This window comes from Trachurus trachurus (genome assembly GCF_905171665.1).
Source record: "Trachurus trachurus genome assembly, chromosome: 7".
In the NCBI taxonomy this organism is placed as follows: Eukaryota; Metazoa; Chordata; class Actinopteri; order Carangiformes; family Carangidae; genus Trachurus; species Trachurus trachurus.
The window spans coordinates 28571246-28642193 of NC_139901.1; the positions used below are offsets into that span (position 1 = coordinate 28571246).

Here is a 70948-nt window from a genome sequence, read left to right on the forward strand (position 1 = left end):
TTACTCACACACACACACACACACACACACACATACACTCTCAGGCATGTGTTCATTCATATCCTGTTGCATGCAAACACCCCCCGCCCCTCCCTCCCCTCCACCACTCCTCCCATGAAACCATCAATGTGACAGCTCTAGCATGGTGAGGCCAGTGGGCACAAAGGCATGTTTGAACCCGATCACCTTGTTCTGGACGTTCTGCACACTGGGAGAGACGACACTGATATTTTCGGGACATGAACTGTGTCAAGTCACAAATTTATCTGCAAGTCCTGTGACAGACTCTCAGACGGCATGAAGGAGGCGGAGGCTGCGCTGCTGCTGGTGGAGGAGGAGGTGTGGCTCTACTCCCCCCGGACATGTTCATACAGAGAGCAGTGGAGGAGAGCTGAGTAATGGATTTGTTGAGGTTTACCACAGGCTATTTTATTATTATTATTTTTATTATTAAGATGCAAAGATAACAATCTCCTTCTGACTGACAGGTTGTTTCTCTCTTCACTATAAGCCAAAAACAACAGTGACGTTAGAGCAGTTACAGACATGTTTGTTGTCCCACTTTTTACATTTATATGATGAATTTCATGATTGCACAACCTGACAAGAGCAGGAGTCTGTGATCAAAAGTTGTGTCCACTTTGAAAAATGGAGCTAAAAATCCACAATTAGTGATTAGTGCATATACAGTAAGCAGTGGGATCCTCTCGGGTTCGGAAAAAGATGCAAAGCGCTGCTGATGGCATCATCATCTCTGCCTGATTTACATCTGTATGCAAAACTAGAAGCAGCGATCTAATAGACAACTGACATCAACAGCTGGAGAAACTTTTTTTTTTTCCAGTCATTGGAAAATAGTTGGAAAAACTCAGTAATCATCATTAAAGGGACATTGTGTAACTTCTCCTGTTATCCATTCACGGAAATCGATTATTTGGTTCAAAAGTCTGTTTTTCATTAACCAGTAATCCCCCCCATCAACAAACTGAAGTGTTCCTTTCAGCTCTGAATTAGCCGTTCATATCATTCATATCTCCATGGAGCGGGTAAGCTCGGTGCATTCACCTGCAGTCGGGCAGACGGCCGTCGCTAACAAACCAGATGTCGTTTTAGTCACAGAAGTCGAGAGAAAGCCGGTAAAACGTGGGTCAGGTAAACAATACCACATCGCCATGACAACATATTGTCACGTGTATCGTTTTGCCTCGTGCTGACGGACCACTTGTTTACATAGAGGCTTGTTTATGCCGTCACGTGTAGCAGCTGTTGTCCGTCTGCGGTCTGCCCAATTTCACGTGAATGCAGCATGAAAAATACGATTGAGTTGCTTGCGATATACAACCGCAACGCTAGATGGGAGGAATTCCTACACAATGTCCCTTTAATATGACGTTATACGCTATGAGATAATAACAGAAGAACGTTACGAGACAGAGTTGTTTTAGAGGTGTAGTGTATTATCAACCTGAACTTATTGCTTTAACATCATGTATTATGTTCTTCTGTCTTTCTTGGAACTGAAGGAAAGTGTAAGTGTTTAGTAACAGTAATAGATGAGGCATGAGTGACCCATGTGAGATGCACCTTAGGTGAATGTGTTTTTGTTGTTCAGAGCCTTAAGCTGATGTCCAGCCTTGTCCGAAGCATGAACTCAAGGTCGTAAAATTATATATAGGTTAGATCCTGTCTTGTGTTTATGAACACAATACATGAACTGTGTATGTTAGACAGATACAGCTATTGTTTGGATTTACAGAATGCTTCCATTAATGTCGAACAGTTAATGCCTAATATGGAAAGCTATATCCTTATGTTGGGAGAAGGTGGAGTTTTGGAGTTAGAAAGTATATAAAGATTGTGGTTTTGAGCCATAGAGAGAGATCTCACATTGGCACCATGAGATGCTCCAAGATTCGACATTTTTTGTGCACTACTCTTCTTCTTGTTAATAAACTACTTTTTGAATGCAAGTGAAGACGTGTCCCTTCTTTTCATCAACACATCAATATACCACAGAGGTAAATACAGAGACTGCTTGCTGAGAAACTGCCCCCGACGGGAATGCGCATCAGCGGTTTTGCATGAATTTACCTCTAAAACAACTCCGTCTCGTTATGGCTGTTGTCTGTCTGCCGTCTGCCCAATTTCACGTGAATGCAGCATGAAAAATACGATTGAGTTGCTTGCGATATACAACCGCAACGCTAGATGGGAGTAATTCCTACACAATGTGCCTTTAATATGACGTTATATGTGAGTGTGTGTCTGTGTTTGTGTGTGACATGACAGGCCGAGGAGCTGGAGTATTCCTCCACAATGACAAACATCTTCTCAACACAAAAATAGCTCCCTGAGGAGGCAACAGGTGGGGGGGAGGGGAAGGAAGGGGGGCGTAGCTCTGAACATGCACATGCCATAATACATAACAAGTACACGTGTGTGTGTGTGTGTGTGTGTGTGAGTGAGTGAACAAGTGTGTGAGAACAGTTGCACACACATTTCTTGCACATTGCATTGTAACATGCACATGAGACTCACAATATAAAATCAACTGTGTCCTTCCACCAGATCATTTGAATGTGCGCTCGGGGAGGGAGGGGAGGGGCGAGCTAAAGAAAAGATCATGGTGTTGATGTCACAAAATAATAACGACAGTCACTCCTGGCAGGAAGAGACTCTGGTGTCTGATAATCGGGATCAGATAACGAGTGAAATCAGTCCGTGCAGCGGCAGCGGCAGCAGGGACGCCGCTGTGACATCACAGGTGCCCGCTCATTCACGTCTACTTCCTCCCGTTGCATCAGTTTGTGTTGTGTGTTGTGTGTTGGTTGTGAGAAGCTCTTCCTCCTTCCACAGGGAAGGGAAGACACTCTGCGGTGTGAGAGCTAAAAATAGAAAAAGAAGAAGATGAATATGAGGAAGAGGAGATTTAATAATAATAGTAGTAATAAAAGAAAGTCCAGGTGGGAAGAGAGGTGCATTATGGGATCTGGATCTCAGAGAAGGCCTCAAAAAGAAATGAATGCGTAATGTGCGTAGATTGAAAGTCATGGTTTCTGTTTGTGCACCTGCCAATCATCATGTGACGGCAGAGTGATGCAGGTGAACATGCAGATACGTATCTGGAGCTCAGGTGAACACTCACATGGGATTCGAGTGCCTTTCTAATGGAGACATGAGTGTTGGTTCGAGTGTTTGTGAAACTGCTTTTTTTAATTTCTCAGTGTGGGCACAGTAACAAGTAACCAGCTGTCATCTTCAAAGCTTTGGTGACAAGACTAAGCAGATTTAGAGTCATTAGTAAGTTGATCTTCAAACTTTCTGTGCTGACTTCTTCCTCACAACTGAACCGACCCCAAAATCTTCATACACTGGATTTTCTGTGCAGGTTGTTCCCCAACATTATATCATCTTTAACAGGGAGCTCTTACATGTAGCCTTAAAGAGATAGTTCAACATTTTGGCAAATTGGCCCATTGCCATAATCCCTATAGTCATAGCAGTAGGTTCGTTACCTTTAATTGTTGATGCAAGCTATTTTTAGCTGCTCAGAGCTACGCTACAGAGGCTAATGGGATTTCTTGGTTTCCCTCATCAAACTCATCAAATACACAATCCAACAACTCCAAAACGCTCTGATGGACAAGTTGTGACCTGCACATCCACCACGCTATGAGATAATAACACAACGTTACCAGACAGAGTTGTTTTAGAGGTAAATGCAGAGACTGCTTGATGAAAAACTGTCCCCGATGGGAACGTGCATCAGCGGTTTTGTATGAATTTACCTCGCGGCTCTGCTCCGCCGTTCTAAAAATAGCTTGCACCGACAAATAAAGGTAACGAACCTACTGCTGCTATGACTATAGGGATTATGGCAATGGGCCAATTTGCCAAAATGTTGAACTATCCCTCTAACCCTGTAAAAACTTAGAGCTGAACTGGTGCAACACAAATAAAATTGTATTGAATTAGAAGCAAAATGCGCAAAATTACAATTCTTACGTGTTATAATGAGAATCCAGTCAGTGAATGAGCATCACAGTTGTAGTTGTGTTTCGTCAGAGGAGGCTTGTCTTGTTCGTTCTGTTGGTTTTGACGCCTGTGAAGCGACACAGTTTGATTTTCAAATGTGGGTTTCACCATAAACCTCAGACAGACAGACACCACTGATCACTGCCTGGCTCTGCTGCTCATCTGTAACGAGCTGATAGTACAAAACTGTATAAATTCCACATATAAATGTTGAATGTAAGTATTCAAATCAAGTAAATCTTTATTTTCTTGCTTTATTTTTTAGAAAACAAACAAAAACCTGATGCATATTAACCTCCTGTATAGCAGACGACCGCTCCTCCGGCTCACGTGACCTTTTGACCTCACTGCAGTCTGAGTATTTCCAGGGTCGGGGTCGGTCCTGGAGGTTTCTAGGTCAAGAAATAAAATAACTTTATTGACCATAAATTCACTTTCTATTGGAGAAACAGTGTAAATTATATAGGGGATGACCATTGACAATTTTAAACTTCATGCAGGAAGGAGACGTTACATATCTTCTTATCTTCAAAGGGGGAGACACAGAGGAAAATGTCTGGGCTCTTTCTTTCTTTTTATCTTATTTTGTTTTGCTTTTCATCTTTTTTCTTTTCTTTTCTTTTCTTTCTTCTTTTTTTTTTATCAGATCGGTGTTTACCAGTATTTCTCCTCATTTTTACCATCAGACAAGAGGCATCAATCAGAAATACTTTTTTTTCTCTCTCTCTCTCTCCCAGAAATAGACGAAAAAGAAAAAAAAAAAGATCATCTGTGGCTTCCTGTTTACAGCTGAAATTGTGAAATCGCTTTTTCCATTTTATCAGCCAAGCTTATAACGACTCAAAAAAGTGAAATCATTGGAGTTAAATAACTAGTTTGATGAGGACAGAGCTGCAGCTTGCAGAGACGATGAACTGAAGAAGGTTTATTTGGGTTTAATGAGTTTAATTTAACTGTCTGGTTTTCTGTGCATGAGTGTGTGAGTGTGTGTGTGAGTGTGAGTGTGAGTGTGGTTCCTCGCTGTACGCGCGTCAACGGAATCCCGGTGTGCGTCATCCAGCGCACTATTGTCTCATACGCGCGCGGCGATTGGTCGCGGGCTGGAAATCTCCCCGCCCACCGCGCGGCCATGTATGGAAACCTTCTGTGACGTAATGGGTCGGCGCTGCAGACGGGTATAAAAGCGCAGCGGACGCGCTCGTCCTCAGCTGGAAACACTGAAGATGAGCGACGGTGGAGGCTGGTGCAGCACGTCGTTGAAGTTCAGTTCATTCAAACACCTGTAAACGGACTTGAAAGAGGTAAGACACGATGGATTTCAGTATTTATCATATACTAAACCTGGAAACTGGACTTAAAAACAAAACAAAAAAGAGAAAACATTTTAAATCAGACAGGAAGCAAGCAGTCGACACTTTTTAATGTGGAGTATATAGCCAACTGACAAGGATGTGAAGTATTTCAAGTTGTATTTACATTTGTTTTGGGCTCGAAAGTGGTTAAAAAAAAGAAGAGGAAAAAGAAACACCTGCAAATGTACAGTTGATACAGTAGGGGAAAAAAGCTGAAATTAACATTTAATGTGATGATTTCTTACCTGGCAGGTGGATGGTTCTGGCTGAGCATCATGGATTTAAATGTTTTAGAATAAGAAATGTTACAGTCACATCTCATCATTTACATCCTGCTGAAGGCTCAGATGTATAGGCTATAATAACCATGTGTAAACGTTTTTAGCAAAAAGCTGCAAAGTGATGAAGATGCTTTAGATCAGGCATGTCCAAACTATTCCACACAGAGAGGCTCGGTGTGGCTGCAGGTTTTCAGTCCAACCAACCAAGCAGCAGCAGGACACCAGACTGGACTCATTTTAATCAACTGATATGACAGTGGATTGGTCCAAACTGTGAACTCTTGATTGGTTGGAATAAAAAAACCTGCAGCCAACTCTCCGCTCCTCTGTGGAATAGTTTGGACATCACGCCTGCTTTAGATGCTTTGGATGCTTTTATAATAAACCTGATAATAAATGGGCTCGAGGACAGTCTGGTATTCCTACGTGTTAAACTTGGGTCTGTGTAAAACTGTTTACAGTGCACAGGCACGGTGACGATGACCTGAGCTGCTCATTTTTCACCCTGTGGAGCCTTAAACAGGTTCGTCGTTGGAGCCGTTGGCCGTGGCTTGTTGAGATCGGGATCATCCCTATGTTCCCCAGGTCCTATGTTCCCCACTTTGTATGGGACCGGTGAACATAGGCATAGGACCCTAAAAAAGGGTCCTATGTTCACCGCTTTTCCCCCCTTTTTTGTGACTTTGAGTGAGAAGTGTAATTGTACCATTGGTTGGGTTTAGGCAATGAAGAAAGGAGTTGGTTAAGTTTAGTAAAAAGACCAGGTAGAGGCTAGACAGGCCAGATAGATAGAGAGTCCAGATAAGTAGAGAGAGTTCATTGACCAGCAACAGCGGGGAACATAGGACCCTTTTTCAGAAAGAGGGTCCTTGGGGAACATAGGTACGCTCCCGTTGAGATCTACAGATAAAGATCTGGCTTCTAATATTCTCCTCAATGTCTTTCTTTTCTTTTCTTTTCTTTTCTTGTTGCAGTCTTGCAGCCAGCCATGACTTGCATCCACCCCCAGCATGGATCTCAGCCCTACGAGAACGGCCTCGGCAGCTCGGAGCTTCAGAGCACAGACTTTATCTCCAGGCTGGCGGTGGATATGAGCAGCCCGCCACGGGACCACCACCACCACCACCACCACCACCACCACCTCCTCTCCTCCTCCGCTCCGTCTCTGCCGAGCATCAACTCTCTGGTAGGAACCGCCAACGCCAACACCAACGCCAACAACGCTGGAGACTTTGACGCTTACTCCTGCCAGTTCACCGCCGCCCCATCGTCATCGTCGTCGTCGTTGTTGGAGACCCCCTTCAAGCTGGACGACCTGCAGGTGTACGGCTGCTACCCGGGCGCCGCCGCCTTCGCCCTGAGCTACCCGGACGAGGCCGTGTCGCCCGGCGGGTCAGACTACTTCGGCAGCCCGGCGTCGGCCTCGTCTCCTTCCACGCCCGGCTTCCAGAGTCAGCACACGACGACGACGACGTCCAACAACAACAACAACTGGGACTCGGCGTTCGGTCCGTACTCGCCCAGTCCGGGCTACTGGGCGTCGTCTGAGGAGACCTCGGTGCCGCCGCCGCCGCACGCCGCGCCGTCGTTCTTCACGTTCGGCTCGGGCTCGGTGGAGGACATCTCGTCTCACCTACGAGACCAGGACCCTTTCTCTTTGGCGCACGCGCTCCCGTCCGCGCTGACCTTCCCCACCTTGTCGATGGAGCAAGCGCGAAGCCTCGACGGCAACGACCAGCTGGACGGGAGCTTATCGCCCAAATTGAAAAGCCCCGGTGGGAACGAGGGCTGCTGCGCCGTGTGCGGGGACAACGCCTCCTGTCAGCACTACGGCGTCCGCACCTGTGAGGGATGCAAAGGGTTTTTCAAGGTAATGAACTGAGCTGAACTTGACTTCTCCTGTCCTGTAGTCACAAATATAAATGTCATTCAAACAAGTGCTTTTGTGTCATTGAGATGTAATTTTTTTATGTTTATTTCTACAGCGAACGGTGCAAAAAAATTCCAAGTATGTTTGCCTCGCCAACAAGGATTGTCCCGTGGACAAGAGGCGGCGGAATCGATGCCAGTTCTGCCGTTTCCAGAAGTGTCTCGTCGTGGGCATGGTCAGGGAAGGTGAGTTCACTATACAAACCTCACAGGAATCAATTCAGGAAATTAATCGCGGTATTAAACGCCACAATTAATTGATCGTAAAGATTCCTAAATACCGTCGTCACTTTCTGGAAAAGATTGTGTCGGAACCGTATCTATCGTCAGATGTGGCGCCAAAGTAAAGGAAAAAATGTACAGATACTGGTCCATTTACCTAACGTAAAGCTGAATTGGTAGGAATTTAAATGTTAGCGTGTCATTTGCAATTTAAAAAACACATTAAAATAAACTTAAACATTATTTTTAGATGTTAGATTAGATTTTTACACATTCATAGTGTTGTGAAATTTATTGATGCATAATATTCGGGACAATCGTACCAAGAAAATCTATAATTGTGACATCCCTAATAACAATGCAATTAAATTAACAGTACAGTCTCTTTGTGTGTTTTTCTCCCCAGTCGTGAGAACGGACAGTCTGAAAGGACGGAGAGGTCGTTTGCCTTCCAAGCCCAAAGTCGTCCAGGACGTGACGAACACGGTGTCTCCGGTCAGCATGATCGCCTCGCTTGTGAGGGCGCACATCGACTCCAACCCTGGCATTGGAAAACTGGATTATTCCAAGGTAGGAAAAGAAAAGAAAAGACAATGACATCCCTTCTTCTCTTTTCTTTTTTTAAGTCGTCATCAAAGCATCCGTCTGAACTTCTCTAATGTAATTTCAGTACGACGAGACGGCGGTCAGTCCCAACCAGAAGGAGGATGCGAGCGACATCAAGCAGTTCTACGACCTTCTCACGGCCTCCATGGAGGTCATCAGGAAGTGGACGAGGAGCATCCCGGGTTTCTCCGAGTTCTGCTCGGAAGACCAGGAGCTGCTGCTGGAGTCGGCCTTCGTCGAGCTCTTCATCCTGCGTCTTGCATATCGGTGAGAGCAGCTTCCCCACAGACGCACGGAGACAGTTGTTGTTGCATGATGTAGAGTAGTAGAGAAGAGAAGAGTAGAGTATCTTTATTGTCATTATTCTGGATAATGAAATTGTCTTCGGACCCACGGCTTAAAAACACAACATACAGTACAGTAATAAATAGAATAGGAAAAATAAATAAATAAATACAATTTAATTAAAAAAGGAAAGAGAGATGCGACAGAGATGTTTGCACAAGTATGTGGGGTGGCTGGGGACGGGGGAATAAAGTGCATTAGTGCAAATGTTGATGATGTTGCTGCATGTCTGTTATTATCCAACTTACATGTGATATTCGATGCAGGTCCAATCCCGAGACGGACAAGCTGATCTTCTGCAACGGCGCCGTGCTCCACAAAGCTCAGTGCGTCCGAGGCTTCGGCGACTGGATCGACTCCATCCTGGACTTTTCTCAGAGCCTCCATCGCATGAAGCTCGACGTTTCCTCCTTCTCCTGCCTCACAGCGCTGGTCATAATCACCGGTAAGAACCTCCACTCTGATCTTATCCTGTGGTGACAAACCAACAGTTTCCGACAAGGCGTCTTGTTTCACCGCTGCCGACAACATAATGCACGCTTACACACATTGGGGGATTGACACAACACAACAGCTGTGGGACAGAGAGTAGTGTAGTGTATCCTATAGGCCGGTGGGGGAGATTTCATGCATAACAGCAGATCACGCAGCGAATGTTTGCATTTAAAGTCGAGGGATCTTTCCGGCGCGGTAGCATTAACGCTTCCGACACATCACGGGTGCTGCGGTGTAGTATTCACCTAAATATAGTTTATGTTTTCTGTAAAGTTTCCCCAGACACAGTCCAAAAAAAAAAAACCCTTGTGGAAACCAAACGAGCCAAATGATCTCAAAGAGTCTTATCAAGATGCTCAACATGTCTCTTGTGTGTTTCCTCCCTGCAGACCGACACGGTCTTAAGGAGCCTAAACGCGTGGAGGACTTGCAGAACCAGATCATCACCTGCCTGAAGGATCACGTGTCTGGCTGCGGCTCCGACTCCTTGCGGCCCAATTACTTGTCCAGACTCCTCGGGAAACTCCCTGAACTCAGGACTCTGTGCACTCAGGGCCTCCAGCGAATCTTTTACCTTAAATTGGAAGATCTCGTTCCCCCGCCGCCGATCGTGGAGAAAATCTTCATGGATACTCTTCCGTTTTGAGATGGAGAGAGAGACGGGAGATTGACTGACGATGTAAAAAAGCAAAAAAAAAAGCAAAAAAACTAAATCTGGAGTTTGTCTGAGAGCCAAAGAGAACAGACTGAGTGCTCGTACTTCAGGTAGTGTGAAGTGATGATGAAGGATCCAGATGGATTATGCAGCTTTGGAGAAAAAAAGAAAGAAAAAGTGAGGCTACTGCTGAATTATAAAGTGACTTTGTACCTTAAACTTGTGGAAGCAACATGAACTCGTTATAGTTCTTCCAGGAAACTGTGTCCTCTCCAGATGGAATCAGACCGACCGGCCCATGGACCAAGAGGAGGAGACTGTTTACATACAACAACACGCACGGTGCCATGAAGGGAACGTTTTTTCTGACGGAGCGATGAAGATGATGACTGCACTTTCTAAACAAAAAAATAGAAGAAAAAAAAATGAATACAATTTATATATGCACCTTCATTTCAAAGATTGTACATTGACAAAGCATTACTGTGACATCTTTAGCTCAAGTATTCAAAAAAACGGCCAATTTCATAGATTTTTTCCCCCTGCCCGACCTTTGAACTCCTGTTGTTGTTGAGTCCACACACACACACACACACACATATACAGCAGCATCTGAAGCATGAATCATTCAAAGCTCCAGATTGGTTTATATTTAATGTCACCATGTGTATTTGGTGATTTAATAAAAAAAATAAAGTAGGTTAAACCTACATAATTATTAAACAGTATCATTCATGTATCATGAATAGACTTTGAGCAGCTAATATACTGTGTATCATCCGGTACAGTCTTATACACTGATCTTGTGTGTACATTGTTTTCAAGTTTCAAGTTTCAAGCCTACAGGTGTTATTGCCACAGTCTGTAAAAGTGTAATTTTATTTTTGGGCTTATTGTTTTTACATACTAAAAAGTTCTATTTTACTGCAGCTAAACATTAAAATAAAATGTGAAACTATATCTCAACTGCTCTGCTAGTCGTCTTTGAAAGTATGCTCCGATGTTTACTATAGGAAACTGTAAACATAAACAGCGCACTTCTTCTGCGAACTGTATTTCCAATGTTGTGCTAAGTAGCCGACGTTAATCTGTTTATTCGAAAGCGGTTCGACAGTGCTGAGTGTGCCGCCGCTGCCAGCTGCCTGTAACTTCGTCTTTTGGCAAAAGATCAGAACATACTGCTGAAAAATGTACCCCCGCTCACCTCCCTCCCAGTTATGTACTGGTCTCGTTTTAGAAGCCAGTGGTCCGGTCTCAAGTGACCCAGACTTCAGTGCATTCAGAAAGTATTCAGACCCCTTCACTTTCTTTTCTTTTCTTTTTTTTTCGCATGTTTTCTTCTGTTGCACAAAAACAAACCAAGAAAAATCCTCTTGAATCGACATTTAATGAGAAAAAGAAGAATTTTAGAGAAAAAATTAACAAGTAAAAATGGATATCACATTCACCTAAGATTTCAGACCTGTTGCGTGACAACTCCTTTGAAATTTAGGTCATGCATCTCCGATTTCTCTTGAACATTTTTGAGATGTTTTTATACCTTGACTTGAATCCATCTGTGCAAATGGAGATGAATGGACATCATTTACTATATAATGTCTCTGCATGATGAAGCACAGACTGTATAGAAATGGCTGATGATGCATATCAGAGAAAAAGCAACAAAAAAAAAAACCATGAGCTGCAAAATAATAATATTATCAATAATAATGTTGCAATTAGGGACAGAAAAGAAGCTCCTGGTGTGAAGATTTAACAGTTTGGCTTTGATTCAATGTGTCATCTCTGAAGGGAAACCGGGCACTGCTGCTCATCACCTGCCCAGCGCCATCTCCACAGTGAGTCATGTTGATGGCTGCATGGATGGGCATGTCCTTCAGGAACAAGAACTGGGAAGGTCAGGGTCGAGGGCAGCGTTACCCTCAATAAAAATCCGATCTATGAGCACCTTGGGGTCTCAGAGTGGGTCAAATGTTTGCTTTCCAAGACAGAGCAGAGCCGAGCAGGGCAGTGGAGCCTCAGGAACATCCCTGTGAATGCCCTTAATTGGCTCATCCAGAGTCGGAGCAATAAAAGAGTATTTATAGATCATCCATATCAAGCAAAGTCAGCAGGATCGATCAAAAAAAAGAAGAGTTACTGGCTAAAAGAACTCATCCGAACCCCCAACTCTTTATCGTCTTTATATCAGCATGCGTGTGTGCGTGCGTGTGCGTATCTATGCCACGATGTTAATCCGGCAGTAATCAATAAGGTTTTTGGCTGCTTGTGCGGCAGCGTAAACATGTTGTGAACACGGCATTGATATACGATCACCTTTTAAGTTGATATGATGAAACTTGTTGGCAAATAGTCGCTTATTTACACGTTCGACAGTCACGGTGAAACATTATCATTCATTAGGAGTCAAGGTCCAAAATGTTTTGGCTCCATCTTTGGTCTCCACCACCACCTTCTGCTCTCCTTAGCTGCGGAAACGCTCCGCTACACCTTTATGGAGGTAGATGTGTGTCTTTATTATTCAATCAAAAGAAAAGTTGATTTAACCAAAAAAATATATTTTCAATCAAAACAAACAACAAAACATATTTGAGACCCCAAAAATTGCATTCAAGCACTTTTTTTCTTTGATTGAAAAGGTTGTTTTTTGGGGTTGGGGATTTGATTGGGGTGAGTTAGTTTATTATTCAATCAAAAAAAGTTGATTTAAACAAAAAAAGATATTTTCAATCACATAATAACTTACTTCAATTAAAAAAAAACTATTTCAATTGAAGAAAAAAAGGGTTCAAATGCTATTTTTTGGGTCTCAAATATATTTTTTTGCATTCAAACACTTTTTTTTAATTGAAAAGGTTTTTTTTATTGAAGTGAAGTTTGTTTTGATTGAAAAGAAAACTTCTTTTTTTTTTTGTTTAAATCAACTTTTCTATTGATTGAATAATAAAGACACAAATGTATCTCCATATACTTTCAGCAGCTTCTTCATTATTGTTGTGTGATGTTTATATTGTATTGTTTATATTGTGATGTTTATAGTCTCATTCTGCTATTTGCTGCTGTACAAATTTAAATTTCCCCCCAGATTCTAGATTTTGGTGTTTTTTTTTTGTTTTTTTTTAAGCTTTTCCTTGAAGCTGAGAGCAGTGAGAGTGAATCAAAAATAATAAAAAGCTGTTGCCGGGCAGATGCACAGCGAGATAAAACCAGTTTTACAGCTCTGTAAAGTTGGGTGAAGCTGTAGTACATTGAGCTCTGCAGGTTCAGCACTACACGCTGTCCAGTCGATGTGTATGCAAATGTCACCGAGATGAATTCCTGGAGGTGTCATCTCTCCACCGCTGCTGAAGACAGACCTATATACCTCTTCAATATGGAAGTAACTCAACGCTAAATTATCTGAAGCTGCGACCACCAGACGGTCCCATGATTCTCTTGAGTTACCGAGTCTGAAATTCTGCGTCTGGTGTTGAAACGTAACTCAATGTTCCCGCTGGAGAACCTTTATAACCTTTCAGATGTTTTTTGGGGGGGGCTTATGCAACGAGAACAGTTGGACGAAGCCAGCAGCATCACTCTGATTACAGGACCCACGGAAACCTGCAGGAGTGGAAACTGGGAAACGCCACTTGCTCATTTGAGTGCGAGTATATGAATACGAAATGCCAGTGATAATAGAGGATCACAAGCTTCAGACAGAGTTACAGGATTAAGGGCCTCCCCTCCCCTCCACCTCTAGAGCCCAAACTGTCCACCAACACATTGTGCAGGACTCTTATGTCTGTGAGAATATGAGAATGTCACAATTATAAAACGAGACCGACAGAGCGGCTTCGGTTTCACTTGTAGGCGACAAGCCTGGGGTGCGTGCCTGAAACTTGTTTGCAGGGTGTCCAGCGTGACAAGTTTCATAAGGGTCACATCTCAATGAGACCAGCAGTGTCATATTAACTGTATGCTGTGTCACAAAATGAACCAGAATCTTAAGAGTGCGCTATATGGAAATGAGCAACTTGGTAACCAAAATTAAATTTAGGAAATGACTTCATATTAAATGGTGAAGTCAGAGATGATGAAAGGGGCATCAGATGAGCTGCTGCTTATGAAACAGGCCCCGATATGTCAGTTTATACAGTGAAAAAAAATGGATTTATTGCATTATTGAGCTATACAGGTAAGTCTTCTGTATGGATTTTCCTGCAATGTGGTCAAAAACTGAAGAAAATGCTTTAATTTCTGTGAAAAAATTCAGGGAATCACCAATATTGTTGTCCAAAGCCGACGCCTTTGTAATAATCCCATTTATAGAAAGGTATTTTAATCAAGGGAGGAGCAGCAGGGACACTGGTTTTTGTGACTGGCAAAACCCGTTTTAACAAGTTCCTTTCTTTGCCAGTACCTTGTATTGGACACTCAGTCTGGAACAGGCTGTACGAGGGCTATTTGGTTTCATTTTATGTTTGCCGGTTGGCAGGGGGAGTAAATATGGATTTGGCATTAGATTTCTTGCCAAACTGGAGAAAAAGGGTTTCAATCAGTGCTGTTCAATCACCAATACATGGCCACAGTCACAGTTTTTTTTAGATGCAAATTATCTGCTTTCACATATTGGTTAAAACAAATATTTAAAAACTCCAGTATATCGTTGAACAAAAGCCCCTCGACTCTTCCAGTATAAACTTCTCACTTGAGATGAAACTATCTGACCTTTAATATGGTGGAAAGTAACTCAGCACATTTACTCAATGACAGCTGTAGGATCCTGGTGCTTTAGTGGAACATTTCCTTTACTACTACTACTAGCAATGAGTTAAGTTAAGTTTTATATAAGATATATGATCATATTACAAAATAAGACCCGTGCTATTGATTAAAATATTAAAACATATGAAAATTTGTAAAATGACACGTCAGTGTAGCAATAATAATGATCTAATAAGGTTATTATAAAAGACTGATGCTATAATGACTCCTTTTATAATGAGAATACATTCAGTTGATGATACTTTTGTACTTTTGCTAAAGTTTAATGTTGAATGCAGGATTTCCATGTGTTTTATCATCATCTTCTAATGCATTTTATTCTATGTTTGTCTTTTTCTGTGTCTTGCATTACACACTTGCAGTTTTAAAGGTGCTTTATATATAAATAAACTTGCCCTGAAATAACCGTTTTGTTTTGTTTTGTCTTGTTTTTTTAACATTCAAATACTTTTCCCACCACTGGAGCATTGTAAAACATAAAATACCTCCCTGTCATGTACTAAAATGGATTAAAAGTTTCTGATTTACGTGTGATTGGAGACCAGCAGGGGTACTAATACATTTCTAACCATTTTTTTTATATGTCAAGATAAAAACCTGCTCCAAAAATATTTTAAAAATAAAAAAATAAAACATCAGATACACACACCCACAGTATTTAGAGATCTGAGAACATCTGAAAAGCTATTTATATGTCACTGTATCACTGCAGGTTGTTTTTTTTTTCCTCACATTGACTCACATTCAATCCGCAGCATCAGTTCCAACATGAAGCTGAACAGCCAGTACCACCATCATCATCATCTGAGTTGTTGGGGGTTTATTTTTTATTTTTTTTTAAAGGGGGGGCTGATGTGACATTTAAGCCGAGGCAGTGACAGGTTTAAAAGTTCAAGTATAATCTGAGTTGCTCGATGTCACTACACCAGGTAACAACAGAGATACAGTAAATCTACGTCGAGGGGGAGTGGAGTGCATGCAGCAAGTTCCTGGATAGATACGAGGGTCTTATATAGACTAGAAGTTCAGCACGTACCCTGCCCCGAGGAGTCATATCTCATCCTTATAGATGGTGACAGGGGCAGCACAGAGCACAGAGCACGCCTGAACACTTCCAATAATAGCCACAACTAAAATAGACAGTCATCACATGAAATCAATAATGCCACTTAGATATGACAGTGCGCTGGCAGGTCGCCCTCACACAGGGATTATCCCGACACTCACTCGTCACTTGGAGCTCAACTCCTCCTCCTCCTCCTCCTCCTCCTCCTCCTCCTCCTCCTCCTCCTCCTCCTGCAGCAGCAGCTTCTTCCACCTGGGGCATTTTCTCAGCGTTTAAAAAAAAAATTAAAAAAACTTCCAACTTCAATGCCAGCCAAAAGCCTCCACCTTTTTTTATATCTGGATATGTGCCAATGTTGAGAAAAGTTTGGACGAATCAAGAGGAGGAGCTGTGTGAAAGAAAGAAAGAAAAGAAAAAAAGATACACTGCAAAAACTCAAAATCTTACCAAGAATATTTGTCTCATTTCAAGTCAAAAATGTCATTTCTAGTCAAAACAAATCTCATTCTACTTAAAATAAGACTCATCACATAAAAAGCAGCTTGGTTTTAGACACTTTTTACTTATTTCAAGCTGATTTTCACTTGAAATAAGTAGAAAAATCTGACAGTGGAGCAAGTTTTTCTTCCTTATTACAAGCACAAAAAACTTGCTTTCACTGGCAGATTTTGTGAAAATTATCTCAAAACAAGTTAATTTTTAGGTGATGAGTCTTAGTTTAAGTGAAAAGAGATTAGTTTTGACTAGAAATTAGACATTTTGACAAGAAATAAGACAAATATTCTTGGAAAGATTTTGAGTTTTTGCAGTGTACAGCTTCAACAGGACTGGGAAGTATAGAAGCAGAGATAGTGATAAAGTCAGGGCGTCGGGTTGCGTCTCAAGTTACTGATGAGTGGTTGGTGCCATCCAGTGGCCGCAGAGACGCAGACGCTGAGCGAGGACGACTTCCTGGTTTGGGAGGAGGAAGGAGAGACTTCAGCATATTACAGTATTTCATCATGCAGAAGTTTGTGTGTGTGTACCCCTGGTTTTAAAATGTCTGTGAATGTGAACAGTTCAAGTGGAAGATGAAATAATCGCCAAGAGGCATAAAAAGTTAGACATGAAACACTCTTTTTTGCAATATCTTAATCAATATCAATGTGTTATTTTAGTTTTCTACAGTTTTAGAGTGAAATAGGGAAACAAAGCAGCAGCCTGCAAAAGAAGACTTGAGCTCTCAGATAACTTTGACCAAGGTATCAGACAAGATATTTACTATTTACACGCTGTGATAGTTTCTGAAGGCGGGGCTACTAGCTACTAACTATGCAGCAGGGGCCCAAACCTTTACTGTGGACCCTTTTCCTTTTCTGTCATTTTGAAAATGTAAAAGATTAAAATTAAAAAGAATGATATTGATTAAAACACGGGTCTTCAACGTTTTTCAGGCCAAGGACCCCCAAACTGATAGAGAGATGAAGCAGGGACCCCCTACTTTAAATATTTATAAAATTGTGTATTATATTAAACAAGGCCTAGTAGTCTACCATGTATTAACGTACTCTGGATTCAATACTCAGCTACTCAATTACAAATATACCTTGTTAACTGATACCATTGTCAATGTCAACAATGTCTTTCAATTGAATGATAATCATGCATACAAACTATTCAAATCTTTATTCTAAGCATAAATGTGGAAACAAAAACAAAACAAACAAAATTGTATAATCAAAGGGAAAATGTCATCTGTAACTTTTTATGCCTTTTCGAGATCATTTCATCTTCCACTTGCTGAACTGTTCACATTAAGATTAAATTTTGACCGAGGTGCCAAAATCGTTTGCATGCCAATGTTTACTCAATTTATCCTGAATCTGATTGAGTGACTTCTTGTGTAATATACAGTATATCTGTTTCATATCTTGTGTAAATTAAATATGTGAATATCTGTTCTTATGTAATTGCACTTGTGTCACGCTGCTGTGTTACTTAACACTTTTTAAGTCATATTGTTATACTAAGCCTCCTTTTTTTATTGTATTCTTTCTCTGATACTATTGCACTGTTCTGAAAGTGAACAAATTCTGAATGACAAGACAGTGCATGTCCAAAGATGCGCTCAACTCGTCTCTACTGTAATTGATTATAAAAGCGAAACAACTGACTTTTAGACCTAAACCGTTTTGCAACTTTCTGTGCCTACAATGTTGTTTTTCTTTCTGTAGCCTTCTTGTTTAATTTTTATCAACTTCTTTGTTTCAGGAATCAATTAAATGTGCTGCTCAAGGATATATTTTTTTAACACTTTCTTCGGTGTTCAAAAGATACTCAATCCGCTCATGACCATAAACACTTTGGTTTGCACTTGTTTGCCATGTAATATTCCTCCTATACTATATTAGTGGCTGCAAGGAGGAACTATGGATCATCTATAGTGACCAAGCAATCACTTGTGCACACCAAACATGTGACTTTCACATTTACAGTCCTGTGTGAAAACAGTAAGATTTTACACTTGAGGCTTGGTGACGCATTTTGAGGGAAAAAAAAAACAAGATTTTGCATTAACATACCACCACAGTGCCCATGTCTGTAACACCGATGACGCTTTCTCTTCCTGTGCAACTAATCAGACAAGTTTGGTGCACTTTAAGATGACATAATGCTAAATTTAAATGTGTTAAAGTTACTGTGTCCATAAATCATAATCATTCGAAAGACTGAGACTCCCATCAGGAAGGAGGTTCAAAGATGAATTTCCATGACAGTGGACAATAAAGATTTTCAATTCAATTCAATAACTGCCACCTTAAATTGGAAATCATGAAGCATTTGCTCCACATCTTGATTATTTTTGTTCTCCTGCACTGTTTGCTTCTGAAATCAAAGGCACCTCTTTAAAGGGGAATTTCCGCTTTTTTACAATCTGGACCGCACGGCGCAGCTTGTTTACCTGAAAGTTGCTAATGCCAATACTATGGTTCGTTTCTGCATGTTTCCGACTCGTCAGAACAACATGAGCAGCTGGACGAAGTTCATAACAGCTAACCCCGGACACAGAGGGGAATAGCACTAGCCTATCATAACTAAATATTGGTGAAATGAACGAGTTTCTTTGCAGATAATGCGTTATTTAGAGGCTGCATTCTGCTGCCCTGTAGACTCACATTATACGGATATACGCGGCTCTCGGCTGGAGCTAATTCCGTCAGAACGACTTGTAATGCCACCAAAGTTATCTGGGTGAGTAAATGGTCGTATTTTATGCTAGAAATAAGGTCCAGATCGTAAAAAACAGAAATTCCCCTTTAAATCACTCGCCTCAGACCTGATTCAAGACAGCTGGTCCTGAGATGAGGGATTTAAATTCAAGTACATAAAACAAGCTCAAGACCAGATTCTAGTCAAAGTCGTCTTTATGAGATAGTGGCATCGTTGAAAATGCTTCTTCTACACCCGATAGCGAACAATGAAACTTATTTCAGCCATTGAACCATGCAAATTAAAAGCAAATGAAAACACTTTATATCAAGCTTGTTACTGGGAAGCATGCACAATACTATAGGGGGCTGGAAAAGAGAAGCCTTGCTGTGTATGACACTCAAACTCAACCATGCAAATTAAAATCGAGTTACCGTTAAGAACAATTTTATAAAAAAAAAGATTATCTACATGAGGCTTCAACCAACAGTAAGCAAAAATCATCATGGCTTTGAACCAGCCCACGGGAATGTATTGGGCACTCTGAAATCTTGACCGAGGTTGTTGTTGGGCCTCATCTCGGTTCTGTAGAGAGAAGAAAGAGAGAGAGAGACGACACAAAACAAGAGTTGAAGAACCAAAGAAAACCATGAACAGGTGAGAGCTGAGAAAGAGGGGTGGAGCCGACCACTTACTGTTCATTCAGGGCTCGATCTCTGCTCCACACAAACGGAGCAGCGGTATCATCAGCCTCTGCATAAAAAAACAAAAACACTATTAACTTCACAGACCAGGGTTCCTACAGCTTAAGCCAAGTTAAATTTAAGACTTTGTAAGACTTTTTTAAAGCCACTTGAAATTAAATTTAAGACTGACTTCATAATAAACACAAATGCAGAAAAAAAAACACCACATCAATTACATGGGGTTATAGGGACAATTTTACCCACTTCCAAGCAGTGTTGTTTTTGGCAGGCATTTTAGATTTAGTCTTAGTCTTAGTCTTTTTGACGAAAATACTTATTAGTTTTAGTCAATTTTAGTCATTCCTATATGTGATAGTTTTAGTCTAGTTTTAGTCGACGAAAACTCAACAAGGTTTTCGTCTAGTTTTAGTCAGTTTCAGTAAAAAAAAAAAAAAAAAGTCTTTCAACAAATTAATTCAATAAAGGAATGGTTTTACACATAATGTTTCCACCCAATGCCAAATACTTTATGGTCTAAGGATTATCCATTAGCCTACACACAGATAAAGTGGTAACAGTAGTGCATTCAGTTTTTTTTCTGATGGAGTGACGGCAGGTGTGTTGAGCAGAATGTGCGCTGCATGCCAGGTGGTGGTGTGACCACACAAGGATGCAGCAGTGTTGCAGACACTTGTTGATTTTAATGGACAGATTACACGCACAATAAGCAGAAATGTCATGCAAGAACGTCTGACCACCCGTCAGCGCCGCGGAGCGGCTGCACCGCACTGACCGAGGTCACCAGAGCAGCGGATCACTGCCTGCTGCTCTCTGCCGCTCTAATCACAAGCACCGGGCGGCGGCGCACCGCGGCTCGTCTCAGCAGCGTTGTTCTGTTGTTGACGGAGCCGTTGCTAAATCGTGTGAAGCTTAGAGTAATGACAATCCATAATATGTAATGTAGAGGCGATCACAGCCCGACCACTAACATTTACGTCCGTTCTCGTCTCGTCAACGAAAACTCACACACGTCTCGTCATGTTTTCGTCATCAGAGAGCCATGTTCGTCTCGTCACCGTCTCGTTATCGTCATGAAAAAAAGGGGCGTCAACGAAAATATTTCGTCATCGTCATCGTTAACGAAAACAACACTGCTTCCAAGGTAAAGTGACTGCTACATGAACATTGGATTGTGTCTCTTTCCAACTGTCCTTTCAAAATAAATGCATAAAAAGTCCGGGAAAAAAATAAAAAAACACTGACTCGGGAGCTGGTGGCGGTGAGAAATTTAGGAATGTTACCAATTATTTTGAGATTTGAGACTAATTACAATCATGAAATCCCACTTAACAAGTGTTAACATTTTTAAGACTTTTGAAAAATTGATTTAAGACATTTTAATGCCAATTAAGGCCTTGTTTTTAGATTAATGAATTCAATGCCTTTTAAGACTTTTTAAGGATCCGTAAGAACCCTGACAGACACTGAAATTGAGTGTGTACAAAGTCTGGCTCAGTGGACTAGGGAGGAACAGAACAAAACACAACACAGTGACGATGACTGCGGAGCACCCCTTGTTTCACTTGTATCGTCAAGATATTTTGTAAATAAACTAAGCTTGCAAATTAGAGGAACACAAGTCTCATGTCTGTGCAAAAAACATCCTAATTCACCTAATGCTCACTAATCAAGTAGCTTAAAAACCAAAGCATCTAAGCTGTGGTGCTCAGCCATACCTTGGTCCCAGTCCTCAGATGTGTCTGTATTTACCCAGGTACTGACAGGGACCTGACATTTCCAGTGGCCATTCGATGTTTCAGCTGTAAGCAGAGGAGAATTACTCACTTAATTGTGATACTTCACCCAAAATCGATAATTCACCAATTTTCTACTCACCCGTCATGCCAAGGAAGGGTTCGGAGAACTTTCAGAGTCATCAAAACGCTTTAGGAGTTCCAGGGGGGGTCCGGCTGGCAACGGGTTTTCATATAATGGCGGTGGATAGAGTTCACTTTTGAATCGTCCAAAACACACACTATGAAACATCCAGATACCTCCATACTGCTCGTCTGTACTGACCCAAGTGTCCTGAAGCCGCCACATGGAAAAGTTGTTGGGAAAAAAATGTATGTGATCTTTGTTTTTAGCCTTGGTGTAGTAGTAGCTCCCAGTGGCTGTGTGAGATTTGCTGTGAGATGTTCTTCCGTGTTTACATCAAACATCCAATGGTTTACAACGACCGATGAACATCTCGCAGCTACTACTACAACAACAACAACAAGGCTAAAAACAAAGATCAAATTAATGTTTTCGGAACAACTTCTTCATGTGGCGGCTTCAGGACACTTGGGTCAGTACAGACGAGCAGTATGGAGGTATCTGGATGTTTCATAGTGTGTGTTTTGGACGATTGAAAAGTGAACTCTATCCGGCACCATTATATGAAAACCCGTTGCCAGCCGGACCCCCCCTGGAACTCCTAAAGCGTTTTGATGACTCTGAAAGTTCTCCAAACCCTTCCTTGGCATGACGGTGAGTAGAATATTGGTGAATTATCCCTTTAAAAAGGGTGAAAGATGGGGAAAATCTCACCCTCCGGACCATCCAAAGATATTCTGTCCTCGCAGGTCTCGGTGTGGTGAGTCAGCTCGTGCTTGGGGACCAGGTGGCGAGCGTTATAAGGGCAGGTTTTCAGCTCGCTGGCCAGTTGAGGGTGATTCTGAAGTAACGGAAGACGAGACAAATGGTCACACAGTTGCAGTCAGGTAAGGTGTGGAGCAGAATTTCCTATGTTCTTCAGCTGATATTTTCTCTTACAGATGCTGTACAGGATTTGATACAGTTTGCATTACAGCCCTAACTGTAAGCATTTTTAAATCCAAGTTAAAAACATTTCTCTTTTCATGTGCTTATGGCTGAGCTCTTTTAAAGACCTTTACATCTTAATCTTGGATTTGCACTGCAAGTCCTCTTAATTGTTTTAATACAAAACAATCCATGCTGCAAACTCATTTCATTCTCTTATAGAGAATGTGAAGCTGACGTCACGCCGCTTTGCGGTATGGGACGTCGGCGCCATCTTTGGAGGAACGCAAACGTAAACAGAGAGTGGGGACTGGATTCAAGACCCAGATTCACTCCCTCCACTGACTTATCCAGACATCGTGAACTATCTTGTTTTTGGTATTAGTGCATATACTACTGTGGCATTTTTTTAACGCAGCTGTCCCACCATGATTACTTTTAAGCGACTTTGGGGAACTTTTTTTAGGGAGACGAGCAAGTGCTTACATTCGTGATCCTCCAAAGACGGCGCCCAACGTCCCACGGCGTGACGTAACTTCACATTCTCTATAGTCTAGTGTGATATATCTTTTTCCTGTAGTTTCTTTTTTTTTCTTTTTTCTAGCTTTTAATTGTATGTTTAATGTTTCCAATTGTTACCATTGAGTTTTATTTTTTTTTTTAATTGTTTTTTAATGTATGTTCATAGTATTGTATGTGACTGTTAAGGGTTTTCAATGCAGCTTAATTGTGTTTAAGTGTAATGCAGCTCTGCAGTCTTTTCCAGTAATTTACTAGTAATCGTAGCGTTAGTTACAACAACAGGAGTGCTTGTCTCACCTTCCTGCACTTTAACAGATGGTACGGGAAGCGGCAAGCCCGGATCTGGTGGTTCTTATCAAAGGGGCACTGCAAAAGTTTGTCCGGGTCACAGTTTCCCTTTTCAGCTTTGAGGTCAAAAAGAAGAAAAAAACCCACATCAATCAGAATTACTCTTACTAAAAACATACAATAATTTAAGTTTATATTTTTCTCTCTACCATTGTCTTCCTCCTCCTCCTCCAGCTGTCTCTCAGCAGCCGTCCTGCATGGACCGCTGCTGGTCCCGAACCTGATGGTGGTCGTCATCCCTGGGCTGCAACTCACTGCCAACACCTGAACTGATGGAAACTGGGGGGACAAAACACACAAGTGTGATCAGCTTGGCAGCATTTAGATAATAGCAGCTACTAAACACATGTGCAGCTTTAAAACATGCAGCACCACCCCCCCCAGGACGGCAGCCAATCAGGTCACTGCCCTGCAGGTAACTCAACAGGTGAGTCATATTTGCAATTATCGAGGTCTGGCTCGCTGATAGGAGCTAGCACACGTGCAAAAAAAAAGAGAAAATAACTACACAACACCATTTTTTTTTTTAGTTTGACTTCGAAATAAAAACAAAACTCTGCAGTCAGTGAGGTTGCAACTTGCAGTTTTGTGTGTTTTAAATTTGCCTTTTGAAACGATTCACAAAGAACATGCTAATAAGTTCCTGCGTGTTAGCTTCCTAAATAAGACAAAAACACTATAGCAGGCGGTGTGGTTTGATTTGGTTAGCAGCACGGCAGAGCAGAGGCCAGCCAGGTATATTAGTTTCACTCTAAATCAAGACCACTTAACACCTGCAAACAGAAGAAAGTGAAAACTTTGTGAGGTAATGGATGAAAACTTGGCCTGTAGCCAAGTCTGTTAGCCAAACTTTGATGTTAGCCAAATAAGTCGCCACATGTCCGACGGTGTAACGTTAAACCGAACGAAACTGCACCATCATCTAGACAACATCTTGGTAGGTTGCTTAAAAAACTAAAGTGTAAACATGTTCTTTAATTAAAGGCTAATGTCACACCAAATAATTACATTTTCTGAGCGAGCCTTCACTCCCGTTGCCTCCTCCGGCTGCAGATCAGTCTTTGTATTTTTGCCCCGCCCCTCACTCGTTAAACAGAACTCACGTGAAATCACGTGACTTCTTTAAATCGCGATAGTTCGGTTCAGCGCATAGACTGTAAAAAGATGGTTCAGCGTTTAAAAGCCTTTCATACCTCACGACCGACCCCGTTTCAGAAAGCAGGTTTTGTGAAAATACGGAGTTAATTAAATTTGCTCAGAGTTGAAGGAAAAACACAAATAAAGTGTGAGTGTGAGAAAGTTGTGACTTGAAGTCTGATGCTGCGTTCGTGACAAGAAACGGAACTCGGATCTTTCCGACCTCCGATTTGAAAAAGTGCAATCGAACGCAACGACCTTGACGACCACGAAAAAAAAACCTTGACAACCCACGACTTGACGAAGTCGGAGAAAAAAAAAAATCTCCGCCGAGAATCAGTTGGCGAAATCAGTCAGAATCAGTCAGAACCACACAGTTAGCGGTAAAACATCAATCAAATGCGAAAATACATTCAAACGTTCTTTAAAAAATTGTTTTTGTGTGCTTTGTAATGTTTTTATGCCGTACGTGAAGCAAGCACCGCCATGCTTTCGGTTATTCTTTGAAGTCGGAACTCGGAGTTTTCCAACTTGTCTCGAACGCAGCACGAGTCAGTTACCATGGCAACGTAGCCTGCTCTGGCTGGCAGCTAGGTTTTCTCTATCTTTTCGCTCCCCTGAGTTTCTCCTCTCTTCATACATACAAACTACACACAGTAACGAGCAGCGTCAAGGTAACTTATCTTTCTCGCTCCGTCCATTAACAATAAACTGGGTGCTCTCTGTGTACGTTTTACAGTTTAAAAAGAACAAAAAAACAAAAACTATGGTTTTTCCGGTTCTGACCGTTTTTTTTTTAAATACAATCTTTATTGATAACAGCGTCAAGGTACAAGTGCAGTTATTAATCACACAAACAATACAAATAATTGAAGTTTTCGGCTTTCCTGTACCATTACGGTAACTTGGCAGCTTTCCTGTATGAGTGTCATTACGGTAGCTTGCCGACTTTCCTGTATATGAGTGTCATTACGGTAACTTGACGGCTTTCACCTTTCCTTTATATGAGTGTCATTACGGTAACTTTGCGGCTTTCCACTTTCCTGTTTATGAGCGTCATTACGGTAACTGACCGTGCGGCGCTGCCGGGTGTCAAACATGGCGCTGTCCTGTCCGAGCCTGTGTAGGCATCTGTCCCTGCTCCGACTGTGTGCTCTCAGGACAAACAGGACAACAAATGGCCTCTACTCTCCATACGTGTCCTATCAGTCCAGGTATGTCCGTCTACCTGTCTCTTCACCTGTCCTCACAGCTCAGTTTAACCCGCGCTAAGCAGCTAGCTACCTGTCTGTCTGTCTGTGAGTGTGTAACTTAACGGCTCAACCGGTTTGTACGTTTGATAAGAAACATTTACACTAATAAATACACGTTTTTATTTGTAACTACCCCGTGGTTTTATTGGTTAATCTACTCTAACTATTGGACCTGCAGGTGAAACTCAGATTTCTACTATTTTAATCGGTGTTGTTGACCTGGTGACAGACACACACCACTGTTACTGTACTGAAGTCCGGAAATACTGTAGACACCCCGTCCACCCTTTTGATAACAATCAGTGACTCAGGTCCTCTTTGAAACATAATTGTCAATTTTATAATTAAAAAGTCAAATTTAGACACATAAAATCTAAACCACAAAGATATACATATGGTAGAAATGTACATTTATTTTATATTTGTTTATTTTGTAGCTTATAATGTTATGCGATAAAATGATGACTTAATAAATAAACGGACAGGATAGTGTCACATGTGTGTCAAAAGCTGTTGCAGGTGCATCATGGATGTATGTAGGGCTGCAATTAACGATAATAGATTAATCTGTTGATTATTCAAACGATTAGGCTAATGGATTAGTTGTTTGGTCAATAAAATGTTGAAAAATGTCAATCAGTGTTTCCCAAACCACCAGATGACGTCCTCAAATGTCTTGTTTTGTCCACAAACCAAAGGGATACTCAGTTTATTGTCATAAAGGAACAAAGAAACCAGAAATATTCACATTTAAGAAGCTGAAATCAGAGAATTTGGACTTTTTTTCTTAAAAAACTACTCAAACTGATTATTCGATTATCAAAATAGTTGAAGATTAACTTAATAATTGATTATTGTTTGATTATTGGATTAATTGTTGCATCTCTATAGGTCCTAAAATATTTTGCAAACATAGAAACAGGAAATTTAGAGCTGTCAATATTGTATAATCTTCTTAAAGTGGTGTGAAGATCTCCCAGTCGGGGGGTAAATGTGTTTTGCTCACCAAAAGAAAAAAGCATATTTTTTATTCAACTTATGATGATTAAAGTTAATGCTGTGAAACCTCTTCTTATTCTTATGGTTTCCAGCTTGGCCGTGTGCAGACACTACTCATCGTCCAAAGTGAGACGAGGTATTGGCCGATATGTCGCCTCCAGGCTTCAGCACGCAAACAGCAAGTATGAAGGTTTCCTGCAAAAGCGGTTCCCCCGCTTTTATCTGCTCTACCACACGTTTGTGGAAGGTAAACTCACTGTTCACTCGCCTCAGACAGATCCAATGTAGTTTACCACTTTATGACAAAGTACAATAGCTTTATTACTGATTATGGATAGTTTGTTGATACACAGGTCAGTGTTAATCCTTCAATAAGGAAATATTTTGATTGCCAGGTTGTGGAAAACATCTGATACAACATCACAAACAATGACCTCATATAAAACCCTATCTAATTTAATTTACAATTCTATGATATTGTCAGTTAAAAATTAACATTTGAGGCATCGTCACAGCAGCTGTGACAGTGGAACAGTTGTATTAGACTTTACATGTGTACTCAAGAGTGTTTATAGCTGCGAGGTCCAGGTCCTCGAGTTACAAAGACGAAATAGTGACCATGGTCTCCCTGCTGTGTCCAAAGATAGTGTAGGCTACACATGCATCAGTCATCAATCATCAATCAATGCAGTAGATCTGAAATTCTAAGCATCTTAATTTTAATGTGAATTTATTATAGTGGCAGAAATTGTATCAGATACATTTTTATTAAAGTTAATACATTTTATATCATCATTTTGTTGTGACTTATTAAAAAAAAAACGTACAAATGGTGTAAGTGCATGTAAATAGGATTGTATATGAACACTATAGGTTCATAAGAGGAGGTGGGGAGGTCGGTGGTTCAGTCCAGGACTCCTCTTATTCACAAGGTGAAGTGACCTTGACGCTGAAGCTCAGCTGCTCCTCAAGTGACGGCTCTGTGGTTTGTCCAAAAGTGCTGAAGAAATGCAGCCAATCCGTAATCATAAACATTATTTATCGTCACTGTGTCGCTCCAGGATTCAAGTTACTGTTCAGAGATCTCAAAGAAGTGAGGAGGATAAAAGGGAGGATTTCATCTGGAGTAAAGGTCCAGGATTTGCCGTACAGGGAGATGAACAAACTCAGACAGGTGGGTCCCGTCATCATATAAACATCATGACACAACAGAGTTTACAACTGTTTACACTTACGAGGTTCAGCTTCTTGGAAATTTTCAGTAACTGTCCTCAACTCCAATATAAGACACCAACAGTGGTTACATACATACAACATACCGTCGGTTTTATTCTCTTGTAATTTAAGTCAGAAATCAAGATATTTGTTGTTCTCATTTGCAGTTAGATGATTCAGTGGATAAAGATAGTATCAAAATAAAATGGTTAAAATTCTTTTCTTAGACAGAGCAGACTTGTTTTTCATTTAAGATCTTTGTCGGTCCATTGCTGCCACCTGCAGATCAGAACTGTGTGTGTGAGAAAGAGAGAAAACCACACAGCTCTATAGTGATACTACAGGTCTTAAACCTTTAAAAAATTAAAAAAGAAATGGCTAATAAAGTATAAAGAACTCAGGATAGTCAGGTCATAATAAAAATGAATTTTATATTATCAAATTATGCGAATTTAAAACACCCGAATGTTAAAAGTCCGATTTAAGGCCCTGAAATGAGAAACAGAAAAGATTATGAGGTAGAGTTGGAGATCCTATTCTAATATCTTATAATAAATTGTTTGAAATCCAATTCACACTCCTATTATGATGTCAACTTCGACTTTTGACTTGTGTATTTTCAAAATGTGGCCTGCTAGAACCGTTTTTCCAGGATCTCCAACTCTACCTCTAAATGTTCATGCTCAAATTAAGAAAATATATACTCTATATGCAACAGGCATTATGGGAAATCAGTATTTTCTTTTAATTGAATGGTTTTGTGGTTGTTTCTCTTGTTGTGTAATGTCCAGTTTTACTTACCTGACGTCTGTTTCACAGGTCCGCAGAAACATGATCAAAGCCATCCCGCTGGTGCTGATATCTATCCCCCCCTTTGCCAACTACCTGGTTTTTATCTTGATGTGAGTCTTTTCATTTCAGTTGGCATCCCATGATTCATACTAACTCAGCCAACCAATTCTGAACTTATTGATAGCCTAAAATCATATCATTGTATTGGATCTTCCTTCCTGTTCTGTCGCTGCTGATCGCCCCGTGTTGTTTCTCTCTCCTCTCTCTCTCTCCCCCCATCTGTTCATCTCCAGGTACCTTTTCCCCCGCCAGCTGCTCATCCCTCACTTCTGGACGCCCGCGCAGCAGGTGGAGTTTCGGGGAGTGTATCATTCCCGCAGGGCTCGGCACCTCTGGCCGGTGCTCAAAGGGCTCGAGCACGCGAGCGCTAAGGTCAAAGACGGTCCGCTGCAGGTTCGACTCAAAGACCTGTGCACTCAGGTAAGTGAACGCATCAGAAGCTGCTGTTGATGGGAATACTCTCATCTGGTTAGAGTCTTATACCTGTTTTGTTGTATTATACATCAAATAGAGCAGAAAAGGTGCAGAAAAGACTTTCTCTTTGTGTATTGTCTCTACATCCCTCTCTATAAATTACACTCTTCTTTGCAGATATGCTTAAACGTAAATGTATTTTATTTTATTTTAATGTTTATTTAACAGGGACAATACATACATACAACATTGCCACAGAAGATGGGAAAATGTGATGCATATAAGACGTCAAGCTTCAGCTAATTTGCCTGGTCAGGCTTTAGAATAGAATAAAATATACTGAATACAATAAGAAAATGCAATGATAGTACAAATACAGTGAATAATACAATGAATAGGCACCATGAATAAATAAAACACAGTTGCAGTTGTACATTTCAGATTAAAACACAAGTTAAATGTAACATTAAACACTAGTAAAGTGCTGTATTGACAATGACTTGTGAGAAATTAATGTTCACATTTCTGCTGCTGCTTGAGCCAGTGTTTAACTTTCACGCTAAACCTCTTTAGTTCTGTTTGATTTAATTTCTGATGGTAAAGAGTTCCATAGGTGTTTATCTACCTTGCACTGAGAGGGATGATTGGCCAAATTTTACAGTTTTGCTTGGTTATGCTCCTTGTCATTGTCCTAAAGTTGTCTGTCCATTTACACACTTAAAAACAACTTTCAGAAAAGAGAATTTAAATGGTCACATTCACGCTTAGTAAGTATATTGAACAAAATGTAAAAAACAAAAATTAACAATTAACTGACTCAATTATATCAGCTGTAGTAAGTTCAAACTAAACAAAACAACTTAACTAAATGGAGCTCACACAGTGTTTCCACCTTTTTTACAACTTCAGTTACTTTTTCTTTAGGAATTAGGGACATTTCTTTGTTGAGCTTATAAAAAAACATTTCAGAAAACTAAACCCAGTTTAAACCTTGTAGACCTGTCACTTCATATTTGAAAAAAAAAAAGGTGTTGCGTGTAGTTTGAGGCCTCGTGACATTTCAAAAGAGAGCTGTTCCCATTTTTGACCATTTTCAAAGAAGACGTTTCCTCATTCATGACTCGGATGGTTTCATCTAAAAGACTGATCCCAACATTAACGCTACACAATATTCCTCAAATACAAGATCTTAAATAGAAAAAAATAAATGCTAATGAAGCAGAAGTTTGACCCCTTAAAGGTGGCGACACCTTAAATATCAAACTGTTCTTTTACTTTTCATACTTAACACATTTTGCTGATAATTCTGTGTTGTGATGTTAGTAAACGTTAATGGTTATTTAAGGTGGAAAGATGTTAAACTACATTTCACAAAAATGCAAAGTTTAGTTCAAATGATAAAACATTAAACCAGTTAGGGACCAGAAATAAGTTGGTTTGGTCAGTGTGATCAGATATTTCTGATATCTCTCGCTCCAGACACAAACTACAAACTGACACATGTTCCTCAATTTGGATAAATAAAAACTTACTTCCTCTTTTGATCTTGTACAACTTTTAAAGGGATGGTTCAACATTTTGGCAAATTGGCCCATTGCCATAATCCCTATAGTCATAGCAGTAGGTTTGTTACCTTTATTTGTTGGTGCAGAGCTACGGAGGCTCATGGGATTTCTTGGTTTCCCTCATCAAACTCATCAAATACACAATCCAACAACTCCAAAACGCTCTGGTGGACAAGTTGTGACCTGCACATTCACCACGCTATAAGATAATAACAGAACGTTACCAGACAGAGTTGTTTTAGAGGGAAATACAGAGACTGCTTGATGAAAAACTGCCCCCTGAAGGCAACACGCATCAGCGGTTTTGCACGAATTTCCCTCTTAAATAACTCTGTGTGGTAACGTTGTGTTATTATCTCATAGTGTGGTGAATGTGCAGGTCACAACTTGTCCACCAGAGCATTGTGGAGTTGTTGGATTGTGTATTTGATGAGTTTGATGAGGGAAACCAAGAAATCCCATGAGCCTCCGTAGCGTAGCTCTGAGCAGATTTCCGCTCTGCTCCGCCGTTCTAAAAATAGCTTGCACCGACAATTAAAGGTAACGAACCTACTGCTATGACTATAGGGATTATGGCAATGGGCCAATTTGTCCAAACCTGAGTGTTAGTATAAACGGTGAAGTGCAGGCTGCTGATGATGAATCTTCTGTCCAGTGACTCGCTGACTTTTCTCTGCATTCTTCAGGTGCATAATGGAGCGACTCCCCAAGTGTCTGAGATCCTCGCTGTGCGGCGGCTGTTTTCTGAACCGCCGCTGGGCATGAAGAGGATGAGGGTGAATCACATGGTCAGTCACTCTTTTTTTTTTTCCTCCTCACATCCTGCAGAAATGATCCCGGTGATCCTGAACTGATCTCTCCTCTCTCCTCTGTCTTGTTTTTCTCTCTCCGGGGTCAATCAGAGGCACATCAGCCCGCTGCTCTTCCTGACGCCTCGGCTGCCCGGCTTCCTGGTGGGCCGGCGGCTCAACAGCCACGCCCTGGAGCTGCTGCAGCTGGACCGGGCCCTCAGCCGGCTCGGCCCGCACCAGCTCAGCGACGCGGAGCTCAGAGAGGTCAGTCGAGTTATGCGACGATCGCTCTGAATTCCTGCTCAAGTACAAAACATTTCCTTCTCTCCCTCTCTCTCTTTCTGTGTGTAGGCCTGTTACGTGAGAGGACTCAATTCAGACAATCTTGGCATTAACCAGTGTCGTGAGTGGTTATCCCGGTGGCTTCAGGTCTCCTCCGCACTGAAAGGTACAGTATTTCAACTAGAACCGACTGGTACATCTGGTTGAACAGTTTTAAATTTCACAAGTTCAGTTGTGCTCAAAAGTTAAGTTAAGATTCCTTTATTTGTCCCACAGTGGGGAAATTTACATTGTGCAGCAACAGCAACAAATAGCAACAGGATAAAAGAGAAAAAACAGAATAAAACAAGAGGAATATAAACATCACACAACAATAATTTATAGAAAGAATGATTAAAAAAAAAAAAAGTGCAGTAGCCTATTTGCAATAGTCCAAGTCGAAAAGTTTACAATTTGTAAAATACTGGCTACATTTCAGAAAATATAATTGATAATGGAACAAAACTTTTTTTTTATTCAGAGTTAGTGGCTGGGTGAAGCCATTTATTATCACACAACTGTGTTTGATCTTTTTGAATCCTAATGATAAGTGCAACCACCAAATGATAATATACACACAGATTGACACAGACTGGTTTAAATGGCTACTCAGGGGAACTGTCCACGCCTGTGACTTGATTGTAATAAGTGTCTGTGTGTATTAGCCTGACAAGCTAAGTCTTTCAAACTGCCTCTGCATGCAATAGGGTAGCGCTACGACTAATCAGAGCAAAGAGCAGGATGACGTCAGCCTGACAAGTCAATTAAAATGTATGTCGTCATTGCGTTAAGCCCGCCCGACGACTCTCTAAACAGATAGAGCGCTGTGATTGGTGAACACAAACGGTGTTCGAGACTCAAAAAGTTCCTATGGCTCGTTTCTAGACCCACCTACGGAGCAAATATATTTGCTGCCGCTAGGGTGCAGATAGATTTCTATGCTGTGTATAAAAAAGTAAAAAGTGTATAAAAAGTAAACGAGATTCTGACTTTGCTGGATTCTGAGCTGTGGGGAAAGCAAAAGAACTGTCAAAAGTCCTAAGGGAGAAAGTTGTCCAGTCCAACTTTATAAAACATAAAAAGGATATAAAAAGAAATCCAGAGATTTGAGAATGCCAATCAAAGCTCTCATAAAAGTGAAAATTGAGGGGTTCTGTTGATATCAAGCCATGGTCTGGTACCATCAAAAATGTGTTGGGTCAGACTCTCTGATGATCCTTTTTTTTTTTAAATAATTGTGTTATTTCTGGATGTCTCAACAGTTTAATTTGCATCCCATTAAAAATAAGAGAAATCTGTTTTGTCTGACCACTCATGTTTTTCTTAATGAATGGTACACAGTTACAAAATCTTCCAGGGTATGTAAACCTTTGAGCACAACTGTACATTGATTTGTTTTTCTTACTTGGATAATTCAGGTTTCTCACAAAAGGATTTTGAAGGTATTAAGAGAAAGTCCTTGAACATTTTCTAAATGTTAGTCATGAATGTTTTTCTGATCTGATTATATACAAAAGTTAAGGATTATTGGATTTTGCAGCAGGAGACTGTTCAGGCCGAGCAAAGCACAACGTGTTTAAATCCTTATTAATAGTTAATCCACATACATTTTTGCTGCTAATCGAGATATTAGACACTTAATTCAGTCATAAACTCTTGTTATACACTGAACTATAAAGGAAAGTACTGAAAAATGTAGTCATGTTGCCCTTTGTTTTACTTTATTACCAGATTAAAAATAAAACCCTATAACCCATAATACTGTCAAACACTGACTTTTATGAGGGAACTAAAATGTCAAACTGACATGTGGTAACATTTCATGTTATCGTTATTTCCCTTTTGTTTAAATTTATTTTTTTTATTTTTTGCAGACTCAGAGTTGTCACTGCTTTTGCACACGATGGTGTTCCTCTCCGCCAACTACCCGACCGCCCTCAAATGGTCGCGCTGACAGGAAGCCGGACGCAGTCTGCTTGTGTGATTACGTTCTCAGTCGTGCACTGGGCAGCACAACATCCGAAGAGATGTCAACATCTCCCAGGGAGCAGAGGAAAAAAAAAAAAAAAAACACGTTAAAGCTGTTCCTGGCAAGATTTCTGGGTTTAAAAACAATGAAAATAATCTGCTCAAACTTCAAAGAAGGTCTTCGATTAGAGGAAGCTGCTAATTGTAGCTGTGTCGTATTTATAAAGTGAAGGTTAAGATCAAACACGCGGTATCAGCCTTTAATTGGAAAAATCAGTCGACTCTGTGTGAGATTCTACCGAGGCGTAATTTGACTTTAAAATATTATATAAATCTTGCTTGGTGCAGTGAGAAGCTGACTGTGATGCACTGAACTATATAAAGTGGTGATGTTGACCTTGTATCTCGAGCTCGCTCCTGCTCTAAAAGGCACAGACTTGTCGTCATCTGTTTACTTCTAAGCTAACAAATCATTACAAAGCTACACAGACCGGAGGCTGAATGTTCAGCAGGTCTCTGGTCTGCTCATGTTATTTTTCTTTCTGCTCGACGAGGAATGGTGCGTTTGTTTGTTCTGACACATTCCATTCATAAAAATACAGACACAGAAGATGTTTTTGCATCAAACGTACTGTATTTCTCATACCTTACTTCTCTGCGCTTATGTTTTTTTTTTTTTTTTTACTGTGGATCATGCTGGTCTTAGCAAAATTGTAGAGATAAACCCACAAGAGAGGCGTTTTATGTGTAAGGAACTCTCTGTCAAAAAAAAAAAGGAACAATTGGTCAACATAGAGAAGCAGCAGATTTCACACAGGCTCTTAAAACTGACACTGAGGCGTCTCGGCTGCAGAGCTGAACATGTTGTCTCCCTCTAAAAGTCTCTTTGGATTCATTTCGCAGCACTGGAGTTGAGTCGCTGCTCTAAAAAGAGAAAAAAAAACGAAGCTGTTATGGCACTTTACTGTTTACTTGATGTTCTCTTACTCTGAAGGCTGACTGACATTAACTTATCCTGGAGAGACCACATAGGCACAACATTTAATACAAGCTTTAAGCCTGATTCAGGGTGTTTTAGTTTTAGTTTTAGTTTTTTTTTTTAAAGAGGAACCTCACATCTACTTGTGCTGGTGTTTGGTGTTGTGAGCTATGAAGTAGGAATTTGTCATTTGTTTCCTGTGCCTTTCACAAGAACTGGCACACTATGTCTGAAATATGAGGTGTTGAGAGTTATATTCTGTAACTAATCCCTTCTCTTTCTTTTTTTTTCTTTTTTTTAAATATGTGATATTATTTGCTTTGTTTTGAATGTTGTGCTGCTGTGCCAATATTATACACACTATCCTGGATTTGTGTCTGAAACAAAAATAAAAACAATACAGTGCATTTTCTGTTCCTCCTTTTAGTACAGTATTAACACTCACAGCAAAGTCGGATGTAATTTAAAGAGTCTTTAATAAAAATAGAACAACAACCTGTCGGGAATCAGCAAGAAATAAAAACTCAATGCCAAACATGTCCAAAAAAAGTCTCTACCAGAACAAGCAGAAGTAAAAGTTGTCAGAATCCCTGGAAAAACCAACAAGAGCACAAACTGACAGCAAAGTGGACGTGAATCTTTCTCTTAACTCTTTGAATTCCTACACATGCACAGGACTGAAGCAGAGATTTATGTGTTATCTTATGAAAAAAAATATCAATACAAAGGGAAAAATATGTTGTTCTGTGCAAATATTTCTGAACTGTAAGATGAACGTATTTAAAGTTTCCAATTGACGCTCCCACAGAGCGCGACCTCAGCAGCCATCGTCCTGCTCAGGTGGATCACATGACCTCGTAGCCGCTGCGGATTCCTCTCATCAACAAGCAGGCGAACACGATGCCCATTATCTGCAAGGAGGAGAGACACACAAACACACACGAGGAGACAACATTAACATCATTCCCTTTTTTCTTAAGCTGCTAAAAAAGTAAAGTCAGATTTTTCCTTGTCTGACGATTTGGTTAATATATTTTAGATTTGTCTGATAAATTATATAAATGACTCGTGACACAGTACAGCTGTAGTTGTAAGCAGATAAAAAAAAAGTCGTAATGTGTTTTATCTAATGCACTGTGATAAAAAATAAAACTAAAAAAGCGACCAGAAGAGTGGAAATCAGCAACCTCAATGTTTTCTCTGAGCCACATTCATTTAAATTCACTGATACAGTGAAGGGTAAGAAGGCATAAAAGATGTTTGTCTGTCTGTATCCTGCAGTCACAGAAGACAATAATGATATGAATAACAATAGTGTAATAATATAAAATACACCTCGATAGGAAAACTTATCATTCCTGACAAATACTGTGTCATATAATTCAATTAAAGTGCATTAAAAACCATTTATTCAAAGTTTGTAAGCTGCTTCTGAAGGCTGAATAGTGGGACTTAAACAGTTTTAGATTTACATCAAAAACATGTTTTCCCCCCATACTTCTGTGTGTAACAGTGTTTATTGTCTATTGATTGATTGATGGTTACGTACCTGCAGGAAAGCAATGACCAGAGCTGCCACTATGACCCACAGGATGTTTTTCTTCAGTATGGCCTCCACAGCATCATGACAGCCCTGCATCACACACACACAGACACACACAGGTTACATCCTGTCGTCACACTCCACCGGTTGGATTGTTCACTGACACGATTTGCCTCGGGGGGGTAAAAACCACAGACTTATTTTTAAAGCTTAAAGTTTTGTTTATATTATCGTAACTGTTTGAATGTCATTTTATTAATATATAACTATATTTAAATACACACTTTTAAATTAAAAAATTGCCTAAAAACAGCTTCACAGTCTGTGCAGCAGGACATAGATAGTTCACACCCACTTGGCTACTGATGTGGTAACGTTTCCCTTTGCTACACAGCTTGTGTGCTCAACAACGTGTCACATTGTGTGTGTTGTGTGTGTCATATGGGCTGTGCATTAACAAGTATATTCTTTATCATTCATCAAACATGCCAACAATGCCAAAAAATAAGAAAAATAATGCAGAAATAAAAAAGATAGGATGTTTTGTAATAACAAAAACCTAGGATGAAGATTTAATATATTTTAATGTTGTTGTTTTTTGGGTTGAGTTTGAGTGAGTTACTTACGGTAATCATTTATTCATTTGAGTTATGATATGAATTTATGGTGCGTGTATTAAAAGTTGAGAGATATGTAGTATGCACATACTGATTATATGTTTTGATCCATTTCTGTGTCGTTAGATGCATGTTTTGTTGTAGATGTATGTTGTCGAATATGTTATGTTTTGTTGTAGTTTTATGTTGAATATGTGTTGTTTTATGTTTGTTATTAGATTAAAAAAAAAAAAAAGTATATTCTCTGTTGTTTGGAGTCAGTTACACCACACAGGTCTAGTTTACATGCACTTGTGTGAAGACTTGCAACATACATATACTGGGTGTGTGTGTGTGTCTGTGTGTAGACACGTATTTGGCACCAAGTGACATTATACTGTAATCCCTCTTGTCTTGTTTCTGTCTTAATATTTACTTTCTGACCAACTCTTTACCAACTGTGTGTCTTTGAATCAGCAGCTGTTTGAGTAAAAGACTTGATGTCGGCGGTGACGCTGACACTGAGCAAAGAAGAAAATAAGAAGCAAAGCAGAACTGTGAGGTTGAGACATTGTTCGTTCCGTGTGGGTTTGTCAACGTGTGACCGTGTTTATTTCACACTGAGTGTAAAGCAACAGAAATCAGCTCCTATCAGCTCATCACAGATGTATCAGTGTTGGGGTGACGGTTTGTCATAAAGTAAAAACAGACTGAAAATGTAAGAATTCAGAGGGTTGACATAATTTCTTTGACAGCTGATAAGGTTATAGATATAGATTTTTTGGATAACGGTACATCAAAATAACACTAGTGATAATGATGATTAATTATCTTAAGATCTAGATCATACATTGTAGATGAACTATTATTTATTATGATTGTTCTTTGCTCCTCCTGTGATTAGGGAGAGAGGACACCTAGTTTTCCTTTGTCTGCCTTTTGTGTTGAGGGAGTGAGGAGTCAAACAGTTACACTACACTAAGTTTTTATTTGCTCATTGTTTGAAGTCAATCACGGAGAGTATTTTTGTTCATGTAAATAAATTCAGAACCCTTTTATGAACCTGGAAAGATCTCCAAAAGTGGTTATTATTTAGTGAGTACTGACTGCTCGATAAAAACAACTTAGATGTGTTTAGTTGTGCTGTTAAAAGATACATCTGCTGCTTTTCTTTTGTATGTCTGCCATCGTCGGTGATTATTAAATCTCATTTAACTTGTTAACCGGTGTGTTAACGTGTTTTACCTTCTGGTACACTTTGGCAGGGTCTGTCATGGCTCCATTTCCACAGTCCTTGGTGACATTAACGCAACAGGAGTCGGGCACCGAGGTCCCGCCGGGTTTGAAGCCTTTCCAGTCGGCGGAGCTGTTCACGCCGCAGCACTTCAGCTGGAAGTGAGAAACGAGTCAAATGCAAAACGTTAAATATGGATTCGTCAGGTATGAGGCCGCACATGACCGATGTACTGTGAAGGGACATAACTTCTTGTGTCAACAGATGGTGCCAAGAAACACACTGTCATGTCATGTCATGTCATGTCATGCAACGCGGACCAACAGGATGCAGCAGTGTTACAAGAAGGTGTTGTCAGACTGAGTAAACAACAGGGAGCAGGAGCGTTTACAGAGAACTCACATCCTCCTGCATTTTATCCACGCTGGCTCTGAACTCGTCGGTGCTGTTGTTGTAGTTGTTGATCATGTCAGTGAGGCTGTCCTGGACCACGTTCGTGATCTACACAGGAGACACAAGGCACGTGGCAGCAGAAGTTAAAACTCAGCTCATAAAGGGGATTAGATAAAACACAAAACTGTGGAGAAACACACTCACTTTGTTTCTGAAGATGTATCCGGCGATTGCTGCAGCGATCTCAGCGATGATGATCAGTGAGAGGAGGATGGCAAACTGAAGGAGAGCAAGAAACGAAGGATTCATTAACATTCATTTGTTCATTGAAAGGGATAGTTCAACATTTTGGCAAATTGGCCCAATGCCATTTTCCCTATAGTTTTAGGAGTAGGTTTGTTGCCTTTAATTGTCGGTGCAAGCTATTTTTAGAACGGTGGAGCAGAGCCGCGAGCTGCTCAGAGCTACGCTACAGAGGCTCATGGGATTTCTTGGTTTCCCTCATCAAACTCTTCAAATACACAATCCAAATCCGTAGCGTAGCTCTAAGCAGCTCACGGCTCTGCTCTGACGTTCCAAAAATAGCTTGCACTGACAATTAAAGGTAACAAACTTACTGCTAAAACTATATGGGTTATGGCAATGAGCCAATTTGCCAAAATGTTGAACTATCACTTTAACTTGTTAATTGTTTTCCAGATGAACAAATATCCAGCTGTGGGACTCACCATTGTGACCATGCAGTAGTTCTCTTTCCAGGCTCCGCAGCAGCCGAAGAAGGCGATGAAGAAGATCACCACGCCGATCCCGATGATGACGATGGGAGCTCCCGACGCCGTCGCGTCACGGATCATTAAGGTTTGGTGCAGAGCCACCTGGACCAGGATCCCCACCACAATCAGCGCTAGACCGCATAGCTGCGTGGAGAAGGAAACATTTGTATAGATTAGTTCATTTCAGCTTGTTTCATGTAGTAAATAAAAACACATTTCATTGAGACCACAGTGGAAAATTTAACGTTTTATTCGATTGTTATTCTGCTAATACTATGCAGCCAAAGAGAAGGTCAGTTTACTGGTAACTCAAAGTTTAATTATAAAATTTGTCCAAACTATTCCATACTTTATTATGTGAATTATTATTATGATATTTTTATTGATTCTATTTTATCTTATTTCATTCTGTTTTTATTTATGTATATCTCACTTTGTGTTGATTTCTCTTACAATTCATGAGTTTGTAACAAAGAAAAAATTCCCCCCAGGGAAAAATAAAGTTATTCTGAAACTGAATCTGAAATTAAATGACATGTTTTTTAAACTTGACACGAACAAACAAAATCTCCAGGCTGAAAAACTACAGATGGAAAATGAAGTGGCCATGTGTTACTTGTTATGCCGAGTAGATGTTTTGAGTTTTATTATCCAATTTATATCTGAAAATTATTCTGGGCAAATTGATTATCTTCCCATTTTTAGACCAAAAGGCAAATTTAAAAAATACTTCTTGAGATATCTTCTGGACACGGAGGCCATCTAACAGCTCAGTGAAGCTGTAATACGCAAAATGAAGAGTGTAAACATGCTCAAAGATAATAACACACTAACACACACTTTAATTGAGTGTGTGTATTTCGTTGAGATGTTTCCAACCGGACCTGAAAGATGGTGATGACCACATTCACTCATTGATTCACTTGTTTACAGGACTCGAAACATTTCCTTCCCTTTGTGTTGTTGACACACCACCACTAAATGACTTGTCACTAACGAGAGAAGGAACTTGCGACAGTTATCGGTTCCTGAACGCAGACGTAAAATGATCATGTGATTAACTGTAATATTCATGTGTCACTGCTCTGGGTGGAGTGAAGAAGAGAGCGTTTCATAAAAAGGTCCATTGTGTGGGAGAAGTGTTTGACCACGATCATCCAAGATCGACAAGCTCTAAAACAAACAGGGTATCCTCAACGTCTGACTGTGCTGTTATCAAACAGAGACTTGGCCGTGCAGTCAGGAGAGATGTAATCTGAGACCAGATCAGATCACCAGAGCGTAATTACTCAGGAAATCGACTGGAAGACAAATAATCCACTAATGTAACTATCCATCAAGGTGCTTCTCGTGGGGATTTTCCACCTTTTTGTTTGACATGTCAGTAAACTTATTATCTCATATTCTCCACACATGCAGGAACATCTGTGATAGCATACGGCCAAAAAAACACTACTGCATTTTACTTTTACTTTAGTATCACTGGCTATTTATTGTCACACTAATTTACTATTTATTACCTACTTTAATTCTTTATTGCTAATTATTCTTTTACTCTGTTTCTATGCGCTATTTTTATTGATTGATTTGTTGATGACTGACTGTGCAGCTGAGAAACTGAATTTCCTTCGGGATAAATAAAGAATATATCCATCTACTAGTGTAATAATGTAATGTGCAGGGTTTCCCGCAGCGCTTTCTTGTTAAGGCGGCCGCCTTAACAACAAAGAGCTGCCGCCTAAACTAACGTCTTAAAAAAATAAAAATGTAGCGATATTCACAGCACACACACACGACGGTGACATTAACGCGCGCCGCCACGTCTGCTCATAGCGCAGCAACAATGCAGCAGCGTCAGGCCGTCACTGAAACGCTCCGTGGAACCGAGACATGACACGGCGCGCCCGGTGTAAAAGTTCTCAGCCCCGGTGACCGCGGCGCTGACGATTGGGGGTGAGTCGCGAGCGTCATGGTCTTGGTAGAGCACGGCCGCTGCAGCGACCCTCCGACAGTCCCATCGCTGCGTGTCAATCCCCCCTCTCACTTTCTCTCCGCGCCCCCGTCTATCTCCAGCTGCCCTTTCAAAATAAATGCATAAAAAGCCAGAGAAAAAAACAAAGTAGGGGAAACACTGCTTTGTTTTCTCTGTCTTTTTATGGTTTAGTAATTCTTTCATTGGTGTAGTAGCAGCGTTCAGTTACCACGAGCGTAGTTGTGACCTGTTGTGATCATAGATGGCATGGCATATGTTTTTTATGTAAGTCCCTTCGAAAAGTCCCAAGACCAGCCAAACTCCTAAAAAAAGCGTGATTTATAGTTCATAACATGGTACTTTTGGCATATGGCACCAGGGCCGTTGCTAGGAATCCTTGGCCCCCTGAAAGTATACTAAAGTGGGCCCCTGCCCCCTGACTTTTCCACTTTTACGTATCTATTATCATTTCTTATTTAGCCTACTTTGTTTTGATGCTAATGCAGCATTACTATGAGTATCAGTCAGGGTCTTATGCAGAATAATTCAGTCATACAAAGATTAGACTACTGGGGTTTTTGTGGGCCCTACTGGGCGCTGGGCCCCTATAATGATCATCACCTTTCTCCCCTATACAACGGCCCTGTATGGCACTACAGGACCAGTTAAATATAAAACACAATTTTATACAATATACTGTATATAAGTAGGGGGTCCCCGCTCCATCTCTCCATCAGTTTGGGGGTCCTTGGCCTGGAAAACGTTGAAGACCCCTGCTCTACACACCACAGAGAAGCGCATAACAGCAGCGCGCATGGTGAAAGCGAAACTTAATACGGCACAACCCCCCCTCGCCAATCAATCGATCCGCTCGCGCGTGCACGTGCACATCCCCCCCCCCCCCCCCCCCCCCCCGCCAACAGGACAGACACCACCTTAACTAACACATTTTCTGGGGGAAACACTGAATGTGTATGGTGAACAGACACACTAATGGTGATCCATGGATGACTGTGTGTGGATGAGCACGTCACTGGTCAAGTTATGGATGGAGACAGAGTGGAGGAGTAGAAAAAGGCAGAAACACTTTCGACATTGTTCATGATGACTCAACTTTAGTGTTGCAACGAGCGAAACGTACAGATGAACAGACCGTTTAGTTCTCACCGCAGTAACTTGGTACTTGGTCAGACAAGATGCAAGATGAGTTGCGTCCGATTCAAACCCAGATGACTTACTCCCACTGTTTTATCCCATCTTTATGTAGCAGTGAACTGAATTTTTAATACAACATTTCAACATCGGCCATTTTATAGACAATCAATAGTTATTAGGGATGCGGATACCGATACCAATGTTTAAAATAACAATTTGGCTGAAGGCCGACGCTGGTACCGATGTTTTTTCTCTGTTATTTATTCCTCTTTTGTGTAAAGGAAACCAAGAAATCTCAATTACTCCCACACAACCGACATTTTCGCTCATCTGACTTAAACAAGTCGATCGTGCACACGCCCTCTGGGATCTAGGAAGAGTTACATCCCCCCAAAAAAGATAAAAACAACAATAACAACAACAAAAACAGGCTTCTCTTTTGAGTCAGCACAATATAATGCCACTGAACAGTATTTTCTGAAGGTCAATGTCAGTCAACGGGACAAATATTGTCCAATATGATATTTCATAGACTCAATAATAACAGTTGATATTGAAAATATTGAGTCGCAACCCTAATTCAAAACCAAGAGTATGACTTAAAACTATCGTACTGGACTGAGAAAACCAGAAAACATTCACATGAGACTGGTACTTGTAGGTTTTTGACACTTTAACTTAAAGAAATTACTTTTTTCTATCTACTAATCAACATTTAGTTTCACCTCAACTGATAAACACTCAAAACATGAGGATATGAACTTTTAAATGGTTTCATTGTGTTGTGAGATCACCTTTCACTTGAACTGCTAATGTCACCCAGCAAAAACAAACACTTCCTGTAATGAGGTAGACGAGGTTAGACACAAATTCATTTGTGTGTTACTCGAGACAAAGCCAGGTATACTTTTTCTCTCTATATTTACTCCGTACCACTCTTTTCTTTTCATCTATTAAAAAGAAGTAGGCCTATAGCTAAGCCACCGTACACAAATGAACAGAAGCCCCAGGAAATAGCTCCCAGCCAAACTGGTCTTACTACTCTTCAGTATTGACAATAAAAAATAAATACAAAGAAATCAGTAAAATGACCAGACACGCTCCTGGCAGGATCTAAACCCTCTGCAGTTGCACAAGAAGTCTGTAGATTTACAATCGGATGACATATGAGCCCAGTTTGTTATGTTATCATCCATGTTGAGTTTCATCCGTAAACCTGCCCTTGTTGGCACCACCAAAAGTCAATATTTGAGCTTGAGTCAAATAGGTGGCTAATGGTTGACGTAGGAAAACATAAAGACGTGAACAGAGCAGGCAAACAGCTCAATAGGTCACATCGAGCCCACGACAGCACCGAATAAATTACAACAGAAGGATAGAAAAATCCAGTTTGCTATGACATTCTTTGCTTTAGCTCGACTATAAGGTTTTGATGAATAAGTAGAGCTGAAATGTTGATCGATTAGCTGCTTAGTTGATTGTGAGAAACTTAACCGGTATTTTACTATATAGGCTACTAAAACTTTTAATTATTTTATAAAAGATGAGTGACATTCACCTTTTGAAGCTTTTAAACTGTTTAATCATAACTTCAACACAACAATATTTTACTTGACTCTGCCTGGGTGGCATTTATAAGCAGAACAATATTTTACTAAACTCTGCCTGGGTGGCATTTATAAACAGTAAACAGAGCAGAAAACAGCTTGATGCATGTATAAATATATGATTTTAATAATATATTGATTTGTTTACACTCATAACTTTTCCCATGAGAACGTTTTTTTCATCTATTTATTAAATTACAATTGTGATCCATTATCTGGTACGGTTGAGATAAGACATATCAGCCTCCACTGATAAGGTAATTAGTTCTTGACAGATAAATCTACATAAAAGTGTCTTATACACCTATTGAATGTTTGTACACTGCTTTCGTTAACATAAATACAGAAAATCATGATTAGCTTTGGTTCTTTAACATTCATATGCAGTGTTTACTAATTAGATATAGAGCACTTAGACTGTACAGCACTTTGGAAACCTTTGTGTTTATTTAAGATTGTGCTTTATAAATAAAATGGATTGGATTAGAGACGGCTTACAACACACTATAATGTAGCTGAAAGCAGATGTAAATATGTGTACTCAACAACTACAACTCAGCTCAGTTTGAGTTCTCATCGGTGGATGCTGTTGTATAAAAACATATTTTTGGCTGATAATGGTTTGTAGTAAGTAAGTTTGTAACTATAGCTTCATGAGAGTAGTTGTAACTGTTGACAAATACTGTACATTTTATACTTACACAATTATATTCTACTGTATTATTCACTATCAAATACTTACGAAGCTTAAAAATCCTATATTGGGGTTTTAAGTAAAGCTTTGCCATTACTGTGCACTGTGAAGATAGAATAAGCTTTGCCCACTGTGTGAAATGATTATATTTCCTCAAGCAGCACAGTTCACTGTACAAACACTACTGTTTAAAGCAGGAAGTGGCATTGTGTGAGTGAACGATGGGAGAAAAAGAAAAGAAAAAACACGTTAATCTGGATGAGTCACATGATACCGTTACACTTGTGAAATCTGGTCATAAGATTCACATTCCATCATCACCACATCTCGCTCCAAAGCCCTCGGACCACACCGTGAAAGGAATACACTACAGTAAGTCACAAACCAGGAAACGTGAGGGCCCGGTCCGGTTATCTGAGCCATGAATGCGATACTATCTTCCATCATCATGTACAATGTAAACAAACGGTACGAGCACGAGTCCTCCAACCTAACAAGGAAGAACAACTCGAGCTGATCGACCTGGTATGTCAGGGGTTGTGTGTGTGAGTGAGCGTGTGTGTCCGTCAGCTGATTTTACAGATGATTACATACTGTGTGTTCACCTTAAAGGGGGGTAACACAAGGCCATAACCCATGCACAAAGTCATGCGGTTGGCAGACAGGAAGGATGATGACACAAAGCTCGCCCTACAGTGAAATTATTTCAGATGCTCTAAACCTGAATGGTCTCTATATCAGCTTATTTTATTTCCCCAACTGGAAAAAATAACCTAAATTTATTTCCTGTTAGTTCCCTCCTTGCTTTAATTTTGGCCACCACAAGCTCCCAGCAGGCACCCACGCCCACTTTCTTTTCTTTCTTTTTTTTCCTTATAGTAGTAAATGTTGAAAGAAGTGGTTGACTCTTTACTCACCCAGAAAATAAAGTTGAAAAAGAAAAGCAGGAACTTCACACATTTCATTCCCCCCTCTACAGCCATGGCTGCTGTGAACCAGTATCCTGAAAGAAAGACAAAAACAAAAAACAAATCAAAAACGAAAGCAAGCTTGTTGTGTCCGAGAGTTTTTATCTAACTTATCCCGGGGCAGACGAGACATGAGCATTACATCAGCTGTAATATGAGCAGGAGCAGGAGGAAGATCTGACTCATTTTCACAGGGAAAGTGACTAGCACAATCCTAAAGCTATATATATATAAAAAAAGAAAGAAAGAAAGAAAAAGCCCTTGAACCATGAAAAACGGAACTTTTTTATTACCTATAAAATAAACAATAAGTCATAGCTCAGTCATTGTTTAACTTTATTCACTTCACCACCTGAGAGATAACGTCAACACATATCCAGTTTGGGGTCGCCACTGACTTTATGCTAACTTTGATAACTCTAAAAAAAAAAACATAATAGTAATAGGGCTTTTAGGATTAGGGTTAATACAGTATAAATCCATCACACAGGGTGAAGTTAAAAGTGTTAAAAATCCGTACAGGCCTTGACGGGAAATCCCACGCACACCGACGGACACACCGGGATCAAAAGTGCGTCAGATTTGCGGACGCTGCTGCCCCGTCCGTCGTGCTGCTGCCCCGCTGCTGCCCTGACTGACCGTTAATCACCGTAGCAACAATACCAGCAGTTGTCTCTCACCACCAGTTGCCAAATTAAATCAACCACAGCCGCTTCTCTAAGTTAATTCAATTTGTTAAGAGTTTCACCACCGAGTTAGTCTTAAATAAACACACCAACGCCTAGCTTAAAGCTGCTCCCTGTACTTATAATATACCCTCCAGGGTGGTCTGGTCGGAGAGCACTTTATTTTTTGTTTTTTTTCCCCCCTCTCGACTGTTACTTTGTTAGCTGAGAAAATATTACGTCGTCGGTTAGAGCCCTCGATTCAAACAACCGTTAGTTTTTGAAGTAACGGTTAGCAGCAAAAATAAAATAAAAACGGGTTTTTATTCGGTGGCTTTCTTAACGTTTCTTACCTTTGTAGGAGAAGTCTGTAAAGTCCTGCGCTGAGGGAAGAAGACGCTGTGTTGAAAATTTGGTCAAAACTTGTACCGCCTGTAGCTTAGTCCCTCCCTTCGTCGGCGACTCGGCGGTGCTGCTGTTCCCACCTACCTCCCCCTCCTCCTCCACTACTTCTCACTTTATTGACCAAATACTGGATGCTGCCTTCATGGGCTCCTCGTCAAAAACTAAACTCGTACCTACGCCTAGGACGGTGTTGCTGCTGTAGTAGGTAGGCTACTCAATCCACTTCAATTTTTTACTCTCATTTCCCCCCACTTATAAACAAACCATAGACTGTATGAAACAAACCCGTTTTTTTTTTAATCCATTTTAAAATAATTGACATGAACCCATCTCTCAGTCAAAACATTAGCTGTGGGCCTCCGGCTGGATATATTCCCTGCTGCCCCCCAACGTCTCACCAGGTTGTGAAACCCCCGATGAGGTTTTTGTGGTAGGCTACTCTCATAAAACACAACTTTACTTAGAAATAAACTCCACAAGGGGACAATATAAACTAAAAAAGAAAAGATCTTATAAATAAATAGCTATTTTGTATATGGGTAACTAAATAGTATACTATATACTATAGTCAAAGTAGGCATTGGAAATAGGCCTACCTCAAACTTCATAGGCTGTTTGGGTAGTAGGAAGGACCATTTGACCAATAAGGTATCTTATTTCCTTACTGAATCAAATAATTGGTTTTAAATATATAATTAGAGGTGAAGATCAACTATAATAGGTATTACAGTATGATGTCCTGGCTGCAGGACACAGCGGAGGAAGGCCACATTTGTCCCCAGGGCTGTCCAGTTTCTCAACTCTGAACCCTGAGTACTTAAGCACTTTACAATCGCACTACTACACTAAGCACTTTACTTGTGTGTTTTGTTTTTTGTGTGTGTTTTTTTTTATTTATTTTTTTATCTGTGTTTGTCAACTCTTACTAAGTGCTGTCTGTGGCACGTGTTGCCTTTTAAAGCTATCTTTCATGCTCTTTTTAAATTGCCTACTGGAGACAAATAAAGTGTTTTTGAATTGAATTGAGTTGAATATAATGATGCAAAACAGTTTGAAAGTTTTGATGGCTACTATTCAAAGAGCAATGGTGACACAATGCAAACAAGAATACCAGATAATCCAATATTTATGTCAAGTAAACATGGCTGCACCAACCAGGGAGCCAACTCCATCACTATCTGGAAGCATAACAGATGGAAATCTAATTAATGTGAAAAATACGAATGAAATAGTCTCCACCCATTTGTTCTCTGAAAGCCTGCAAGTAGGATATGAAACATCATGTCAAAGGTTTACCGTTTCCTCTTTATGTACTGAGTAACATCCTCTGACTGCTAAATAACCGTGTTGAGCAACATTTATAGCCAACACATAATTCAGTGCCGCTGCTGTGACCACTTGACTTCTGGTCGAAATAGCCTACAGAAGGCATCTTAAATTAGGTTACGGGTTGAATTGAGATCATAATTTGACATTGTGCTTTACTGTTTAGCCGGACAAAGTAAACATCATGAGTGTCCAAGTGTGTGTTATGACGACAAACGCTTGGTGTGTTAGGCTGAACAAAGTGGACTTGTTACTCAAGGTTATGGTCATGTGGTGAAAGTCACAAGTCTTTGTACACGCTGTGGAAAAATCAAGTATTGAAACGTCACACTTTTATGGTATAAACACTTTGTTCCATTTCCAATCGATGACCATATGAGACAAAAAAATATATATATATATAAAAAAAAAAGTTTGGATGAGAATTGTTTGTCAGAACTGGTTGTTAATGCATTGTGGGTGTATGTACGTCTGACTTTAACTGCATGTCTCCTCACATTGCAGCTGTTAAGGTGTGTGAAGTGGACCAAATCGCTGCCCTCAGCTGATCTTATACTGTATAACACAAGCGTATCAAAAAACAAACACCTGAATGACCCATAAATCTGAGAAGCTAGTGAACCGATGACATCTTTGTGACCTATAGTTTACTCATTCTCAGGAAGTGGATTTGGTTTGTGCCAATAATAACATTAATAACTAATAACTAATAATTAATAACTATATTCTAGCCTATATATGTTAGCTTATTCTTCTTCTCGTCTTTTCTGCAGTGTGTTGTATTAAGTTTAAATTTATTTTTACTTTAATGTGTCTGGGGTGCTCTAATGAAAGCAGAAAGCACCTCCATACTTCATTTTGACACATGCAGAAGATATTTTCTGTCCTGGCACCGAGGCCAACATATAAACACAGAAAAGTTGATACTTTCTGTTTCACAATGACTTGCTCATCTCCTCTTCTCCTCCTCTCTTGTCTTTCTAGTCAATGATTTGTTTCTTTTACATTGCCCACAAAACTGATCTTCAAATATTCCAACTCATTTCAAAAGAGCAGACTAATCTATTATACCTACACACGTAAAAGGCTTTTGACCTCCTTCATTGTGCTTTTAATATGATTCACTCAACACGTGACTTAACTGAGGTAAGACAACAGTGATGCTCTCCTTTAAAACTGCACCCGTATTGTCTTTCAGGAGGTGCCAGATTATCTTGTAAGAAAAACAAACAAGGCTAAAACTACCTTCTTCCTCTTCTTTACTTTTTTTTTTTTTTTTTTACACATGCATCCTGATTTACCAGTGACACTGAGAAAAGGTTGGTAGCTGCCATCTAGTGGTTTAAAATTATATAGAGACTTCAGACTTGTCTTCCTTGTTTCTTCTATGTTTATTTCATAACTTACCATGGAACCTTAAAATCCTTTGCTGGCCTCAACATTTACAACCTCATGGTGTTTTCATAAGACAAAACCAACAGTAAGACTACACCTTTACATATAGGAACAGCTGATCCCTCAGCAGCGACTCCCACATGCCTCCTTTATATATTTACTTACTCCACCAATGTCAAACTGCAGGTGCTGTTGTCGGCTGGTAAGAAAGGAAAAGAAAACAAGAGTTTCCATCTGACCAGAGTTGAGCTACAGAAAATTAGTACAATTATATAGAGTGATTTTTACTAACACTTTATTGGTGTATTTCAATGATCTGTTTATAAAAAGAAATCACAATTCATACAGCATTTGATGATAATAATGAATAATTCACAATCTAAAGAAATCTTAAAATAGCCTACAAGTTTATACCCCGTAATGTCTCAAAGTTTTCTCTATGCTCCTGAGTGAAAAAAATCCTTTTCAATCAAAGAAAAAAGAGTTCAAACGACCAGTTTAATATTTCTGTTGCAGGTGTAAAACTATGGCATTCACAAAGCAAGGAACTGAAATGTTGTACAAGTACATCTCAGCTAAAGAAAATGTTTAAAAAAGAAAAGATAAGCGCCTACAAAAAAGAAGGAGAAAGAGAAAAAGAAGGGGAAAAAAGAAAAGATAGATAGACGAGCTGTGTCCACTGCTATTTTGCTTGTTTGTTTTCTTGTTATTATTATATGTTTCATCATCTTTAATTTTTTTGAAATATAGTATATTTTTGGTGTTGATAGTAAGACAATGCATTTATAACAATAGAGAGGGGCAGGTAGTTTTTCTTCATCCTGCTCCTTTTCATTTATCATTTAATATCATCAGTTTGTGGGTGCTTGGCCTGAAAAACGTTGAAGACCCCTGTTTTAATCATTAATTTTGAAAAAAGAAAGGTTTTAATCCAATCAACATACGTAGAGACGTTGAACGTTCCATCCGTAATGACGACATCCAGTCCGGCGTCCTGATTGGCCGAGCGGCCTGTCAGTCAACCGAGCGGCCGGAGGAGGAAGTGGCGGGACCAGGCGGCGTAAGGAGGCGGGACATGACGGTGGTCTCATCATGGCGGGATGCATGAAAATGATAAACGGCTACAAGTCTTCCAACGCTAAATTAAAGGTTTTCGCGGTGCTTCTCGTCTGTTTAGCTAAAACCTCGCTACAGGAAACAGGTAAGAAGCAAAAACCCCGCTGGAATAACAGAGATATTCATTTACAGGACGTGTTTAATGAGGTTTCATTGCTCAGGCTAACTCCGGTTAGCTTACTTTGGTCTCAGTAGTTAGACGGTAGTTACTGGATGTTACGATGCTTTATGTATAAATCCTCGTAGTCCTGTTACTACAGTCTGTCCTCTGAGTGTTGCTCTGTCTGAAAAACATAATGTCACTCGATTAAATACTTTATTTTTCTGTTGGAGACTTTCTGGGTATAAATGTGCCTGAGTTTTTAGACCCGCCCTCTCATTTAGTCTTCACATGATGCTAATAATAAAACACCTCGCTGACCCCCAGTGTATTTATAAACACAGGCTTGAAACATTTGGATTTAAGAAAACTTCCCGAAGGTCTCAGAGATATATATTTACTCACAGAGACAGTTTTGGTTTCGGTTTAGTGTATTGTAGAGGCGTTGGTTTAACTTTATGGTCATTTTAGAGGCTGTGGTTTCGTGTGGTGTCGTTGTTGAGCAGCTGTTATTGGGTTATTTGGACAGGTGGTGTCTATTATTTTGACCACACCCTTAAAAAAGATAAGTGATAGGCAAATGAGGGTAGGTGTAAACACAAGGCACACCTTCTTGTCTTTTTTTTCTGCCATTGCACAGTTTATACATTATGCATATTTAATCGGGCACATTTTTTCTATTCATTCATTGTAATTTTAGTATTTTTTCCTCATAACATATTGATGTTATCTGTAATTTATATGGATGAGTATAGTGTGCATGTTATATTATTATGTATGTATGCTACTGGATACCTGAATTTCCTTTGGGATCAATAAAGTATCTCTAAGTCCAAGTGAGTGTTTGTGGGATGTCAAAGTTTGAACTAGGGGGTCAACACAGATTGTTAGCTGGGATTTCAATTTCTGTACAAAAGGAGTTATTGGGTCAATGTTATTTTGAGGAAAGAAGTGTTTTATTGTGTATTGTAAGATATGTAGTTGTGTGGAAAAGGTTCGGCCTGCCTTACCATTATCATATGTTTTCTGTAGCAAATTAGATACTGTCTGCATTGCAATATTGATTATTCTTCTACTTTGGTTTGGTCACTGCATTGCATGTTCTGTTAACTTGTTTATAGTGAAAATAATGAAATACAATCCCTGCAGGAAACAAACAAGGATAATATTTAAAAAGTGTATGTGCATCATCATTTCTCGGGATATTAGATCATCTTAGAAAGTAACACATGAAGCTGTGTCAGTGTTAAACATGTCTCTGACTTGTCAAACCCAGCAGGCAACAAACCAATAAGAGATCTGCTGGATGGAAAGCAGCATGTTCTGTCTGGACCGAACCGGTTCTGCTACAAAAACTCAGTCGTACCAAGCTGGAGGCAAACATGGACCAGGATTCAGGTGAGTTACGTAAACCCAGAGTGTACGATTTGTTTTATTTAACTGAGTTATTAGTAATCATCGATTAAAAGAGACTAATATGCTCAAAATGTTGATCCATCTACAGCCACTGCTATGTCCGTTTCTAGTGCGGGGGGAATAAAACCTCTGCATGCTGCATATAACAATAGACAGGGTTCTTACGGATCCTTAAAAAGTCTTAAAAGGCATTGAATTCATTCATCTAAAAACAAGGCCTTAATTGGCATTAAAATGTCTTAAATCAATTTTTCAAACGTCTTAAAAATGTTAACACTTGGTAAGTGGGATTTTATGATTGTAATTAGTCTCAGATCTCAAAATAATTGGTAACATTCTGACATAGAGAAGTTAGTGGCTTTCATGTAGCAGTCACTTTACCTTGGACCACATAGGAAAGTGGTAAAATTGTCCCTAACCCTTTGTAATAGATGTGGTGACGTTTGTTTTTTTTTGCATTTGTGTTTATTGTGAAGTCGGTCTTAAATTTCATCTCAAGCGGCTTTAAAAACGTCTTAAAAAGTCTTAAATTTAAGTTGGCTTAAGCTGTAGGAACCCTGAATAGAGTACTAACAGCTACTCCGTTTCCTTGTGGTTTATTATTATAACTGAAAATGTCTCGCAGGTCAAAGTGTGGAGTTCGAGCGTGTTCAGGCTGGAGACTGTGGAGGGCGAGGAGGAGCTGCAGGAGCTGGAGAACTTCAGTTTCTGGGGCTGGGTTCAGAGTTTGCTACGCGAGCGACACAATGAAACCACGATCAACGTCAGCCTGTTCAGCAACAAGACGTGCTTCAAGGTCGACCCCAGCGACGGAGCGCAGTACACTGTCAAACCCATGCGCAGTAAGTGGAGGACTAATTCATTTTATCATAAGTTACATTGACAGATATGACATGACTGATACATTAATATGTCGGGTTTTTTTTCTTCTTCTTCTTCTTTGCAGAGTTTGATATTTACCTCTTTTTGGTTTTTATCTCGGGGACAATGTTGTTTGTCTTTGCGGACTCACTCAGCAGGTAATTCTTACTTTATGTTTAGTTGATAGGATTGATTATTATGATTATTGTGTGTTAACTGTTTTTCTCTTCTACACAAAGGAGTCAGCTCTTCTACTACTCTGCTGGTATGAGCACAGGCATGATCGCCTCGCTCATCATCCTCTTCTTCATCCTGGCACGACTTCTGCCAAAGGTAAAGTACTTTATTGTCTCCAATGACCTGTTACTTTACAGATAAAGTCACTTAGGTCTCTCCCTTATCCTAATTCCTTTGTGTTTGTTGCTTCCACAGAAAAGTCCCTTTTATGTGTTGATCGTCGGCGGCTGGTCGTTCTCTGTGTACGCCATCCAGCTGGTTTGCAGGAACCTCAACGTAATCCTGCGAGAGCACTGGCACATGGCGTTAGGTACCGACTCTTCACCAACACAGACTTTATATAGATAGTGACGTAATGGAGTTGAACACATCAGGCCAAAGCAAGCCTTTTTTAAAAATACATGTTGCTTTTTTATTTCTTATTTAGACCTATATAAACTTTAGAGTGACTGAACATCTGTTGAAAATCTCTACACAGATACATCTCTTAACTAAAACCTCCAGGAGCAGGATTACCTTTGTTTTCTGTAGAATGTAATCTTTAAATATACCTGTGTAACTAATGATGATTTTATTTATTGATCAACCTCTCCGTTAGTTTCACAATTCATCATTTGTCTATTACATATTAGAAAATTAAGAGAAATACCAAATTCCCTGTGTTGTCCAAACTTAGAGACCGGGGTCAGTAATAGTCATAAGATCATAAAATTGTAGAAACAGAAATAGACATAATACTTTCTTAAAGTTAAAGGTTATATCTTTAGATTTATATCTTGTCCACCAACCATCAGAATCCACAGATATTCAGTTTACTATTATGCGCAACAAATCAAATATTTTACATGTTTGCTTTTCTTTTGATCATTGAAATAGTTAATTAATTTTTCCTGCTTCCTGTTTGACTAATTGTTTCAGCTCTTTCTAAGAATTTAAGCGTAAATCTAAATGCAGAACTCTACCTGCTTCACTTTGATATACAGAACATGTGACACAAGTGTGAAGGTCAGAGAAACATGTAAAACTTTGTCACTTTTACAGAGGCTGTAAATAGCTCTACATTCAACATGCAGGGTTTTTGTTTCACAGCTCTCTTCCATGTTAGTTTTTTCACACAGTGTTTCATTTTTCCTTTTCTCATTCCTTTTTTTCCTCAGGTTATGCAGCCGTGGTGGGGTTCATCAGTTTTGCAGTGTGCTACCGTTACGGCCCTCTGGTGGACGAGAGGAGCATCAACATCTTGTCGTGGACGCTGCAGCTGTTCGGTCTGCTCCTCATTTACTTAGGAATTCAAATTCCACAAGTGGCGTTCGCGATCATTGTGGCATCTGTGTTCTCCAAAAACCTGGAGTACCCAGTCTCCATGACGATCGCTGCATGGAGGTGAGTCAGTGTCCTCAAAGCCGACAGAAGGTGGCGTTAGAGCACTGCAGGGTGTTGAACTGAAATCCTCTCAGTTGGTGACTCCTATTGTATGCACAAGAGTTTTTTTTTCTTTTTTAATATTCAAGAGTTCAAGAGAATTTATTAGTCACATACAATAATACAAGATCATTGCAGTGAAATGGTATGTGCAATACTCCAGTGACTGTGCAATTAAGAAAAAACAAGAAACATGACAAGACAGCAACATTAGTATGACTAAAGGAAACTGGAAAAAACACACTGATATACTCTAAACTAAGTACACACACTTAACAACAGACAATATATATATTTTATTGCAGGATTGCACAAATTATTGATTTATATTCCATTACACATGTTTCTTTTTAGACGTTGGAGTGACCCCCAAAAAATTTTATGTATTTTGTAGTGAAAAACAACAGAAAAAATGAAAACGTTCATGGTAACAGAAAGAGAAAACCCCAATAATAATAATAAAGAATGTACATACATACATTCTGGTTCTTGATTTCTGATTCTATATGTAATTCTTTCCATTTCTTAAATATGTTTTACAGTTAATTTCCAGTTATTAAGAGAAGGTGAAATGGGTTTTAGCCAGTTTCTTGTTATTTGCTTCAGAGCTGCAATTCTGAGGATCCTGTATATAAGTATTTGTCTTTCTCTGTTGTGAGCTCAGCTGCGGTTATTCCTAAAATAATACATTGTGGTTCCAGTGTCTTTTTAAACTGCAATATGATATCAAAAAAACAGACTATAATTTTTTCCAGAATGGTTTTAGCAGTTGACACAAATGGAAAATGTGTGAGTGGTTTGCATGGTGCTCACCACAAAGAGTTTTTGATAATGCACAAGATTCATTTTTGATATTTTTGTTCTTTGAAAAGTCGTATTTCAGCCTCTGAGATTCATCCACATTGATGTTTTCTCAGTTGCCGCCTGTGTTTTTACTGCATTTTCCACACTCGGTTTGTTTGTATGATGTCGTGTGAATCTTCTCTGAGTACTTTGTGTTGTATTGTGTTGTTGTGCAGGAGAATAAAGCGGTGGGTTCGCTGGAAGCCCGAGCCACGTCGCCTCCTGACCGAGGAGGAGTATCAGAAGGAGGCGGAGGAGGAGACCCGACGTGCTCTGGACGAGCTGAGGAAACAATGCAACAGCCCCGAGTTCAGCCCCTGGAGGGCAGTGTCCCGGCTACAGTCCCCGAAAAGGTGCTCGTTTCTCTTGTTGTGATTTTTATAAATTCCTGCACATCATCATTTATCTGCATTTAGTTCACTTGGAACAAAGAGAGTTACTCATGTGATTTTTTTTTTAAACAATGGCTCACATGACTTGTCACCATGATGAGGCACTTTCAATAACGCTCCGATAAAAACAACCCCCCCCCCCACCCCCCCCCTGGAAGTTTGATGATGGTTTGTTTGTGTCACGTTGTTGAGTTAACGTAGATTTAGTGGGAGTTTTTGTTTTGTTTTTTTCCCACCACAAAACTGAGTCATTAAAACGAATGAGATCAGATCCCACAAACGGTAATAATACTATAATTAGTATAATAATACTATAATTAGTTAAAACCACATTACAACAAACATGTGACCTCCAATTTATCAGTGTCATCATGGTTTATTATGAAACTAATTGTCGGCACCAGTGATGATTTATTAGACCGAGTTTATTGATACAGTGATTGACAATGAGGTGAGCCAGCCTGACTTTAACAGTACAATGCTTCAATTATACAGTACAATTAAAAAAAACAAAACAAGAATATGTACTGAGACATTTTATCAGAAACCAAAACTCAACCTCTAGAGTTTCCCAAAATGTAAACAAATTATGTTTTAACGAACGATACAGTCATGCTCCTTTATGGAAATGTAGTCAAATGTCCTTGTTCTGTCTGTAGGAATGTATGCATGTGGGTTCTCGTAAATACTGCTACATGGATTTATTTATTTATTGAGTCATTGTCAATAGAAACGAAAGACCAAGTGTCTGAAACCTTGGTGTGCTGATAGATAGACTCAGATCTGACCTTCAACGGTCAAATCAAATTAGTCACCAGAACAGCCTTTGATCAACTTAAGGACATAACCAGAGTTAAAGGCGTAAACCACGGTGGTAGTTTATATTTTAGGCTTGGCTGTGTTAAAGAAAGTAACATACATAAGCAGTAAAAGCAGAACATTTCATGAATCAAATTAAAAATACTAATGATATCTGGTGACACTGCAGGCAGCTCAGACAGACAGGGAGAGACCCGCTGTAGGGAGAGGCCAGACAGAGACGTGTCGATGCAGAAGATCAGGTAAGACACAGGAATATAGTCTGAAAACAGCAAGACACCAATATTATATATTTTAACCTGGTCCTACATGTCAGCAGTAAATAAAACTACGAAGCAGAGTAGAGCCGAGAGAGACAGGGAGACAGTCCTCAAAACTATTTTCTAAAATAGCTAATTTTCATAAATTAATATCATAGATTGTGGGAAATGCTTTCGAAAATTCAGAGGAAGGGATCTCAGTGTTTCCCATAAATGCGTCCGCCACAGGTTCCTTTATCATCACTATATTATTGTTGCGTTTCACCATCTCTCATCTCTGTCAGTGTTAGGGGTTGCACGACTTCAGGTTTTTAAAAGTCGACTCTAATGTTATGAAAGTCGAGTCGACGTCGACTAGTCGTTGATGACGTCATTCATATTTTTCCCATCATAAATCACAGGAGGGAAATGCTTTGCAACAATCTGTATTCACTGACAGAAGCTCATGCACAGAAATTAGTCCACAGAACAGCAGCTTTATAAACAACAAACTGTAAATCAGTTTGGTTTTTTGTAACATACACTCCTATACAAGTGCAAAAGATAATACTCTCTGCTGTCCGTTAAACAATTATGGAGGAAAACGACACACAGGCCTCGTCACCATCACAGTCCTGCTCACTCACACTTTTTTCCTGGTTGGTTGTTGCTGTTGTTGGTTGTTGTTGTTGTGCGCGACGTAAAGCTGTCGATATGAGCGGAGTTTTTTTTTTAAATTGCCGGCAGCGCGGACACACTGCCCGCGGAAGCGCAGCGCCTCACAGGCGCTTGGCGTCTCGCAGGTAGCAGCTTCTCCTGCTCTCTCTCTCCGCGCAGGTCAAACATCGACCCGTCTGGCTACTTGGTGTTCCACACACACAGGTCTGTCTCTAGCGCTGTATGTAGCCTATGGATGTGTGTCTCGGGTGCTGACGCAACTGACAAATATCTATAGACGGACAGCAAACTTAATCATCATTTATTTTATTTTGAAAATTGACCGGATTCTCTCGCCTTTTCTGTGCCTGACTTCCTGTCTGGTACGACCTCGTTCTATCCAGCTTGACGGCGCTCGTATTTTTTTCATTCAGCGCACTCAGCTGTTGTTTCAAGCCGCTACTCTTGTAGGCTACTGTCACATGATCAGCGACTAGTCGACGTCAAGCTGAAAACGTCATTGTGGAGCAGTAAAGTCGACTAGTCGATTAGCTTGAACCTGCTTGAACGACTGTGAGCGACAGCTTGAGCATACACAGTACGTCCACATGCTGGTGCTATGGCCTCTCTCCAACTCCAAATATCAATACTATTGGCTATTACTATAATGATTAATAACAGATTCTTTTGACAACATTACCTATAGGCTACTCCATATCTACGTCAGTTACAGTTAATGATAAGAAAATACAATATTGTTTTGGCAAAATAGAGTTTGCATTTATTGCCATATGAATAATATGAAAAAAATAACTAACATCAAGTTGATGTCATCAACTCCTGGCACTAGCATTCTTGATATTAATAGTAAAGGTGTGTTCACACCGGACCTTTTGTTTTTGTCGCTGTCGCTCGTATCGCTCCGAAAAAAACGCTCCGACGCTCAGCTGCAGTCGCTCGTCAATTTGGCACAGATCCACAGACTCGCATTTTCTCTTTGATCACGTCATGCCCACTGCCATGTGTCTCTGTTTACACCGGCACCACCGGGGTTGGCAGCCAATCAGCGCTGAGCGACGAGCAACTGACGGCCGGAGAGTTGGGATTTCTCATCTCGAGCGACGGGAGCGATTTGAGCGAAAAAACGCTCCGACGCTCCGTCGCTGTCGCTCCGAGCCCCAGCGTTTTTTCGCCTGGGCGATTAAACGCTCCATCGCTCGTTTGCATTGACTTAACATGTAAACTCGTCGCTCGTTCTAAAAACAAAAGGTCTGGTGTGAACGCAGCTTAATAATAATTCACAAGCAAAAACTTAAATCGTAGTTGCACTACTGACCACGGTTAAGGTCATAAATTTTACAATTCGAAGCGCACATTAGGGAGAAATGAACAGTAAACTAGTCGGGGATATTTGAGTGTGCAACTTTTTTTGTCTTCTGGGCAAAGAGGTGGGGAGCAGTGTGTAATTTGCACAGTAAAACACCTTAGAGGGAACAGTGATCAGGAGAAGATGATTCATGCTTTCATCTCCAGATGACTCGACTACTGTAACGGTCTTCTGACTGGACCCCCCCCAAAAAGCATCAAACAGCTGCAGCTCGAGCTTTAAGCCAGGAACACACCGCCACAACGCTTCTCGACGCGTCCCGACGCCCGACGGTCGGGCCGGTGTGTCCCTGGCTTTAACCACAAGAAGGAGACCGGAGCACATCACTCCAGTTCTTAAGACCTTACATTGGCTCCCAGTCATAATAAACCACTGAATGGTCTAGGTCTAGAACACATGAATGACATAGGAGAGTAATCCGACCCCTCACGGACTCACTGGCTTAGAGGCGCGTTCACGGGAAGTCCGTGAGTGTGTGAGGGCTGTTCCGTTGTCAGATCATCAAGTCAGTGAGTCAGTGAATGAGCCCTTACTGCCCTCTTACCGTAAGTCAGCACCGATGCTGTAAGTCAGCACCGATGCTAACTTTGGGTAAGCAAATTACCCAAAGTTCATAGCGTTGTGAAGTCAAACACATGGGATGCCGTCGGAACGCGAGTGTTAAAAAAGAAAAGAAAAAGTAACTTAACACACGTAGTCAGGGAGAGCTCCGCTGGTCTCTTTATTGTTAAAGCAGAAGTAAGCGATCCGGTCATTTTGGTTAATGCTGCGTTCCAGGCAGGCTTTTGAAATCATAAATTACAGCTTCAAGTCACGACTTACGACTTTGTAACGTTCCAGGCAACCCGTAACTCGTGTTTTTCCGACCTGTTTTACCTGTGAAAGTCACTATAACGGCCACTCGTAACTTCTGACCCGTGAAGTCGTACCAGATCGAACTGGTACCACTTCATAGGTCGGAAAAACACGAGTTACGGGTTGTCTTGAACGCACCATAACGTCTTGTCAGCCGATGGAGTTAGCAGCCCCCGCCCTCATCATGGATCTATTGGTCCTCGTCCCCACGACACCACATTCAAGTGCATCCCTTGGCTGCACACACAGCCCTGCATGCCGTTCTCTCTCCTCATTGGATAAAACTTGTAGGATACGATAAATGTTTTCTCTTCGGCTCAGAGCAGAGCAGAGGGACTGACAGACCCGTGTTTCAGACCAAACACTCTATGTAAGTGATTGCTGTTGGAAGATATAGCTATTTAAGACTTATATTAACACAAAAATATTGCTTACTTCTGCTTTAATGGACATGAGCCAAAAAAAAAATAAATAAATAAAAAGAAAGAAGAAGTTAACTGTCAGTATTAATGTGCAGTTTGTGATTATTGATGATGATTTGATCAGATCTGATCCAGGAATATTTTGTTTTGAGTCCGTCCCCCTCACACACCTTGTGCGTATTGAAAGTACAGTAAATTATCGGTCCAAGGGCGGAGTTAAAAACATTTTGTTGTCAAGGTAACGTGTCGTGAGAGTGGGTAAGTGCTGTTCCATTCATGTTTACAGCATCTGGACCCTCACAGACTCTCACACTCTGTCACTTAGAGCTGACGTGACTTAAAGGGATAGTTCACCCTAGAATGATATTTCGCTCATTATCTACTCACCCTCATGTTGACTAAGGGCTGGAAGAATTATCAGAGTCCACCGTCCCTTCTCTTAGTTACAGGGGGTCTCGGCGTAGCAGTGAATTTCAATGCAACGGTTGCAAAGGGACACCGGAGCTCTTCGTAAAAAAACACACACAAAAAAACATCCAAATACCTCCATGATGCTCGTATGTAATGTCCGTCTTGTGCTGAAGCCCCAAATTGCGTAATTGTCCCGAAAAAAAATTAAATAAGTCCGCATTCCAAGCATGTTTGTAGCATTAGCTCATAGTGTCTGTTGTCCGGCTCTTCCGCTGCCAGCGCGCATGCGCAAGGTTCGCACTGATACTGAGACAGACTGAGACTCGCTTCCTTGTTTACCCCGGCAAATTGAGCCAGCCCCTGCTGCCGGCGAAGGACCAGAACCGCCGTGAAACGAGACAAGAAGAAGAAGAAGAAAAAGAAGAAGAAGAAGAAGAAGAAGAAGAAGAAGAAGAAGGCTATTACGGACTGCTTCTAGTCCTTCGCCGGGGTAAACAAGGAAGCGAGTCGGTCTCAGTGCGAACCTTGCGCATGCGCGCTGGCAGCGGAAGACCGGACAACAGACACTAGGAGCTAATGCTACAAACATGCTTGGAATATAGACTTATTTAATTTTTTTCGGGACAATTACGCAATTTGGGGCTTCAGCACAAGACGGACATTACATACGAGCATCATGGAGGTATTTGGATGTTTTTTTGTGTGTGTTTTTTTACGAAGAGCTCTGGTGTCCCTTTGCAACCGTTGCATTGAAATGCACTGCTACGCCGAGACCCCCTGTAACTCAGAGAAGGGACGGTGGACTCTGATAATTCTTCCAGCCCTTAGTCAACATGAGGGTGAGTAGATAATGAGCGAAATATCATTCTAGGGTGAACTATCCCTTTAAGTCAGTGAGGGTTCAGGGCCTGAGTCTTTAGGGGGCGGATTGGAACTGGGCCGTAGAGTCTAAACCCAGTAGAGCTCTGAGATCTACTGACTCAGGTCAGATAGTGGAGCACAGAGTTCAAACCAGACATGGTGACGCAGCATTTAGCTGTTATGCTGTTTCACAACTGGAACAAACTACCAGCAGAACTGAAATTAGCCCCAACTGTAAGCACTTTTAAAGGGATACTTCACCCAAAATCGATAATTCACCACTTTTCTAGTAGAAAATTGGTAAATTATCGATTTTGCGTGAAGTATCCCTTTAAATCCAGGTTAAAAACATTTCTCTTTTCATCTGCTTATGGCTGAGCTCTTTTTAAGAACTTTAATTTTAATCTTTGATTTGCACTCTAAGTCCTCTTAATTGTTTTAATATATATATTCCTTTTTTTTCTTGTACTTTATGTATTTTTTGTATTGCTTTTAACTGTGTGTTTAATGTTTACAATTTTTTACTATTCTGGGTTATTTTCATTTTTTAAAAAAATTATGTTTTTATGCTGTTTTATGCTGCTCTTTTTCCGTTTCCAGTTCTTACTATTAACTGGTTTGTTGTTTTTATGTAAAACACATTGAGTTGCCCCTTGGTATTAAATGTGCTATATTGATAAAGATGCCACTGTTTTCCACAGGTTTGCTGATTTTATCGAAGGCTCGCCTCACCTGATGTCCAACGAGGTGTCGGTCCACGCGCAGGAGTACGGCTTCGGGGGGTCGTTCTTCGAGGATGAATTCTTTGACACTGACGACGAGGAAGAGGAAAACAACACGATGCCCGTGATGAAGCTGGAGTGAGAGGGCGTCAGTCACCGTGTTGGAGAAACGGGAAAATAAAACCAAAAAAAAAAAGAACAATTCTGATTGTTGCTTTTCCTAAAAGGCGTTTGGAGAACAGAACAGCTCTCCACGACCGAGGACCGGTGGAGGACGGTTTGAGAAAAGACCGGTTGTCTCTTCAGAAACAGGAGCTGCCGCCGACGTGTGACGAGGCCTTGAACAAGAAAGAATCTGTCCACAAATGACTTCTTCCATTTTTTTTTTCCTATTGATCGTTTGACTTCAAATCAAAATTCACTAACAATCACTGAGATCAGATCAGTCGTCGATGAGAAAACAAAAACTATGATGTTTCAAAGACTGTGTCCCGACGCCAGCGCTCGTCTTTTTGGGGGAACAAAAGCCAAAGTTAAAGACGATCGGAGGCCAAAGCAGGTCGACGACGTGAAGTTGTGTCGTCTTTTTGCTCGTAGATTTATAGAAAAAGGGGTTTTAGTTGTTAATTTCAGGATGTTTTGTGTTTACAGCCATCGGATGCCACTCCAACGACACGACGTGTTGATTTGTTACATCACTGTGACTCGTTCTCGCCTCTAAACAGCAGCACGACGACAGACACGGCCGGGTTGTTATTATTCCAGCTTTCTGCTCGGGGAGAAAATGTTTTGTTTTGTCTGTTTGTGTTAAACATACTTCCTGTTTGTTTTTTTAAATGCCATAAAACGGTGGAGCTGGCCCAGAGTATTTTGAATAAAAAATGATTTTGAGCTCTCACTGGTTTGTATTTCTTTCATTGAATAACAGTGTTTCAATTAAAAGTTTATTACCTACGTATATAATGCACCTTTATTAAAGTAGGATTTCCTCAGGGGCAGGATATTCCAGTCAAATACAATTTTGAGGAATTATTTACAGTAATCTAAGCATTTTTCTGTCTAATAAGTACTTTTGTTTTTACGTTTTAATTACTAAATCTGTACTTCTGCTTCAGGTATTGAATGCACGACTTGTACTTCAGCTCAGTTTGGGGTAATGGGTACTTTCACATACACACAAAAAAAAAAAAGGAAATTTCTTCCCCAACAAGATTTTCTGAGAATAATTTCAGATATTACAAGTTTTACTGTATTTCTATTTCTATTCATCTATAAAATGACTAAAAAAACAAATCCTGGATATGAACATCAGTGGACTGCAGAAAAGAGACTGTCATTGAATAAATAACTAATGAGGGGAAGATGGTTAACATGAACCTGTTGAATTCCTTCTTTACAAACAGCAGAGGGCTGAACGGCATCGAACACAACTCTGTTTCAACCCAGTGTCATATATAAAAATGTAACCACCTGGCGACGGCAGAAAACATTGCCGTTTCTAATTATTCTGGCTGGATTTGAAAAACCAACAAGCAAGCGAACGATTATGTACATTGATGTACATTGTTCATGTACATTATGAAAATAAAATATATATTTCTCACTAGAAATATAATCAAAGGGCATTTTCCACAAAAAATTATAGAAATATTTGCTATGTTTTTTGTTCTTCTCACGGTCGGAAACTTGAGAGTCACGTGACTTGGACGCAAAACAATACGAAAAAATAAAATAGTCAGAAAAAATGTAACCGTCATATGATTTAAGAGCCGTTGTTGTAAACCCTCTATGTTTTTGCACTTTGGACCAAAGTAGCCAAGGTAGGTTTTATATGAGACTGAATAGGCATAGTATGCAGCATTGAATCATACAGTTTGGGATTTTTGGATTCATTACAGGAATAGTTCACCAAAAATTCAAATTTCACTCCCTCATGTTGGCTAAGGGTTTCAGAGTCCTTCTCTGAGTTACAGCGGGGCTCCGTGCAGCACTGCATGTCCATATGACGGTGGCGAACGGGGTTCACTTTTCTTCGTAAATCTCGCGCGATTTGCACTGACACAGGAAGAGCAGTGAACTGAGACACTGGGACCTTCCGCTACAAACAAGCTTAAAATATAGACTTATTTAATTTCTCATGTCGGGGCTTCAATACAAGAGGGACATTACAGACGAGCACTATGGAGGTATTTCGATGTTTTTTGGTGTGTCTTTTTGGATGAAGAAAAGTGAGCTCTGTTCGCAACCGTCATATGGACATGCAGTGCTGCACGGAGCCCAGCTGTAACTCCGAGAAGGCACGGAGGACTCTGAAACTTCTCACAGCCCTTAGTCGACATGAGGGTGAGTAGATAATGAGTGAATTTTGGATGAACTATCCCTTTAACAGTTAATGTTTGTGGTTACCTCTTGCCCGGGGCCTCCAGAGTGTCTAGGAACGCCCCTGTCTGTCTGTTAATATCTGAATGCGTGGGAAACTAATCGCAGTCTGTGTTATGATGGATTACATTGTTTTCCTCGGTTACCAGGACTCCGCTTTACCGACCTTGTTACTGCAAAAGGAGAAAATTTCTGACCTTTTTCTTATCTATCTCTTAACTTGTCCTCTGGTATATCTTTACATCTGTGTGTTTGGAATTAGAAAAAAAAACAATCAAAGTGATGACAAACGCCTTAATTGCATGTGTCATACATATGACTCCTGTGTCCAGAGCGATGTAAATACACAAGTGTGTGTCATCGCAATTCCCTCACCTCACGTCCAATTAAAAAGTGGAAGCAGAACAAGGGAGGAGGAGGGATGATTCATTTGTTGTTAGAGTGAATCAGTCTTATCTTAACTCAGGCTTCCCTTAGTACATGTTGGAGAGAAAAAAAACACACAATCTGTATTTGCTCGGAGATATCTGATGTCTCGGGGACATTGTGACATTTATAGTCCAACTTCTCTCTGGATCCCATCTCTCTCTCTGTCTGTGTTTCTGCAAAATGAAAACTCTTGTACTCGCGTTGTACTCGATTACACAACACGTTTCAAACAGCTGATTAAACCCTACACTATTTGCATGCGTTCCCCAGGTTCAGGTTGTGTAATCACATTCACATGCCGCTGCATTTCCTGTGTGCTACTTCCCCAAAGCATACGTCACTAATTTGGAAACCTCGCTGCGATGCAAACCTGAACACACTGCTTGAGGAAGTGGGGGGGAATCCCTAGGATATACGAGCATACAGCAAACACTGTGCAACACCTCCCCACACACACATGTAAAGTGTCTGGATTTCCCCATGTCTTACAAACTAGCCCACAACTGATCAATTGATTCTTTAAACCTCCGCAAAAAAAAAAAACCTCAAGCGTGTGAAATAAAGATAAGACGACCACGTGTGCACACCATCGTGTCGCTGTCACTGCTCATTTTTATAAACGTTGAAAATCAAACAGTAAATTACATAATTATGTGTATCATTGCAAAACAAAGGCTGCAGTGTTTCGTGTGGGTGTGTATATGCATGCTGCATGTAAATCCTTCATAGTAAATCAACGGGGGGGAAAAAAAAAGAAAGCATGAGAAAAAAAAGAGGAAAATTTAAACTGTCGTCCACAACCTGCAAACCAAACACTCACAGTTGAATTGTAACAACAACAAAAAAAGCTCAGACAGAAGAACGGATATACATCACAACTGGAAGATGATAAAAAGATGAGCAACGTGTCTGGCTTTGGAAACATACATCAGAAACGTCAGTGAAGAAGAAAAATGACTTTCAGCAGCGGTGCATTTACTTTTTTCCTTTTCTCTTTTTTTTTTTCCTCTCAGGCTGCAAGATGCAGCACAAAAAAAAACCCTGCAACTTTAATATATTATTACTCCACACAGTCTGTACAGTTAAGACAAATCGACCTGGATCTCTTCTCCTCAAGAGTCAAAACATAAAAACAGTTCGGAAACAAAAAAAAGTAGTCCAGTGTTGCTGCTTAAAAATCCAGTGTTCAGTCTCAGTATTTATTGATCCCAAATATCCGCACTCCATGGAACTGCGGCAGCTTGGGGAGGAGGACACTGAGCAGGGAGCTGGTGTTGATGAGGAAATGTGTGGCGTCGTATTTTGTGTAGAAACTGGCAAGAATGTACCTGTAAAGACACAGAGAGAGAGATGAGAATAAAGTAAAGCAGCAGCAGTTCATCAGGATCAATATTCATGCTGAAGGTTTCACTTCAAAAACGTGAGTATTCATCAAATCCAAATCTATCGTCTCATCTAATCTCTAAGTGCATCGGTTTAATCTCCCTGCACTCAGCTGCTCTCGAAATGTATTAAATAAGCATTTTTTTGCCAAGTAAATGTACATATGTTAATTATTATTATTATATTTTTATTCTTATTCTATTTTTAACTTATTTTATTCTGCTTTTTATCTTAGTAATAATATTTTATTTATCTCACTTTGTGTTGATTTATTATGCCTCTGTGAGGCACTTTGTGTTACATTGTATGAAAAGTGCCATATAAATAAAGTTGATTTGATTTGATTTGATTTGATTTCTCTTACAATTCAGCAGTTAAGGCAGAAAAATTTCCCTCCATTGATCAATAAAGTAATTATGAATCTAAATTTTAGCTTACAGCAACAGAGGTTGATTGCTCTGTGTGTGTGTTTTATGTGTATTTATTGGTATTGTATATTTTTATGTATTTTGGACATCCTGGCTGCAAATCAATTTCCCAACTGGGACAATAAAGATAACTTTGAACTTTAACTGTCTTGTTTACTTTATTGATTGATTGATTTGATTGATTGAAGTGTTTATTTCTAATATGAAAGACAAAATAATAAAAAAGAAAATAAGACAAAACATTTTAACATAAGACATAGAAATACATATTTGAAAAGGAGTGAGAAGAAGTAAAACTCCTAAAATAATAAATAACAAGATTGCTTGTCTAAACCCGTCTAGACGCTCCTGCCTTGTTACTTATAGTGAAGTAAGATGTATTATTCTGACATTTTATGTTATGAAAACATGAACGTAATTTACATACCGGTATACACCTAACACAGTAATTATATCAGTTCAACGCTGTGAGACTAAACAAACCGTAGCTACAACAACGGCTCTGTGTGGCTGATGCTAATGCTAACATGGCAACATGATCACAAACATAAAATCAACACGCTGATGTTTCAAACAAAGGAGTTCATTGTTTTGCATTTTGCATTTACATATTAGCATGCAAACGAAACAAAAAGTCAATCTGTCATGATGACTGTGCAGGAGAAGTTAGCGTAAGAAGCGTATGCCTCTTGTCAGGCCATCATTGTAAATAAGAACTTGTTCTTAAAGCAGATATCAGTGGAATGTTTTTGTTAATATAAGTCCTAAATAGTCCTATTTTCCGTCAGCAATCACTTACATGAAGTATTTCAGCCTAAACACGAGTCTCTCCGTCACTCTGCTCTGCTGTAACCCGAGGAGAAAATTTTCCTTGTGGGATACAAGTGTTATCCAATGAGGAGAGAGAACGGCATGAAGGGCTGTGTGTGCAGCCAAGGGATGCGCGTGAATGTGGTGACGTAGCACGAGGACCAATTGATGCCTGACAAGGGCGGGGGCTGCTAACTCATGGTGCGTTCAAAGAAACTCGTACTTTGTGTTTTTCCTTCCTGTGAAGTCATACCAGTTCGATCTGGTACGAGTTCACGGGTCGGAAGTTACGAGTGGCCGTTATAGGGAACTTTCACAGACAACAGGATGGTAAAAACACGAGCTACGGGTTACCTGGAACGCTACCAAGTCGTAGTTGTGACTTGAAGCTGTAACTTACGGTTTCAAAAGCCTGCCTTGAACGCAGCATTAGCCGAAACGGCCGTGAAGCTGATATCTGCTTTAATTGATTCTGCCTGGTTAAATAAAGGTTAAATAAAATAAATAAAAGTATTATCTACTGTGTGAAACCATGACGCTACTAGTATTTAATATTCCCCTTTGCAGGATTCGTGTTTTGAAGCGAGTCCGCTGGAAAACCATTAAGAGGAAGAGACCGAGTTTTAAACCACAAGTCACAAAGCTCCAGGTGTGGTGAGTGGTTACCAGGGCCACCAAGAAATTCACCTGGTGAATTCATCGCCATCTAAAACCGCCATCGCAACAGTGGTGAATTTATCTGTGCATGTGCAAAATAAATAAATACATAAGTGAAAGATGAGTCAGTTAACCTAAAACTGTTCCCAGGTGAGTCAATACACACCTGTTCCAGCTGTTTATACATCTAATTATGTGCTGTTTTTATCCACGATGACCGAGCACCTGTGAACTACACATTAGTTACATTACATTAGTGCGCTTGACCTTTAGCTGCAGTTACAGTGTTTCCCCTGGCCGGTCGCCAAGACAACAACAAGCCAGCAAACATTTTTCTTTACACATGCGGGCCGCCGTCAACAAGCCGTGAATGATTTCACTCTCGCAGTGTGAGCATGACAACGCTCGAATCGCTTTGAGTCATCGTCTATGTCTACGTGCACAGAAATACTCCGACATTAATAGCGTGAATAAGCTCAAATTCTGAATAAGACATAATAATTGTATTAAGATCTGTGGCATTTTCTGATCTTAAGTCGCATTTTTGAGACATGACGTGTTCACCAAGTATTCCTGCTGGAGTTTTTCACTGCATATTTCAGTGAGTGGATGCCAACTTCCTGGTGAAGCGCGTAAACCAATAACAACAACAACATGGCTCCTTCAAAGAAGAGCTGTCATCTTTAGGGAGAGGCAGAAACATCGGCTGTGCTTTATTCTGTTTTGAGGGAAAAGTCCAAAGCCTTCGTTCTTGAGTGTAAGAAAAACCCCAACTTTTCTACATTACTTCAGAAGAAGACCTATTGTCTTCTGTTTGACATAAGCGTTTTATGGGTTAATGCAGCGTTTTCTAACCGTGGGGGTCGCCTGAAATGTCTAGTAATTGATAAAAAAAGTATTTTTTTAACTAATTATTTTTCTTTTTTTTAATTATGACTAAAAACACCACAGACAATCTTAAACAACTGTATTCAATACTTTCACTTTCAAAATGGGGTCGTGAGCCAAAAAAGGTTGGAAACCACTGGATTAATGACTCTCAGATTGTATTAAAATCTGATGGTAAATATTGTCCTATCCTAGTGAATATCTGCTTTAGATATGTAATAAATCCGATAGAAATGCTGCACAATCTATAAAATGTTTGTTAGATGAACTCACAACGCATCAGTGTTTGGACGGGAGAAAACACCACGATGGGGAAGAACACACCTTCACTATGACTTCAGACGGCGTGATGCTACAACCACCACTGGTGAACATCGTTGTTGGATTATTCATATTATGCAGATTCATTTGTAAACGGGAATATTCCTGGAGCTGCAGCTGCTGCATGTGTGGTCACCTTATTTAGAATAACACCTTCACCAGAATATGGATGTTATGTTACTGTATGCTATGTTAACATATTCACAGAGGAGTCTGTGAAATCCCCTCATGGCCTCTAACTCTTCATAATCAGAGCACCAAAACACACACTCACAGGACGATCGGTGAGATGGTGAGGAATTTCCGCGAAGATGTGAACTGGACGCCGTAGTCCATCTGCTCCCAGTGTGTGAGGAGACGAGCTTTCCCCTGGTCCGGCGTCTCGAAGGGAGTGCCCTTCACTGTGTGTAGGAACAGGTACATCACCTGCAGAGGAAAGACAAAACACTGTTAGAGACAGAGGTTTCCTGACAGTTCATACTTCAAGATGAGATCATTTTTACACCTGTCCCATCAGGAATATTCTACTATCCGTTACTATCCATCTTGAGACACTTCAGAGATTCAAAGGTCTCCTCAAAAATAACATAATCGATAAATAGAAGCAAATGGTTTGATTTAGGCTACTTGTCTAGTTTTAGTTTTATTTATTTGCACCATAAAAATCAAGGACAATCACAAAGAACAGAAATGAAACAAGAATAGTTAAAGCAGAAGTGAGTGGTACGGTCGTTTTCGCTAATGCTGCGTTCCAGGCAGGCTTTTGAAATCGTAAATTACAGCTTCAAGTCACAACTTACGACTTTGTAGCGTTTCAGGCAACCCACTCGTGTTTTTCCGACCTGTTTTACCGGTGAAAGTCACTATAACGGCCACTCGTAACTTCCGACCGGTGAACTCGTACCAGATCGAACTGGTATGACTTCACGGTCGGAAAAATACGAGTTTCCTTGAACGCACCATAACAGTCCTCGTCGCTACGTCACCACATTCACGGCGTTCCTTGGCTGCACACACAGCCCTGCATGCCGTTCTCTCTCCTCATTGGATAAAAACTGTAGGATACGATAAATGTTTTCTCTTCGGCTCAGAGCAAAGCAGAGTGACTGACAGACCCGTGTTTCAGTCCAAACACTCTATGTAAGTGATTGCTGTCGGAAGATATAACTATTTAAGACTTATATTAACACAAATATATCACTCACTTCTGCTTTAAGTGCGGGAGAGGTTAAAAACCCTACATGGGCTATACAGTATAAACACCTCCCAGAAAAATATAAAAAAGATTCTAAAACAATTCAGCAACAACAACAATAACAAAAAATAAAGCAAAACAAGCTCCTTATAAGAGCATGTAAAAGTGTAAAATGATT

The 70948-nt window shown here is 40.3% G+C and overlaps 6 protein-coding genes across 6 annotated transcripts in view; 3 read left to right on the forward strand and 3 right to left on the reverse strand.

Annotated features, from left to right (window-relative positions):
• The first annotated feature begins 5256 nt into the window (after positions 1–5256).
• nr4a1 (nuclear receptor subfamily 4, group A, member 1) lies at positions 5257–10417 on the forward strand. The gene is made up of 7 exons (XM_083975135.1): positions 5257–5336; positions 6643–7538; positions 7654–7783; positions 8226–8389; positions 8490–8692; positions 9037–9215; positions 9655–10417. Exons 2-7 carry the CDS (start codon positions 6657–6659, stop codon positions 9909–9911), a joined length of 1815 nt encoding a protein of 604 aa, XP_083831261.1. The 5' UTR covers positions 5257–5336; positions 6643–6656; the 3' UTR covers positions 9912–10417.
• Positions 10418–19442: 9025 nt separating this feature from the next.
• Positions 19443–23573, reverse strand: gtsf1 (gametocyte specific factor 1; the record flags this gene model as incomplete). The annotated part of the gene is made up of 6 exons (XM_083974661.1): positions 23450–23573; positions 23250–23356; positions 22218–22344; positions 21362–21445; positions 19635–19692; positions 19443–19524 (listed from the first exon to the last, which is right to left on the reverse strand). The coding sequence occupies exons 1-6, from the start codon at positions 23535–23537 to the stop codon at positions 19443–19445; spliced, it is 546 nt and encodes a 181-aa protein (XP_083830787.1). The 5' UTR covers positions 23538–23573.
• A 1942-nt stretch (positions 23574–25515) lies between these two features.
• letmd1 (LETM1 domain containing 1) lies at positions 25516–35170 on the forward strand. The gene is made up of 9 exons (XM_083976218.1): positions 25516–25651; positions 26782–26936; positions 27751–27863; positions 28724–28806; positions 28990–29176; positions 31422–31523; positions 31638–31790; positions 31878–31974; positions 33722–35170. The coding sequence occupies exons 1-9, from the start codon at positions 25536–25538 to the stop codon at positions 33799–33801; spliced, it is 1086 nt and encodes a 361-aa protein (XP_083832344.1). The 5' UTR covers positions 25516–25535; the 3' UTR covers positions 33802–35170.
• Positions 35171–35259: 89 nt separating this feature from the next.
• cd63 (CD63 molecule) lies at positions 35260–46880 on the reverse strand. Its single transcript, XM_083976214.1, has 8 exons — positions 46748–46880; positions 45679–45764; positions 39289–39477; positions 38765–38839; positions 38570–38668; positions 38179–38322; positions 36344–36427; positions 35260–35705 (listed from the first exon to the last, which is right to left on the reverse strand). The coding sequence occupies exons 2-8, from the start codon at positions 45742–45744 to the stop codon at positions 35640–35642; spliced, it is 723 nt and encodes a 240-aa protein (XP_083832340.1). The 5' UTR covers positions 45745–45764; positions 46748–46880; the 3' UTR covers positions 35260–35639.
• Positions 46881–50606: 3726 nt separating this feature from the next.
• Positions 50607–62449, forward strand: nemp1 (nuclear envelope integral membrane protein 1). Its single transcript, XM_083974805.1, has 9 exons — positions 50607–50721; positions 52013–52134; positions 52778–52994; positions 53099–53171; positions 53253–53346; positions 53446–53560; positions 54408–54633; positions 55692–55868; positions 62260–62449. Exons 1-9 carry the CDS (start codon positions 50613–50615, stop codon positions 62420–62422), a joined length of 1296 nt encoding a protein of 431 aa, XP_083830931.1. The 5' UTR covers positions 50607–50612; the 3' UTR covers positions 62423–62449.
• Positions 62450–65715: 3266 nt separating this feature from the next.
• ormdl2 (ORMDL sphingolipid biosynthesis regulator 2) overlaps positions 65716–70948 on the reverse strand; it is a 9321-nt gene continuing 4088 nt past the window's right edge. Inside the window, exons 3-4 of the mRNA XM_083974789.1 lie at positions 69850–70001; positions 65716–66416 (exon numbers count right to left, since the gene is read on the reverse strand). Of these exons, the coding sequence (XP_083830915.1) occupies positions 66281–66416; positions 69850–70001 (288 nt within the window). The 3' untranslated portion in view covers positions 65716–66280. The remainder of the gene's footprint in view (positions 66417–69849; positions 70002–70948) is intronic.

Coding starts and splice junctions, on each gene's coding strand:
- nr4a1 (XM_083975135.1), top strand. CDS start 6,657: ATGACTTGCATCCACCCCCAGCATGGATCTCAGCCCTACGAGAACGGC. Junction 8,390..8,489: donor GAAAACTGGATTATTCCAAG/GTAGGAAAAGAA, acceptor ATGTAATTTCAG/TACGACGAGACGGCGGTCAG. Junction 9,216..9,654: donor AGCGCTGGTCATAATCACCG/GTAAGAACCTCC, acceptor TCCTCCCTGCAG/ACCGACACGGTCTTAAGGAG.
- letmd1 (XM_083976218.1), top strand. CDS start 25,536: ATGGCGCTGTCCTGTCCGAGCCTGTGTAGGCATCTGTCCCTGCTCCGA. Junction 29,177..31,421: donor TCAAAGACCTGTGCACTCAG/GTAAGTGAACGC, acceptor TGCATTCTTCAG/GTGCATAATGGAGCGACTCC. Junction 31,791..31,877: donor GCGACGCGGAGCTCAGAGAG/GTCAGTCGAGTT, acceptor TTCTGTGTGTAG/GCCTGTTACGTGAGAGGACT.
- cd63 (XM_083976214.1), bottom strand. CDS start 45,744: ATGGCTGTAGAGGGGGGAATGAAATGTGTGAAGTTCCTGCTTTTCTTT. Junction 38,669..38,764: donor GATACATCTTCAGAAACAAA/GTGAGTGTGTTT, acceptor TCTCCTGTGTAG/ATCACGAACGTGGTCCAGGA. Junction 36,428..38,178: donor CTGCCAAAGTGTACCAGAAG/GTAAAACACGTT, acceptor TGTGTGATGCAG/GGCTGTCATGATGCTGTGGA.
- nemp1 (XM_083974805.1), top strand. CDS start 50,613: ATGGCGGGATGCATGAAAATGATAAACGGCTACAAGTCTTCCAACGCT. Junction 50,722..52,012: donor AACCTCGCTACAGGAAACAG/GTAAGAAGCAAA, acceptor TGTCAAACCCAG/CAGGCAACAAACCAATAAGA. Junction 52,995..53,098: donor CACTGTCAAACCCATGCGCA/GTAAGTGGAGGA, acceptor TCTTCTTTGCAG/AGTTTGATATTTACCTCTTT.